This window comes from Thalassophryne amazonica, chromosome 18 (assembly GCF_902500255.1).
Source record: "Thalassophryne amazonica chromosome 18, fThaAma1.1, whole genome shotgun sequence".
Lineage (NCBI taxonomy): Eukaryota > Metazoa > Chordata > Actinopteri > Batrachoidiformes > Batrachoididae > Thalassophryne > Thalassophryne amazonica.
In genome coordinates this window covers 56,998,496-57,070,584 of record NC_047120.1, presented here as the reverse complement: position 1 = coordinate 57,070,584, position 72,089 = coordinate 56,998,496, and positions in this window count along the sequence as shown.

Sequence of the window (72,089 nt, the reverse complement as noted above, 5' to 3'; positions counted from 1 at the left end):
TCCTTTGCTGAGATAATCCATCCCACCTCACAGGTGTGCCATATCAAGATGCTGATTAGACACCATGATTAGTGCACAGGTGTGCCTTAGACTGCCCACAATAAAAGGCCACTCTGAAAGGTGCAGTTTTATCACACAGCACAATGCCACAGATGTCGCAAGATTTGAGGGAGCGTGCAATTGGCATGCTGACAGCAGGAATGTCAACCAGAGCTGTTGCTCGTGTATTGAATGTTCATGTCTCTACCATAAGCCATCTCCAAAGGCGTTTCAGAGAATTTGGCAGTACATCCAACCAGCCTCACAACCGCAGACCACGTGTAACCACACCAGCCCAGGACCTCCACATCCTGCATGTTCACCTCCAAGATCGTCTGAGACCAGCCACTCAGACAGCTGCTGGAACAATCGGTTTGCATAACCAAAGAATTTCTGCACAAACTGTCAGAAACCATCTCAGGGAAGCTCATCTGCATGCTCGTCATCCTCATCGGGGTCTCGACCTGACTCCAGTTCGTTGTCGTAACCGATTTGAGTGGGCAAATGCTCACATTCGCTGGCATTTGGCACGTTGGAGAGGTGTTCTCTTCACAGATAATGCGAAGGAGATGTGTTGCACTGCATGAGGCAAATGGTGGTCACACCAGATACTGACTGGTATCCCCCCCAATAAAACAAAACTGCACCTTTCAGAGTGGCCTTTTATTGTGGGCAGTCTAAGGCACACCTGTGCACTAATCATGGTGTCTAATCAGCATCTTGATATGGCACACCTGTGAGGTGGGATGGATTATCTCAGCAAAGGAGAAGTGCTCACTATCACAGATTTCGACTGGTTTGTGAACACTATTTGAGAGAAATGGTGATATTGTGTATGTGGAAAAAGTTTTAGATCTTTGAGTTCATCTCATACAAAATGGGAGCAAAACCAAAAGTGTTGCGTTTATATTTTTGTTGAGTGTATGAATCTATGTGCAGAGTGTGAAAGATATAGTAGTGTTCAGAATAATAGTAGTGCTATGTGACTAAAAAGATTAATCCAGGTTTTGAGTATATTTCTTATTGTTACATGGGAAACAAGGTACCAGCAGATTCAGTAGATTCTCACAAATCCAACAAGACCAAGCATTCATGATATTCACACTCTTAAGGCTATGAAAATGGGCTATTAGTAAAAAAAAAGTAGAAAAGGGGGTGTTCACAATAATAGTAGCATCTGCTGTTGACGCTACAAACTTAAAACTATTATGTTCAAACTGCTTTTTTAGCAATCCTGTGAATCACTAAACTAGTATTTAGTTGTACAACCACAGTTTTTCATGACTTCTTCACATCTGCGAGGCATTAATTTTGTTGGTTTGGAACCAAGATTTTGCTTGTTTACTAGTGTGCTTGGGGTCATTGTCTTGTTGAAACACCCATTTCAAGGGCATGTCCTCTTCAGTATAAGGCAACATGACCTCTTCAAGTATTTTGACACATCCAAACTGATCCATGATACCTGGTATGCGATATATAGGCCCAACACCATAGTAGGAGAAACATGCCCATATCATGATGCTTGCACCACCATGCTTCACTGTCTTCACTGTGAACTGTGGCTTGAATTCAGAGTTTGGGGGTCATCTCATAAACTGTCTGCAGCCCTTGGACCCCAAAAAGAACACTTTTACTCTCATCAGTCCACAAAATATTCCTCCATTTCTCTTTAGGCCAGTTGATGTGTTCTTTGGCAAATTGTAACCTCTTCTGCACATGTCTTTTATTTAACAGAGGGACTTTGCGGGGGATTCTTGCAAATAAATTAGCTTCACACAGGCTTCTTCTAACTGTCACAGCACTTACAGGTAACTCCAGACTGTCTTTGATCATCCTGGAGCTGATCAATGGGTGAGTCTTTGCCATTCTGGTTATTCTTCTATCCATTTTGATGGTTGTTTTCAGTTTTCTTCCACGCGTCTCTGGTTTTTTTTTTGTCCATTTTAAAGCATAGGAGATCATTGTAGATGAACAGCCTATAATTTTTTGCATCTGCGTATAAGTTTTCCCCTCTCCAATCAACTTTTTAATCAAACTACGCTGTTCTTCTGAACAATGTCTTGAACGTCCCATTTTCCTCAGGCTTTCAAAGAGAAAAGCATGTTCAACAGGTGCTGCCTTCATCCTTAAATAGGGGACACCTGATTCACAACTGTTTGTTGAACTCACTGACTGAATGCCACACTACTATTATTGTGAAAACCCCCTTTTCTACTTTTTTTTTTTACTAATAGCCCAATTTCATAGCCTTAAGAGTGTGCATATCATGAATGCTTGGTCTTGTTGGATTTGTGAGAATCTACTGAATAAACTGGTACCTTGTTTCCCATGTAACAATAATAAATATACTCAAAACCTGGACTAATCTTTTTAGTCACATAGCACTACTATTATTCTGAACACTAATGTAAATATAGATGTGTGATAATGTGAAGGATAGTGAGAAGTGCATCAGTGCCAGATAACCCCCTCAAGTATGTAGGGCCCTGCAACCACGGCAGCACCTTCAGAGTAAAGGTGCCTTGACACTTGCACGAATTTGATCCCTGCACTGGCACGCAATTTGGGGTGCCAGTGAGTAAACTCGTAAACTGTGCATGAGCTGCACGTAGCTGTGTGCAAGTGCACAAAGCAAATTTAGGAATGTTCAAAACTTCTGACACGCATTAATTTTGTGAACTAGTTGTGAACATTGCACAACATATTTGAAAACACTGTGTGTCACTGCGAGTCAATGCGTCTCATTGCTGCAGCGCACCGCATTCGAACAAGATGTTACATCCATAATAAACATAACTTTACAGGAATGACAATGCAACTGTTTTACCAATCCATTACAATATATTATAAATAATTACTTTTGAGACCATTTCAAATGTGTTCTCCATCGCACAATGTGCACGAGAGAAGCTGCAGCTGCAGATAACTCCTCTGTGATTGTGGGAGTGATGACAGATGGGTTCATCAACCAAGTTCTGATCGGCATTGGCTACGAAATGATTATTTTACATAACGTGGCATCAAACGGGACATAGCGTGTTGCATTGGCACAACGAATTGCACAGCAGTGCGGGGATCAAATTCATGCAAGTGTCAAGGTGGCTCAACCCTGAAGGCATGTGCAGGAATAGAACCATTACCCTGCCCAACCAGATGAGGTGACCATGGAAACTACAGAACACGTGCACACAAATTAATGCACCAAACCTCCCCGAACAAAGGAGTGAAGCTGCTCTGTGACCAAGATATAGGTCACAAACCCCATATCCCACTACCAAGGGGAACCCAAAAACCACACCGACAGAGTGGGCCAATTCCCTACCTTGGACTGTGGACTGAGTCTTGCTTGATACTGAAACAGAGAACTGTTTCCAGTCTCAAACTTGAAAAAGCCCAAATGAACAAACAGACACACACCACTGAAATCGTCGACTCTAGTCAGACAGCAGTATGAGTCCTGCATGGGCACACCCATCCAACAAAACAGTGAAAGTGCAGTGAGCAGTGCGGCTGTTAAAGTGCGTCTGCTGTCTAAACACACTGACGCTTAACCAGCTTGAGAAAAAGAAAGAAAGAAAAAAAAAAAGCGCAACCCACATCAGTACACAATGAGCCAACTGTGGCCTCATCTACAGCCCATTCAGCTGCTGTAAATAGAGGAGAATCGTAACAGCTGTTTTGTCTGAAAGTTTAATTAGCATCGCACCTCGTGTGCTGAAAGACTGAAGTCTGGACTCAGCAGGGATGACGGAGCCACAAGATTAACTCCAGTTTGCCCCGTTTTAAAAAGAGATTTTACAAACGGTGGTGTGTTGTTTATGTTCTCCTGTAATTCAAAGAAATGCTTAGAGTTTGATTACAGGTTTCACGTCTGTGGTTAGACTTGAGCCCCTTTCACAAGCGCCCCCAACTGACTCTGTGGTGTCACGCGTTAAAGGAACATGACTGACTTCTCTGTTTAAGTGCTGCTGCAGTTTTACAGGGAAAACTGAGCAGCAGTTCCAACCGATGTCCTTAAAAGTTCAAATTTGTTAAGAACAAACATAACGTCAATAAAATTATGCACAACGGTAAGACACAAGCAAGGCATTTTTTGGGTACTGCACCAAAATCTCATCACAAAAGGACTAGGTGGTCTCAGTTCAGATCAGGAGTAGGAGCAGGTAGTGGTCCGGTGTAGCAGACCAAATGGTCCGCCCCTAAAAATTGGTCCGCCTTTTTGGGTCTGCGCATGAGTCATTTCGGACCACAACAGCACGTCTGAGACAGAGTCTCTTCACCCAAAAGCAATCAAGTGGATTAATGGGATTATTAACCATCAAATGATCAAGGTAAAACCTTTTAAATCCTTCTCAAGTCACCTTAAAGCAGAAACAAGGCCGTTTTAAGCAGAAACTAGGCAAAATTCCGTGACGTTCTGAAATGTCCGACGAGCAGTGAACACATCAGCTAGCAGCTCTGATCGCTTCTGCCGCCTGTTATGATGAAATAATGCTGAATTTATTTTATGGAAATGATTGTTGTACAAAAGGTTCAGATATCTTTCGCTGAGACGGATGATGACTGGTGTGCAGTTTGAAGCAGAAACAAGGCATTAATCCGTGAACCGGGTCATCAGGGGGACCGATTTTTAGGGGGACCGTTCGGTCTGCGACATCGGCATCCAAAAATCAGAACCATACCGGGTGCTGTGCAGTTACCACCCAGGTTGACCAACAATCTAACCCTTACTGCTGAAACTAGCCTTGTATCTACCACAAGCAGGTGGTACGTGGGTGTCCTCTTGGCACTGTCCAGTTCCTGCGTCTTCACGACTGGGACATTTGCGTACTGGATCATCCTCAGGGGAGTGCCCCACTCGGTGATAGTGTCATAACTCATGTTCTCTCCCCATGGAATTAGCATACCTCATCTGGCCATTCCAGAAATATCCAAGGATTCTTCAGAGACACCCGGGACCAAGTATATCCAGTTGTCGTTTGGGGTTACTGGTTAGCATATATGTCTCACAAACCATATAGTAAGACCAGAAGTGCCAGAATGCTATCAATCACTGCATGTTCTGACAATTCTGTCGTGTGTTTTTGTGTTATGTGTTCAGTATGGCAAAATCAGATGGTCACCCCACTGAGTCCAGCATGCTGGAGGTTTCTTCCTAAACATCTGAGGGAGTTTTTCCAGTTCCCACTGTTGTCAGTGTGCTTGCTCATGGTGTGGGTAAGGTTTGACCTTGCTTGAGCATAGCACCATGGTGTGCCTTGTTATGATATGAACTAAATGCTAAAGCCTTCGTCCTCATGCACAGGTAGTGGCATCACCAGACACCACTATCCAGTGACCTCATGAATCCTTAAGTTCCTCAGTGACCTCTTTGGTTGAGACAATGGGGATATGCTGGAAAAATATAGAGCAGCTTAAAGTCACCTTGTTTTAATTAAGCGCAAGACTTATGTTTTTCTAAACTCACCATAAGATGATAGCCGATATTTTCAGAGTGGGTTTCCATGGCAGTTTATGACAAATTGTCCAAATTGACATGGACATGTTTGTGATTCAGAAAATGAGTTGAGTTTAGAATCATCTTCTCTGTAAGAGAGAGCCCTGTGTGTTGCTGCATAGACTGATTGAGCGGTGTACTGCTCGGCCAACTGGGCTTTTGGCTGGTGGACAGCCTGCATCGATTGCTCGGATGAGTCCCTCAACTGGCACATGGACGGAAAATTTGAGAGAGAGAGAGAGAGAGAGAGAAAGAGATGATTTGAAAAAGGGAGCAAGAGAGAAAGTTCAGGCAAGAGAATGGAACAGAGAGTAAACATAAAAGGGGGAGGCATTGGCTTAAATTAAAGTTTACTAGCTGTAACAGTCCATCAGTTGGGGTGGGGGTTCTGCCCCAGGCCCTCCACCCTTCTACTCTACACCTCCCCCTCCCTCCGTGTGTGTGTGTGTTTCAAAGGGCGGAGTTTGGAGGAGGGGGCAGCCATGACGGGAAAACATTAGGTTGTTGGCGAGTTGCCTCTACACCAGCCAGTAATTGGCTTGGGTAATGGTCATGTCCAGACAAATGGTGTAGGCCTTAACTGTGTTAGCAGCAGCCAACTGCTCCGCCTGTATTCACAGCATCAAAGAAGCTCAAAGCCGGCGGTGCCAAGATAGTGTTCAAGAATCACAAAGCCTAATTTAGCCAACAACGCCTGCATGTATGATTCACAAGCCGCTTCTCGCGTCCTATGTGGGCGACAGCGCTGTGATGAAGAGCGTTATTACACACTCAGCCAAAGATGTTTCAGTGATTTTCTATCTGATGCTTGAGAAGAGTTTTATGTGGTTTGAAAAGATCAGAGTGAAAATAATAATGTTTTCAGTCATGTCAAGTAGACGACGGACAGCTCGGGCATTGGCAACAGTTGACTAAAGGCACCTTGACACTTGCACGGACTTGAACCCGCATTGCCGCGCAATTCATTGTGCTAATACGTCCCGCTTTGACGCCACGCTATATAAAATAAGAATTTTATAGCCAGTGATGCACTTGCTGTCAGAACTTGGCTGATGAAACCAGAATCAAAGATAAATTATCTACAGTTGCAGGTTGTGGTGCGCATCGTGCAGCAGAAAACACATTTGGAATCTTGTGTCAAAGGTATTTATAATATATATTGTAATGGACCAGTAAAACAGTTGCATTTATTACAGATGTACCATCTCATCATAATGTTTCAGATGCCCTGCGCTCGAATAAGTTGCGCAACGTTCACGACTAGTTGACAAAATGAATGCGTGCCAGAAGTTCTGAACATTTCAAAATTTTCTTTGCACAGCGGCACACAGCCATACACAGTTTACAACAGTTTACAATGAGTTTACTCACTGGCATGCCAGATTACGTGCCAATGAGTATCTTTACGTACCTTTACTCTGTCAATGAAACATTTGTTGACTGTTATATAAAAGCTCTGAATCAGCATATGAATTTGTGAAGATAATGTTAGCTTCCCCAGGCCCTGTACAATGCTAATGTTAGCTTATGCAAACAAAACAGCAGAGATGTGTAAATACTGATAAATGTAACCTAACACTCTGCTGTAGCTTTTACCAACAAATGAAACCCTACTTTTGTTTGTCTTATGAAAAATAACTTCAATAATGCTAGATGTGAGCTAGCAACGACTCAAATTGCTTTCAAACCATTAAAAACACATTAAAATGATGTGAAACATTTTTACAATTTCCTTGCGGTGCGCTATTTGTCTTTGTGTTTCACCCTTGGTAAACTAGTAGGAATACCAAATCAACAGACAGTTTATTTTACATCACTTGTACATTATTACAAACATCGTAATATATCATGTGTCCAGAAGAAGGTAACTTTTGTAAGTAGAATGTTAGCCATCACAGCTAAGTGCTGGGATTGTTCGCTCTTCTGGTAGTGGAACAATATACAAATAATGAATGTTTATGAGTTCAAAGGTAAGAAGATTTCATGAGGTGAAACATGGAATGTTCCATTCAACTAGGCGAAGCTGAGTTGAATGGAACATTTCAGCTTTCACCGAATTAAATATTCGTTCCATTGAAAGAATGAAAAAGATTCATTATTTGTTTTATATAACGGCTAAAATAGATCTTTGTCATTTGATATTTTATTAATTTATAAACAACAGAAAAGGGACTTGCATTTTGGGGTACCACTGGAGTTTAACAGTGCAACGCGAACCTTAAATTGGAGCCTAAAATTGCAACGATGTAGTTCGTGATGCCGTGCACTGACTTCGTGTACTTAAAAAAAAAAAGACTGTGCAGTTCCAGTGAAAAATAACTAAATTTGTCCAGCTTTTCATCCTAACAGCTCTTCATGCTTCCAGACGGTTTACAGCATAGTGGACTTGCTTTTTTGTGTGTTACAAGAATTGGCAGCATCAATTAGCTCAAATCGTCGTCCGCCAGCAAAACAAACACTGGCCCCGGTAGTGTGAGCGTGCACGGTGGTTGGTGCGTGCAATAGCACATTCCATATAGCACCTTCCATATAGCACCAAAATTGCATGCTAAAAAGAGCTATTACAGTGAAACATAATGTCAAATGGGAGGAATAATCTATGTCACATGACATACAACCCATCAATCAAATGAGAAGGATCCACTCAGCTGTTATATAATACAGAATGTCAAGACCCAAAATAGTCCATTGAGATCTTCCCTCCAAATGTTTTTACAGGATGTCACCATCTTGTGTAGTAAAATTCTCATTGCTAAACTAGTTGAGCCATTTTTGGAAAACTAGCAATGTTTAGATGTCTATTTTTCTCAGATTCATTGACTAAAAATTGTCAACAACCAACAATATGACATACTGTATGTCACATTTCCATATACAAGAACAACCAGCCAATCAACTTTCTCCAATTATTTTTATATAGGAAGAATAAAAACTTGACATTATACTCTAGTCACATTATTTAATTTTATATAGAATGACAAAAAAGCTTATTAAAAATAATCACAACTACAGTATTATTCAGCAAAAATCACAAATGGATATTGCATTGAAATTCTTCAGTCCTGCCAGGAAGGAAGGAAGACAAAAAAGGAGGCGAAGAGAGGAAGCAAGAGGATATGTTCCATTTTTCATCCGTACCTCCCTCTGGTCTGCATCACTTCGCCTTCTGTCTGCCGGCAAGCTGAGCCACTAATGTCCATTGTGTCTGCACGGGCTGGATGTGTGTGTGTGTATATAAGTGTGTAATTATACAGGTTGTGGGGACAAAATGTCTTCCCACAGTCACCTACAGGGGATGTATTTCCAGTATAGCAGACAAAAAGCTGATCCCGTGAAGTGTTAATTCTCAAGACTACTTTTTTGCTCTGGGTTTGGTAATAATCTAGGTTTTGCCATATTGTACTTTCAATAAATCTTCCCCCTTCAGAGCTAGAAATGCATATAAACCAATGCAAGTTCCCCCGAGAGTGGAAAAACGTGCGCGCGTTCATGTCCTCCTGATACAAGCGTGGGAATAAATCGTGCATGTCCCTACAGCAGGTATTGAGTTCATTAACGTGTACATTTAGCTATGCCCGAGCGTGCGTTTGTGTGCGTATGAGTCGTGGCGGCCCCTCAGCCATCCGGCTATCATCTCCCTCCAGACAAGCCGACCCAGCTGGATAATGAGATCCATTATGATTTACGTGCCAGACAGAACAAAGACGTGTGCGCGTGCACACACACACACACACACACACAATCCTGTGCATGCATCCCTCACTGTATGCGGTGATGTGTGCTGCCACTGTTCCATGTTTCTTCCTGGCTACACCGGTTGCCTGTGGGGCCGTCCTGCAGCGGATCCTCTTACAGTTTGCAACTCAAGAACACAATCTTTCTCTCGCTCTGTCTCTCACACACACACACTGTTTCCTCTCTCCCTGAAAAGCAAACACACTGGAGGAATGCGAGCTCGGACTCCAGAATCCCACGTGCAGAAACGCACGTTGCCTCAAGGACTTTGCAGGCAGCAAGTGAAAGGTGCATCAAAAGAGGAGACCACACAACCTTCCTCTGATTAATCAGCACCTCTGCAGCGCTCACGGCCAGCCAGGGATCTGATCCAAAGCATTTTTGTGTGCGTGCATGCATGTGTGTGTGTATAGATCGGAAGGAGCTGTCAAGCAGGCTTTGGAAGACAAGCAGGCTTCATGTCACATTTGTGGGAATAGAAGGATTGATAGTGTCAGAGCAGACGGGGAAATCAGCCAGAACATTTCTTCAGATTTCAACGTGTTGAGGTTATAATGCCAACACTTTTCCACAAAAGATACAGGTCAAGTGTGGGAACATGCTCTGGATCCTGGATACCAACCACCCAGGCGGACAAACAGTCCATCTACGTGTCTTAAAAGTAACCATCTATCTACCACAGCCAGGTGAGACGTCGGCGTTCCCTTGGCCTTAATCATGCACACATAAAAACACCACGTCCAAAATGTCATGATTGATGTTCCCTTACAACGCAAATAATAATGGAACGAAACCTCTGGTTTGGCACCAAGTCATTCTGGTGGTACCCAAGGATACTAGTACCAAAGACAACCAGTTGCCACCTGAGGTCGGTGGTTAGGGTGCAAGTCTCACAACCACACACTAAGACAGGTAACACCAGGGCCTGGTTTCAGTCTAATCTATTAAGCTTACTTAGTCTCCATCTAATCACCGTTTCACATCGATGGCTAAACTTGTAAATTAGCCGTCATACATTAGTGGACAATTTTCGCGGTCACTGTGGCCTCGCGAGCGCCGCTGCCAAGAAACACCTCCAATGTGCAAGAATTTTGTTTACTTCCGGGTTGGTCACTGTCATGAACTATCCAGCCTTTGTTTCGTTAACTGACTCTATTAACATTTATGGACACATACGAACGGCAGAACAATGCTGCTCAGCATAACAGCGACACCCGGTGGCCAATGGGAGAACTGTCACAAACACGACAGTCGTCTGCTACAACTATGGCCAAAAGCGGAGGAAGCTCTCGTTTTGGAAGAATACGAACAAGGTAGGGCTGCTCTCGAGTGTTGGTACATGATAGACGCCATTTTTGAGGTAAGACACTTAAGTTTTGTTGACTAAAATAAGATTAGCCTCCCCTGTACCAGGCTAAAAACTTTAGTCGGGTAACATGAGACTTTAGCCGACTAAGCAGTTTGTGCAACAACTAACGTAAAAGATTAGTTGATTGCATGAGTTTAGTTGACTAAACAAGGTTAGACTGCTTTATGAAACTGGGCCCAGGACACTAAAGTCAAGGACCTTTTGTTCTCCTGCAAAAATATCAGCACTGCCAAACAACTCTATCCAGCAACCTCATGACTGCATAAACTCTTCGTAGGCATCTCCTGATCTCAATGGCCGAGGACCTCAAGACATGAATGTCACTGCCAAGACAAGTAAATGTCTCTAGCGGTTCATTACTTTCAACGCATACAGATACACTTCTGATGGCCAAGTCCAGAGAGGTATTAAAAGTCTGGATGTTATTCTGGATCTAGGTCAATTACTCAATCAAACCCAGACACTCAACTGCTGCAATCAAGGCATCAGCCACTTGTTACCATGCGTTCCTGGGCTGCTTACTATGCTTCAGTACAGCCAAACTGGCAACGGCATCAGTTAGACCTTCTGCTGTGTAAACGGAATGCGTTTAACAATCCAGATCTGAACGGGACTCATAAATGCTACCCCTTAACCAGCGCACAGCGATCCCTGACCGACCCAGACTTTCTGTATTTTATACCGTTGTCTCAACTTTCCTGTATCAAAACCCTAAGAAAAAAAACTGAGCTTGGTGGCACCATTGGTTTCTAAAGGTTCCATTTTCCTCATTAACACCAAAACAAGAGGATGGCATGTTCAAATATTCCACTTGCGTGTACAAGGTTGAACAGCTTGTTTTAGGGTGTGAGAAACATAAAACATAGAACAAGGTGCCTTTTTAAAATTTTATTGGGTTACTGTAAACATACTGTGTGCATGAAATAAGCAAAGCTTCTGATGCCGATCCTGTTGTGGGACGTCATTTTTCTTTGGGGTGTCTCAATACAGTCGTAGCCGTTGGAATAGTGCCAAATCAAGGCAATTTTTGATTAACGGGGATCTGATATATTAAACAAGAGTCTGACAGAGATCAGTCTGTGTTCTGTGGTGCTGACGGTGCTTGCTGCTAGTTTACCAGCAGCGCCACAGCGCATGCTTCAAAGCATATTTGGACTCTGCTTCACTTCAAATATGCATCTAGTTTTCTTCTGATGGATGGCACATGCGGTACGCTTCTCACGGGCCAATCAGGTAATGATTTCTACATGAATATACAAGTTACAAGAGATAGGCCTTCTGTACATAACCACAAGGGTAAGAGATTGGAAGAATACGCTCCCCAACCCTGCACCCATTTTTGTGTAAAGGTCCACTTTTGAAGATATAACTTATAATAATAAATAATACATTTTTGCATATAATAATAGGAACAGTCAGCACTCTTTCATCAATGTTGTTCAATCAATACTATTCTGAGTGTTCTAGTTTTACTACTACAATGCTACACTAAGTAGAATTCATGAGCCATAAATGCCCCATTTGTTTACTTCATTAAAAAAATAATAGATTTATAAATAAAAAACAATGAGCATTTTGGATTGAATGGAATTTTTTTCTTGATGCATTTCAGAGCTGTTTAATTGTTAAGCATGTGTTGTGTACAAGTATAATACTGTATCTAGGAAAATGCAAGTATTGCTTCGGAACTCGATACTGGCAGATACTCGATATTAAACAACTTGAATTGGAGTCAAGTGTAACAAAAACCATCAGGACATCCTGAATTTAAGCTATTTCAACTAAAGACCTGGGAGTGAGTTCAAATGAAGTGACTAAAGTTGAACCCAGACAATGTCAATAGAAATGCTCCCGGAGAACTGCAAATTAAACACTGTGTTCAACTGAATTCACCTTATCGCCATCTCAAACAACACACACACACACACACACACACACACACACACACACACACACACACACACACACACACACACACACACACACACACACACACACACAGCAGGGTACAAAAACAATGAAGGCATTCTCCACTGTTCCTTCTTCATGTTACAAAAGTCATACAGGCCTTAAGGCCAAGATGGAGACGGTGAAGATAACGAAGAGATAAACTGAGATGACAAGAGATTTAAAGAGAAACAGAAATTCAGATAGAGGGAGATAAAGCCAAACTTAACTGAAAGCACAAGGCAAAGGCAGGCAGGAGGTGATCAGAAAAGGACTGGAAAAACTTCAGTGTAGCGAGTTGGGGCATAATGAAAAAATTGGAAATGTTGGAAAACAGATCTCTTCAAGGAACCAAAGAAAGGACAAAGTTTAGTTCCCAATGGGATAATTTGTCAGAGTTTGACATTTCTATGTGCATGAGAAATTCCAGATTTGAATCTAGGGGGGGAAGTGAGCTTTTAAAGCCACTTGAAATGCTCGTCGAACGTTTGTGCGCCTCACGAAAAATGAGATTCAACCTTCCCCATCATCCAAACCACCACAAGGCAAAGCAAGTGATAATTAAAGCTGAAATGGGATATAAACTGCAATCTGCACACGAGTCCTTCATATAATCAAGTTTAAGATGCACTGAATCGAAGCCAAAATTATGAGCAGTGAATTATTTGAGTCAAGTACAGCAGTGTCCGTTTTCATTTAATGTCACAGTGACAAACTCAAACTAAACAGAATGAAGGCCATTTAATGGGACTTTTATCCAGTGAGTCTGTATGTAGTCGGAATGATTCCGGCTGCAAATTAACCTTTTATTGCAACGTTTTATTACTGAGCTTTATGTATTTACGCACTATTTTTGTGGTTACAGTAAAATTCTCATCAATACAGAAAAGTTGTTCCCCTTTTCCCTGGTTACGCACATGGTTTGAATTACAGTGGGTACGTTTGGGGGGGACTTGGCCCCCCAAAAGAGGTAAAAACAACAGGCTTGGGTGTTCAAAACATTCTTCTCACCTGTAACTGTAAATACGAGAATATATACGAGTCAAGCCTGGAAGAATCTTGTAATAAATGGTAATGGTAAATGGATTACATTTATATAGCGCTTTTCCATCTGCATTAGATGCTCAAAGCGCTTTACAATGATGCCACACATTCACCCCGATGTTAGGGTGCTGCCACACAAGGTGCTCACTATACACCGGGAGCAACTAGGGGATTAAGGACCTTGCCCAAGTGATTTTCTGGTCAGGCTGGGATTTGAACCAAGGATCTTCTGGTATCAAGCCCCCTAATAAACAGTCCTTAAGTGGACCATACCATTTCTTAACCACTGCAAACGGCCCCTCGCAAAATAAGACAAATAATCCGAAATCTAGCCAAATTGTCTTGTATTAAGCCAAAGAAATCTGCCAATGGGATAAAAAATACGACTTGGTTAGAATTCTCAAAAGTAGCAAAATGTCTAGGCACTGACTAATCAAAATGTGACTTAAAACTAGACAGAATTCTTATTTTAAGATTAGCCTCTGTGTTAAAATAAGGAAAACAATCTTGTTCTTCTGCTTGGATGATTTGAAATCCATTGCCTTTACTTGATATTAGCTGGAAAAAAAAGAAAAAAGAAAAACTTAAGAAAAAGTGAGATACATTTTCCCAAAGTAAGACATTTTTTCTGATGTAAAAAATGATTATTTTTCTATTTAGACAAGGATTAAGTCAAACTTTCTTTAAACAAGTCTTTTTTTTTTTAACTTGCCAAGATTATTTTTCTATTTAGACAAAGATTAAGTCAAACTTTCTTTAAACAAGTCATTTTTTACTTTCTTAAATATCAGTTTTTGCAGTGACCTTAGTTGAACTGCTCGTCTGCCTGGTTCACTCTCGTCGTTGCACAAGGCAAGCCAAAGGATAGTGTCGTAGGCGAATGCAAGTAGCCATCTAGCTTGTTTAATACGCTTTATTACCCACAAAGGTTGTGGATTTGATTGCGTTACGTGTTTATAGATGAGTGTGAATGTAAGCTCATCTAATTACAGTTTAATCATTTCCCTTATAAACCATATTTACTTGAACTCGCGGTGACTATCCTGATGGTAGGTGGTGTCTTGCTAACCTCCTACTTTGTCTGTATGGTTGGCTAGGTTCTGTTTATCCCAGGTCTTATTTGCTTTTGCCAACCCTAACAGTGATTGAAACTCTATCCTTGCCTGCACTCAGGAGGTCATGGGTGGATCATTTAAATAGGTGTCAGGAAGAGTGATTGATGGATAGAACAGTGCACATTCCAGGTATCCCATGCCTTTAAGAGTCCAAAACAGGGTTTCCTCCACAACCATCACAGTTGCATTACTGCTGATACCGAAGACCTATTTACTTTGCTGGGACCTGCTAGGGACGTCACTATAGGCATCGCTACAGAGGAAAGTAATGACGACCTGGAAAAAAATACACAACAAACTAAATTTTCACTGGATTAACTACCACATTAGCACCATTAGCTAACTTTATGTAACGTCTTGCCATTTGACTGGTGCTTTGTATGTTACGTGACATGGATTATTCGGTCCATTTACCGTGCAAATTTGGTTCCATACGTTTTGTACCATTGCACGCTGCGAACCCAGCCCATGCACACACTAGTGGGGGCGGTGTTTAGCTAAACATGGCGGATGGAGTTCGTTTTGCTGACGAACGACGATTTAAGCTAATTGACAGTGCTAATTCGTCTAACACACACACACACAAAACAAATCCACTACGCCACAAATTTCTGACGCGATTTTTTTGCTGGACTGAGGAAGTACACAAAATCTTTTTTTTTTAGAAGTATCCCAGACTACATCATCAGAATTATTTTTGAACTATCTAACTGGGTTTCCAAGTTGACTGAGAACAATTCTGGACTCCTATTTGAAGTTTATGTTGGATTTTTGATGTCAAAGCACCAGTGACGCACACCAAAATGTAAGTCCCTTTTCTGTTGTTTATAAATGAATATAATATCAAATGACAAGGATCTATTTTAGCCGTTATATAAAACAAATAATGAATGTTTTTACATTCATTCAATGGAGTGAATACTTAATTCAGTGAAAGCTGGAACGTACACTTTCCCAGAATTAAATATCCGTACCATTGAACTCATAAACATTCAATATTTGTATCATATTTGGTAAGGACCCAGTGAGATCTCCTGATTTTCACTCTACTTACCCACTCTTTGAACCATTTCATCTGGTATGTGCATTCCATTTGGGAGTGGGCACCATTCCTCCTGTGTTGGTGTATTTCCAACGCGCAAACCAACTTGGCAATCAACGTCAGCATCAAGACCCAAAGCCCATGGCACGATCAAAATAAGTTTTGCTTATTGAGCACCAACAACCCACCATGGTACAACCCGCCATGGTACAACCCCCATGTATTGATGCAAACCAAATTCCAGTATTTCGCCAAGAAAACAAACTCAATGGAACACTGTCCCCTCCATCTCAGTCCTCCACAACAAAGCAGTTCTTCGCCCCTTGTAGTGCCAACCTTAATCACTTCCCTCAGCACCAGGTGGTTCACATTGAAAAGGGGCCTCAACTCCATTCGACAGGACGCGTCGCCATAGGAAATTGGCTGGTCTAGGGGCTTTTATCGCTTTTTTTTTTTTATCGCTTTTATCGGGTTCCATCGAATCAAGCCGTATGGGTCCTCTAACATAGACGTTGGCCTTTGTTCAGTAGCGTGGTCTCGGTGTACACCACATCGTCCAAAGAAACAATCAGAAACACTATTTTCCTATTACTCCAAGCTACTAACTGCCATTGTGCGGACTGAGCGGCAGCCTATGGAATAAGTGGATTGTAATTCATGCTGCCTTTTCATGTGGGGAGGCTGCAGCAGTGACTTTCCTCTCTTAATGAAGAGGATGAAAGAGAAGTGTTAATCAAAGTGAGCATCTCATCCGTGGCAATAACGAGCCCAGAAGACGAGGCCTTGGCGTGCACCTGAGCGTGGCTTGTGCGTATGTGCTTTTGCGTGCATCTGCTGTACTATTCTGCTACTTAAGTCTTGCAAAAAGAAAGTCACTTAAGCAAAATAAAAAATAAACATGCAATGCAAGAAATAATAAATTCAACATGCTCGTATGCGTGTGTAAGGGCGGGCTTTGTTTCTAATTGGTTAGCCTCAGCCCACAGGGATGAATATTCCACAAACCAGCAGGGTCTGATTAGATTTAAATGTCAAGAGGAATAGGACAATACAGTTATCTTCCAAATTATGGCCCATTAAAGGGCCTAAGCAGAGCGCCTCCCTGCTCAATGCTCAACCAACTAATCATGAAAAAGATTCATCATCTAACAGAGCGTGGCATCATTTTGGACGGCTGTGGTTTCGCTTACTGGCGCCTTTTTTGGTGGATGTGTGAGTGTTGCATGACGTGCGAGTGTATCCAGCAGTGGCTGGAACGTACAATCTGTGTGTGTGTGTGTGTGTATGCGCTGCTCCAGCGGGAGCTGGTTAGGCGCCCCAGGCCAGTGACCCATTAAAAGGAGAGAGAGAGGCTGGTTGGTGCGCGGTGAGGGAGAGCGAAGCGGCGGGGGGGATCCCTCATTTAGACAGCAGGAGTGGCAGGTTGCGTTCCACCTGCAGCCAACTAAGAACCAGACACACAGACAGTGATAGGAAGACCTGGTTGGGGGGGAGATAACCCATCTGCCTCTTCCTAATTCAGCCGCTGTCCTCGGGGTGTCACAAGGAGCCACACACTGAAGTAAAATGGTCATTTTACAGTCCGATTTTTTTCCCCTCCTCATCTCATCACCTGCTGTCTCCCCCCAGTTTAAGATGCCACTTTTCCCCTCTTTGTTCTTAAGTTCATTCTTCTACCTTCCATAAGGCACCAAAGCACTGATGTGGCACGTATTGCAGTTTTCATCGCATCATTTTAGAGGTGGTGACGGTAGTGGCGGCATGAGTACTGAAAATAAAAAGGCCCATCTCAAGGTGATTTCTTCCATATTCACACCTCTCTCTATACATTTCCCTCTCCGACCTTTAGTATTCATCTTCCATTCCTCTTCACCAAGGTGGAACCACTCTCCTTCATAGCTGTATCTTTTTCCCCCGTTTGCATCCTTTTATTTATTTTTTGGTCTTGTGTGTCTGACCATGGTTGATCAAATTTGATCTAATTTGGATCAAACTTTGCTGAGTGACAGAAATCAGTCAAGGACAAACTTATGTGATCTTGAGAAAACTTTTTTTGTGGGCACCATTCTTATGCACAAATTCTGTTAAGAAATGACTATTCTGAGAAACTGGTTAAAGATGCACCTGTGGTTACTATTAAAGACTAGTTGTGCATTAAGCAGTTAAAGGTGATCAGCTACAGTCTGCCATCCCTACAGGACCTGTAAGTCTCCAGGGCCCTGAGGCAAGCAAGGAAGATTGTGGCCGAGCCCTCCCACCCAGGTCACAAACTTCTTGTCACCCACCGCCCTCCTCCGCCACTACCACCACTAAATAATGCCAGAGACCCCCACTTACCCCATCCCCACCACCACTACCACAAAGTACAGACTGGTCGTCCCTGCACTGAACGGTTTTTGCACAGTCCCACTGATTAACAGTGAATAAAGTTTTACCTATTTGACTCTTTTACTTCTTACAGAAGTGTTTTTTTCTTTTCTTCTCTTTTCTTATTGTTTATGCACCAATAACACCAGATCATTTTCCTTGTATGTGTGAACTTACTTGGCAATAAATTTGATTCAGATTCTGATTAGTTTAAGATAAAGTAGTTCAATTTTGGACAGAACTGATCAAATGTTAAAGCCACGCAGGACCATATATTATGTCATTGATGACTTGCAAAAAGCTGGACATCGTGCATGAGGTGAAGCGGAAGGAAGACTGAGGAGGAAAAAGTAACAAGAAAGGGAGAATAAAGACAGAGAGACAGAGAGAGAGAGAAGGAGGAGCCTAGGGTGCCATTTCTCTCTCTGTCAGCTCCCTGCCTCCCCCATCCTCCCCTCCTCTCCCATCACCCCCTGAGATGTGGATGCTTCGCGGGGACAATTACCAACTGACACTTCATCATGGGCTGCGCGACAAGCGCTGACGGCCCTCATCCAAACAAATGATGCTGAGGTCGAGGTTGCGGGCCTGCCTCCGAGTCTGCCTGCCCGTAGCCCCGCTGCATGGCCCTGAACTGCATTAGCGAGGGAGGTGCACATACACATGCACGCGGCAAAAGAAAAAAAAAAAGGAAGAAAAAGCTACATTAAAAGACTCCTCTCAAACAACCACCTCCTTTCTTGAAGAAAAACACATTTATCAGCAGTGGTGAGGTCGGGGGGGGGGGGGGGGGGGCGTACTACAGTAGAGTCAAACCCCCTCAACACACACACACACACACACACCTTTGTGGTAAAGAGAGAGCTCTTTATTTTTGTGAGGCAGCTCACCATCACACATACACAAAAATAATACTTAACCCTTTGCACCCAGTATATTTAATCAGGTGATGGGTTTAAATAGCATCTTTAAAAAAAAGGCCAACAAAGTGTAAAGACAGCAGTCTGCACGGCAACACCTGAATGCATCATTTAACTCCCCCACAACTAGCAAAATTATTAACTCCCTCCTTTGCCTTGGGTTGTGTGCATCCAAGATTAGATTCACAAAGTAGGCCAACTGCTAAAACAAAAAATAAAAAAGAGGACAGCATAATTTTTAAGTAGAATGCATGTGGAGGACGTGAATGTCACAGTCACTCATCTGCAAAGGGAAACATGCAGATTAAAAAAAAAATAACAAACAAGAGCAATCAGAGATTTCTGACATCCACCAATCTGCATCCGGATCACCTCCAAAATTCAGTGGAGTCTTCCACGCCCTAATATCTATCTGTGGTACAAATTTGGTGAGAATCTGTGAAGTAGTTTTGATGTAATCCTTCAAAACATATATAAAGTGAAATCTTGATCCAGAATCCAGATCCAGATCCCCTCCAAAATTCAGTGGAGTCTTCCATGCCCTAATATCTATCTGTGTTACAAATTTGGTGATAATCCGTGAAGTAGTTTGATGTAATCCTTCAAAACATATAAAGTAAAATCTTGATCCAGAATCCAGATCCAGATCCGGATCACCTCCAAAATTCAGTGGAGTCTTCCATGCCCTAATATCTATCTGTGGTACAAATTTGGTGAGAATCTGTGAAGTAGTTTTGATGGAATCCTTCAAAACATATATAAAGTGAAATCTTGATCTAGAATCCAGATCCAGATCCCCTCCAAAATTCAGTGGAGTCTTCCACGCCCTAATATCTATCTGTGGTACAAATTTGGTGATAATCCGTGAAGTAGTTTGATGTAATCCTTCAAAACATATAAAGTGAAATCTTGATCCAGAATCCAGATCCAGATCATCTCCAAAATTCAGTGGAGTCTTCCACGCCCTAATATCTATCTGTGGTACAAATTTGGTGAGAATCTGTGAAGTAGTTTTGATGGAATCCTTCAAAACATATATAAAGTGAAATCTTGATCTAGAATCCAGATCCAGATCCCCTCCAAAATTCAGTGGAGTCTTCCACGCCCTAATATCTATCTGTGGTACAAATTTGGTGAGAATCTGTGAAGTAGTTTTGATGGAATCCTTCAAAACATATATAAAGTGAAATCTTGATCTAGAATCCAGATCCAGATCCCCTCCAAAATTAAGTGGAGTCTTCCACGCCCTAATATCTATCTGTGTTACAAATTTGGTGATAATCCGTGAAGTAGTTTGATGTAATCCTTCAAAACATATAAAGTGAAATCTTGATCCAGAATCCAGAATCCAGATCCAGATCCGGATCACCTCCAAAATTCAGTGGAGTCTTCCACGCCCTAATATCTATCTGTGGCACAAATTTGGTGAGAATCTGAGAAGTAGTTTTGATGGAATCCTTCAAAACATATATAAAGTGAAATCTTGATCTAGAATCCAGATCCAGATCCCCTACAAAATTCAGTGGAGTCTTCCATGCCCTAATATCTATCTGTGGTACAAATTTGGTGATAATCTGTGAAGTAGTTTGATGTAATCCTTCAAAACATATATAAAGTGAAATCTTGATCCAGAATCCAGATCCAGATCACCTCCAAAATTCAGTGGAGGCTTCCACGCCCTAATATCTATATGTGGTACAAATTTGGTGAGAATCTGTGAAGTAGTTTTGATGGAATCCTTCAAAACATATATAAAGTGAAATCTTGATCTAGAATCCAGATCCAGATCCCCTACAAAATTCAGTGGAGTCTTCCATGCCCTAATATCTATCTGTGGCACAAATTTGGTGAGAATCCGTGAAGTAGTTTTTCCTTTTTGCTAAAGCTTATAGTTAGGGCTGGATCAGGTGACTCTGAACCATCCTTTAGTTATGCTGCTATAGACTTAGACTGCTGGGGGGTTCCCATGATGCACTGAGTGTTTCTTTCTCTTTTTGCTCTGTATGCACCACTCTGCATTTAATCATTAGTGATTGATCTCTGCTCTCTTCCACAGCATGTCTTTTTCCTGGTTCTCTCCCTCAGCCCCAACCAGTCTCAGCAGAAGACTGCCCCTCCCTGAGCCTGGTTCTGATGGAGGTTTCTTCCTGTTAAAAGGGAGTTTTTCCTTCCCACTGTCACCAAGTGCTTGCTCATAGGGGGTCGTTTTGACCGTTGGGTTTTTCTGTAATTATTGTATGGCTTTGCCTTACAATATAAAGCGCCTTGGGGCAACTGTTTGTTGTGATTTGGCGCTATATAAATAAAATTGATTTGATTTGATTTAGTTTTGATGGAATCCTTCAAAACATATATAAAGTGAAATCTTGAGCCAGAATCCAGATCACCTCCAAAATTCAGTGGAGTCTTCCACGCCTTAATACCTATCTGTGGTGCAAATTTGGTGAGAATCCATGAAGTACTTTTGACGTAATCCTTCAAAGACTATATAAAAAGTGAATCTTGATTCAGAATCCGGACCCGGATGCAGATCACCTGCAACCTTTAATGGAGTCTTCCATGGCCTAATATGTATCTGTGTTGAAAATTTTGTCAAAATCCATGCAGTAGTTTTGACATAATCCTGTTAACAGTAATCCCTCAAAGCCTATATAAAGTGAAACTTGATCCACAATCCAGATCCAGATTTGTATTCAGATCACCTCCAAAATTTAATGGGTTCTCCCAGGACTTAATATCTGTCTGTGGTGAAAATTTCATCAAAATCCATGCAGTAGTTTTGACATAATCCTGCTAACAGACAGACAGAAAGATGTCCGTTTTTATTCCGTCCTTGGAAGACGCAATAAAAATACGCAGGTTTTGATCCTTGATCAGGGAAGCCGCGAACGTCGACTGAGGTGGACCTCAAACGATTTACTGACGCCTTAACACCACTTTGTAAATAGAACAGCGGGAACACCCTCACTTGCAGTTGAAGTATGGCGAAGAGGCGAGAAGGCACAAACAATGAAATGTTCAGCAAAGCGTAGTGTGCGACATCTTCTGCGCTGCGCGTGCTGACTGCTAATGCGGGCTGTGATATCCTGAGCTGCACAGTTAGGAGGTTGTAAGGTACAATGCTGTTTTTCCAACAATAGATAGTTTGAAGCAGTGAAACAGCTTGTTCCCCGTTGGATCCACGCTACAGGCGTCTCCTCTAACCTCAAAGCACATTCTCCTTTTTTTTCTCAACCCCCTCCTTCATTGTCATGCCAGTATCTCCACTTTTACTCTCGCATTACATTCGCTCATATTACCAATGTCCTTATTGGCAACCCCTAATGATAAATGCGTTTATGACAGCTCTCTTTCCTGCAAACCCCTGTGCGCGCCGATGTATGCCGCCTATGATAAATAAAAAACCGAGCCCAGAGAAATGGAAGGGTAAAACTGAAGGCTAGGAGAGAAAAACTACAGAGCGAGAGCCATGTGTCATGTTGGAAAAGCCCTTGAGAATGCTTTCAATCTTTCCGTCAATATTCCTCACGCAGGCCTGTATATGCCATCATTAAAAAAAAAAGGAGACGCTTCCCTGTTTATTTATCATAAGGACACACAGCTGACAGTTTCCTGTAAACAAGCCGTGTATTTATATATGTGCATGCGCGAACGTGCACTCGATGATAACAGACAACAGACTGTGGCTTTTTGTCCAGAGTCTGCCTGTCCAAATCTGTTGAACTAAATGGATATTTCTCCGTAACGTCAGGAAGGACTGATGTAGTTCCCCAGTACTCGCTGATAGCGGCTGCTCACTGTTGTATACAGACACTGTGGGTGTTTAATGAAGGTGATGTAACTGTTGTAGACGGATTAGTGAGATAAAAATGACCAAATTTCTGGATGTGGAGTAAACAATTAATTACAGCACGTATCATTGCATCGGCATGTTTGTGTACTAACCGGGCGCATTAAAGAAAAATGCTAACCCTGGATAACATAAACACTCATGCTAAACCTAATCGCCACTAGCATTTCACTACTGACGAGACAATATCAAAGTTGTTCAAATTAATTTAGACTGAGTACTTTGAGGAACTTGTCAAAAAATAGATAAGTCCATAAGTATTTGGACACTGTGCTCTTAGCGGAAACACCCAAGTGGCTAATTATTAGGCTAATATCAATTAGGGTTTTTTTTTCCTCCATGGGTCGCTTTGATCAGAACTCAAAACACGACAACAGGGTACTTAATAGGGGGCAGCACAGTCTCGTTCGAACCCTGCGTGATATCGTGGGGACAGCCACTTCCGTTGTGCAATACATACACAGCATAAGTTCACATGGACAAAAGCGGTACTGTTTTGTTTTTGGCTGCAATCACCGAAGCAGTTGTGAAAAGTGCAGTTTTTTTTTCAGTTCCCAGTGGAGAAGGGAAGACAAGGTGAATGGGAGAGTGGTGTCGGTAAGTGTTAGCTTAATCACAGCTAACCAGAGTAGCTCCATTCTCTTGCCTGTATAAACGCCTTCGACACGTTTGAGCTCCAGGTCATAAACAGACCGCAACACATGTCCACTTTCCACCGCATTGTCACCTTTTCTTTGTATTTTCACTTTGTTTGCGTGTAATTTGCCCAAAATCTCAGAGAAAGTGCTGTGTTTCTGTCCCCGGAAGTAGGGAAATTACGTCATATGTGTCATATTTTACCCCTTTAGCGCCCGCCCTCAAACGAGCCGCGCTGCCCAATTTGTCATTGTTATTCTACTTTTTAAAGTGAAGTTGGCAAGAAAGTTGCACACAAATAAATGAAGAATCATCACTAACAAAGGGAAAGTTGGCGTTCACACCACAGATATACAGCACCTATGGGGGTTCCTTTAAGCTTTAAGTGTGTGTGTGTGTGTGTGTGTGTGTGTGTGTGTGTGTGTGTGTGTGTGTGTGTGTGTGTGTGTGTGTGTGTGTGTGTGTGTGTGTGTGTGTGTGTGTGTGTGTGTGTGTGTGTGTGTGGCTGTCTAACCCACAGAGGAAGACAAATGGTTTTAGCAGGGGGCCACGGCTGACATTTAGGTTTCGTGTAGTAATGGACATTGACCTGCTGGGGTCAACCAGCCAGCCAGGGAGGCAGAAGACGGACCCATTCCTGCACACACGCGTGTGCGCATACACACACGCACATATCCGTGTAATAAGACACTAGCAAAACAGTGGTGGACACATACAAACACACACGGTATCACTCACTCACTCAGCAGAAAAGACGACAGAAGGGCATCCTGAAGGTTGGACCACATAGGTGGGGTTCCGTTAAAGAGAAAAGACAGATGTGTTCAGTATGTGGCGGGTCTCCCCCACACCCTCATGTCAGCAGCAGCTGTACCTTCGCATCCCTCAATTCAGGGGAGAAAGTAAAAATAAACAGAAGAGTCAGGTGTGTGCATCTGCACATAGTTCGGTTATTGGTTTCTCCCAATCCGGGAACCAAGCCAACGGCAACGAGGTGACCTTCAGGCGGGGTAAACAATATGCAACTGCAACTCTGCTCAGACTTTTTGTCACAACTACTTACAACCTAAGCCAGCAAACAAACAAGTACCAAGTCCACCTAGAGGACTTCACCATGACTCAGCAAAAAGCAACGTTACAACATGACAAAGATCAAAGGATGTGGGTGTAGCATGCTAATTAAACAAAATCTGCGTCAAAACGGAGTTCTCGCACACTGCCTTTAAAGTTCCCAGTCAATGAGCTTCTACCATTAGCACTAGCTTAATAAGCTGAAGATGCTGAATCCAGTGACCTGTTAATATTAACAGTAACACTAGCGTTTTGGCCAGAGTTAGCTCAGTGGTTTCATGTTCTGTATTCAGCCAATGTTCTATTAGCTAGCTAACTTGCTATTAGTTAACTTATGTTAAAGCGTCACTACCAGCATTACCATTACATTACCATTGTTTTTTAAAACAGTAACCTTGGATGCATGTGTTAGAAAGATAATCTTAATAATTTAACAATTGTTGTGCAAAACAAACTGTGGAACACTGCACCGTACTTGAACAATAAGATCAAACCACATACGCGGAAAAAAGCCCACATCTTACAAATAGAATACAATTTTGGCATATTTATTAAATTATTATTTATGCAAAGTTACATTCACAGTTTATTTGTTAAAGTTACAATGTGTATGATTTAGGGCCATCTGCTGGTGAGTTTGCAGATTGCATTATGCCATCATGGGTCACAATTTTGTTTCTCCTCTTTTTTTTTTTTTTGCTTCCTTGGTGATACGCTAGGGATTCATGATACCTTGCCTTCTCTTGCAACAAACAATATACACTCACCAGCCACTTTATTAGGTACACCTGCTCAATTGCTTGTTAACACAAATAGCTAATCAGCCAATCACACGGCAGCAACTCAATGCATTTAGGCATCTGGACGTGGTGAAGACAACTTGCTGAAGTTCAAAGGGAGGTGATGGTCTCGTGCTTAAGCGTTGGGCTTGAGACCAACCGTCTGTTCAAATCCCAGCCTGACTGGAAAATCATTAAGGGCCCTTGGGCAAGGTCCTTAATCCCCTAGTTGCTCCCGGTGTGTAGTGAGTACCTTGTATGGCAGCACCCTCACATCAGGGTGAATGTAATGCATTATTGTAAAGTGCTTTGAGCATCTAATGCAGATGGAAAAGCGCTATATAATATATTTAGCATTCAAACCGGGCATCAGAATGGGGACGAAAGGGGATTCAAGTGGCTTTGAATGTGGCATGGTTGTTGGTGCCAGACGTGCTGGTCTGAGTATTTCATAAACTGCTGATCTACAGGGATTTTCACACACAACGATCTTTAGGGTCTACAGAGAATGGTCCAAAAAAGAGAAGACATCCAGTGAGCGGTAGTTGTGTCAGAGGGCAGAGGAGAATATGCAGACTACGTTATGCTACCATGTCAATATCGACCAACAACTCTGAGGAATGTTTCCAAAACCTTGTTGAAGAATAAAGGCAAAAGGGGGTGCAACCCGGTACTAGCAAGGTGTACCATCTAAAGTGGCCGGTGAGTGTATATAATGCTCCATTTCACAAAAATGAGGGTTCTCAATGTTAGCCTGCAACCTAGTGCAGTGTAGACGGTGTATAGAAGACCAACCATGACGGCTCTTCTTTTTTTTTTTTTTAGTCTTCAACCATGCTGTAAAATTCAAAAGGCAGAGCAAGCATGGCCCTTTTGGGCTACGGTGTCAACATGACGAGATCCATGAAGGGGACCGCTCCTATGGAGACACGAAGGACTTATTCGAAGTTGTTGAAAACACATCAATTTGCTATTGCGGGTAATTACAACCCCTGGCAAAAATTATGGAATCACCGGCCTCAGAGGATGTTCATTCAGTTGTTTAATTTTGTAGAAAAAAGCAGATCACAGACATGACACAAAACTAAAGTCATTTGAAATGGCAACTTTCTGGCTTTAAGAAACACTATAAGAAATCAGGAAAAATAATTGTGGCAGTCAGTAACGGTTACTTTTTTAGACCAAGCAGAGGGAAAAAAATATGGACTCACTCAATCCTGAGGAATAAATTATGGAATCACCCTGTAAATTTTCATCCCCAAAACTAACACCTGCATCAAATCAGATCTGCTCCTTAGTCTGCATCTAAAAAGGAGTGATCACACCTTGGAGAGCTGTTGCACCAAGTGGACTGACATGAATCATGGCTCCAACACGAGAGATGTCAATTGAAACAAAGGAGAGGATTATCAAACTCTTAAAAGAGGGTAAATCATCATGCAATGTTGCAAAAGATGTTGGTTGTTCAGTCAGCTGTGTCTAAACTCTGGACCAAATACAAACAACATGGGAAGGTTGTTAAAGGCAAACATACTGGTAGACCAAGGAAGACATCAAAGCATCAAGACAGAAAACTTAAAGCAATATGTCTCAAAAATCGAAAATGCACAACAAAACAAATGAGGAACGAATGGGAGGAAACTGGAGTCAACGTCTGTGACCGAACTGTAAGAAACCGCCTAAAGGAAATGGGATTTACATACAGAAAAGCTAAACGAAAGCCATCATTAACACCTAAACAGAAAAAAACAAGGTTACAATGGGCTAAGGAAAAGCAATCGTGGACTGTGGATGACTGGATGAAAGTCATATTCAGTGATGAATCTTGAATCTGCATTGGGCAAGGTGATGATGCTGGAACTTTTGTTTGGTGCCGTTCCAATGAGATTTATAAAGATGACTGCCTGAAGAGAACATGTAAATTTCCACAGTCATTGATGATATGGGGCTGCATGTCAGGTAAAGGCACTGGGGAGATGGCTGTCATTACATCATCAATAAATGCACAAGTTTATGTTGATATTTTGGACACTTTTCTTATCCCATCAATTGAAAGGATGTTTGGGGATGATGAAATCATTTTTCAAGATGATAATGCATCTTGCCATAGAGCAAAAACTGTGAAAACATTCCTTGCAAAAAGACACATGAGGTCAATGTCATGGCCTGCAAATAGTCCGGATCTTAATCCAATTGAAAATCTTTGGTGAAAGTTGAAGAAAATGGTCCATGACAAGGCTCCAACCTGCAAAGCTGATCTGGCAACAGCAATCAGAGAAAGTTGGAGCCAGATTGATGAAGAGTACTGTTTGTCACTCATTAAGTCCATGCCTCAGAGACTGCAAGCTGTTATAAAAGCCAGAGGTGGTGCAACAAAATACTAGTGATGTGTTGGAGCGTTCTTTTGTTTTTCATGATTCCATAATTTTTTCCTCAGAATTGAGTGATTCCATATTTTTTTCCCTCTGCTTGGTCTAAAAAAGTAACCGATACTGACTGCCACAATTTTTTTTCTTGATTTCTTATAGTGTTTCTTAAAGCCAGAAAGTTGCCATTTGAAATGACTTTAGTTTTGTGTCATGTCTGTGATCTGCTTTTTTCTACAAAATTAAACAACTGAATGAACATCCTCCAAGGCCGGTGATTCCATAATTTTTGCCAGGGGTTGTATACACTAAAGGTTATGAGCACTAGTTTTCAATTCATGCAAATAAATGTCCCTAAATTCTACATACTGTAGCTTTAAGGAAATTGTTAGGAGTTACTTTGTTTTTTATATTATTCAGAAGCACTTTTTGTGCAACCCACCTACAGATGCCGGGTGCCGTTTGAACGACCAGCAGCATCTCCATGCTGTGCAGAGGAGGCTGAACAGGGGTAGCTCCAGTTATTAAGAGAGTTCCCCATGTTCACCCACAACTCAGGAGCAGAAGACTACTTTATATACTGATAGTGACAGCTTTGTGGTAATAATGGAGCCCAGGCACCCGCTACTGCAAGTGGCCTGCACATTCAAGTGAGACTTTTCCCTGAGAGTGCGCATGTATACACAAACACCAGGCGAGCCTCCTTCACGCCTAATGAGACTGCTGGGAGAGAGCAGATAGACAAATGGCAAAAGAGAGGAGATGAAAAGAGAAGGCAGTAGATGAGGAGAGAAGAAAAGACTGAACGCATCAGCATCTTATGGACCTGACCATGATTTTTATATTTATTCTTCTTCATGTAGTACCTCCTTATGTATTTAGAAATTCTGAGCCCTCCTCCAGCTGAGATCCATCACATGTTAAATAGTTTGACTGCTCAGTCTTTCTCTGGATTTGTTAAGTAATTTTGCTGTCCTTCAACAATAGGTGGAGTCACCGGTAGCATTAGAACAACAGGACCACACTCAGCGGATCAAACGTACTGTCTCCTCCAACACTGAAGAGAGCCAACGGCATCTTTTCTCTTGACTGAAATTAACAGCTTTGAAATGAGATCACTTCCTGTTAGCAACCAGGCCGCAGGCGTGTTGGCGAGTGAAAAATAACAATGGGGGTTTGCATCTTTCCAACTGAAAAAGTATTCACCAAGTTTGTCCTGCTGCCCCAATTAATATTAAATTTATTGTTATTATTATTAGGGCATTTCCATGTGACTCGCTGTAAATTTTTTGGTCACATTTCAAGTTTTTTGTGTACCTGCCACACAGATACATGTTTAATTAGTCTTTTAATTACTGCTAATTACAGCGTGACTCGTGTTACATTATAAGTCCTTTGTTGCCTCCAAATGCAAAGGAAATGCTGTTTAAAAAAAATCTTGCCAAATATTCCCAGTCAGCATGGGAAAATTTGGCAAATTTTCATTATTATATTCGTTATTATATTAGAACCCAAATTTCAAATGGATTTTACTTTAATTTTAAGCAGTGGACTGACAAAAAATATCCCAAATTAATGCAGTGAAGGAGGTAAACTTAGTAACTTTCATAAAATTCTTCAAAAACAAAAAGTGGTAAATGGTGCTTTGCATTTGTAGTCACCAAAAATGACAGCAACGCAAGTAAATCACAAGATTCACAGACATTTTTCTTTACACACGATTCATGAACATTTTCAAGTTACTGAGCATTAAGAAATACAAACAGCATGGTATTCTATGGAGACAAGTGAGGGAAGCCACCAAGACACCTGGGACTACTCTGAAGAAGTTATACTCTCCTGTGGTTATGAAAGGGGGAAAAAACTGAATGGTGTAACTTTTGTCGGTTTTGTCATCAGTTACACAGTTTCACGGTGGAGTAGGACAAAGAAAAATTTTATTAAAGGCGTGAGATTTCAGCTTCAGCTTTCCAGAAAGCACACGGGACACATGAGCCTCGACAGAATCGGTTTTCTTGTATGAAAATACTCCTCTGTTCCACTCCAGAGGAGGCCTTTCAGCACCGACGGTTGCCAATTGTTTACAGCACTGAGTCAACTTGCAGCTCTGCTGCGCCCCTAGTGGCACGGAGTGGCACAAGCACACCTTAACAGGGGTGGATGCAATACTGGCTGGATGGATGGAGTGTTACACGATCCGTTTACTGGTCTGTTTGTCTGCTGGAAGATGTCGAGTGAGGCGCGGGAGGAGCGGTGACCTGAACTGCTGCCAAAGATGCAAGAAGACCTTGAGTGTTAAAAAGAGAAATGAGTGAGAAGGAGAGAGAGAGAATCGAGGTAAACCTCTGGGCTTAGCAGCAGGTGGTTATGCAAGGTACCCAGCCCAGACGTGCAGGGCGATCAAAGGCACAGCGGTGCATACATAACTAAATATGAGTTCATCGTGCAACAAGAGACCATGTGCAGGAAACGGGTAAAAAAGTGGATCATAAAAAGAACTGATAGTTCCTGGGGAAAGAGCGCAAGAAAGGGATACTGGGTGCACATCTCTTACAAGTAATATGGGAGAACTCCCCCCAAAAATATGCATTAAAGCCAAAACTGCTCTACCTCACCCGTTCATCCTGGCAGGTGCACGATGCAAACAAGCGCATCTGGAGTGGGTAAAGTTCGTAAATAACTGATGGTCCAACATGTCAAAGGGTTTAAATATCCAATGACACAGAATGCAGACGGGTCTTCACAGCAAAGCCTTCGTTTTGCTTCCAGGGAAAGCAGAGCATGAATTTTTAAACATGCGCTCGGTCTAATAAAGTGAAGATGGGCCATTTGACTCCGTGCTCATCACAGCAGACAACCGAGCTGGTTTACACGTCGGTATTTAAGAAATCCTGCAGCAGGTAACGCTGTCAACAAGTGGCGTCACGCTCGTCGCTCAACAAATCTGGGAGAAGCCCGTTGTACTGCCATGCATGGGGAATTTTAGATATACTGTCATTTCTTTGCTGTCCCACGCATTGTCCAAAGACGAGGTCTGCTTTGCAAAATGACATTTGAGAAGTGGTGTCAGCTCATCAACAGCAGCAGAGCCAAGATCGAGCATTGCAATCAAATTTGAGTCTTCCCGCGTACATGGCCATGCTTATTCTTCATCTACGCCTTTTCCCCTCATGTTCCTGCAGGATTAATATGTAGTACCAGTATACCCTAAGGTTCAGCAGTTTGGGGGCTCAGGGAACGTTGTCCCCTTTGGCTTTTGTATCTAAGGTCTTTTACTGGAGACTTGCCATGTTATCCATAGATGGTATGCTCATAACTCACAAACCAACACAACCAAACCATGAAATACTTTGGTGTTTTATACTGGTTATGAATCAAGAGTAGATTCTAAAGTGTTTCTTAAAAACAAACAAAATCATGGTGTATATCTAATCAGGAAGGAAGAAATCTGAAAACTATACCCAGTAACACAAGAAGCTTTTTTTAATGCCTGACCTGAATCCCTTGAAGGTTTTCCAACCACTCAATGCTGGAAAACGATAGGCAGACACAAGTTATCTGGCAGTGAATATCTGCAAATGTGGCATCAGGAGATCCCCGTCTAACTCCTGGGTGTGCGCATTTTCACTCATTTTGGTACTTTGGTGTGGCCTTTAGACACTAACCCTGCTGGCCAGAGTACGTCTGACTCAGACGTAACACTCAACCCTTGCTTACTTTGGCCCAACTCACTATAGGCTGGGTGGCGACGCTGCTCGTACAACTGAACAAACAGACGGGATGAGAGGGCGAAGAAGAATTCCCAAGTCGGTTAAAAAAAGCAGATGATGCGTAGGATGTAACCATGGACCGAGACCTGGGTATTGGCCTTGGAATACACCCTAGCAATAGACGTCAATAAGTGCACTACAACACTTTCATCTGTATGACTTCCAGATTTATGGTGGAGTTGGATTCAAAATAATCACGTTAGATTAAGTTATGCTTCTGCCACTTGTCGGACAGATATGATACATCAAAATACATTAGATGCTATTGCCGTGGTCGGGTACACATCACTTTAGGAAAGGAACACCCAGGTTGCATCTTACTTGGTGACCAACATTGGTCTTCTCCTATGGTTTTTACAGAGGGTTGTGCGTTGCTACCCGGAAGCAGCGTTGGGTGATCTCCGGCTGCTTCTTCTCGTCTACTTTATTTGTGAAATATTGCATTAGAGGTCTCCAGATAACTCAGAAAGCACCTACTCAACTTTAGACTCGAACGTGAAAGTTTGCTCTCATAATGGCATCTCTCCATTGGTTGACTGACTTCAAAGTTTTGTTGTGGACTCAGACGACTTTGCGCCATACTATATGGCCGATTTGATTTGGCCATATGTGCCAGTATGTGCCTTGAGATCACAGGGGGCTAGTGGTGGTAGACCTAAAAAACAAAAAAAAAAAAATGCACCTTTTCTCAGCTGCCTGCAATTATTGATGGTGAGAAATGTTTATTGCTTAGTGTCTTAAGTCTGTTTTTAAGCATTTCAATAGTTATTTTACTTTTTATTAATGATAGTGTGGGGATTTTGTGTGGTTTTTTTGGTTTTGTGTAAATAATATTATTATTACAGTGCACCTTCTACTGCTGTACGCAGCACTGCCCCCAGTGGTGAAAAGTAAATACAAGTCGACATGTATGCATGTGGACTCCAGTCAAGATGCACCCCATGGGCAGCAGCACAGAAGTAAAACTCTGGCATGCTGGGGGTGGGAGCTGAGGTGGGGGAGAAGAAAAAGCCAATTTTACCCGAGGCCACAAATATGGCCATCGGGTATTGTGAAGGCTTTTCGTCTGTGCGTCTGTCCATTTGCCCATCTGTCTATGTTCAGCATAAGTTCAGCCCTATTACTGCCACAGTCTTCAAATTGACAGGGAACATTCTTGGGACACAGACCTTGGACAAGTTCAAAGATGGCTAACGTTACATATTTTAAGAGGTCAAAAAGTCGCATTCTGTACCTAATTTTATGGTGTGATCTCACAGATGTTAGCGTGATGATGTCACTTCCTGGTGTCGCTAGCTGCTAACCTCGCTTTGTTTTTGGCTTGAAATAACACCTTTCTCATATATTATGTAAACTCAAGTGAGAAATAAACACTTCTAAAACTGAAAACACTGTTTTTGTAACCTGATAACACCTCTGGAATGATTTACAAAACATTTAGTGGATGTCAGCGTGGTGACGTTACTTCTTGATTTCGCTAGCTGCTAACTTCGCTTCGTTTTTGCCTAGAAATACCACCTTTCTCATATATTATGTAAACACTAGTGAGAAATAAACACTTCTAAAACTGAAAATGCTGTATTTGTAACCTGATAAGATCTCCAAACTGATTTACAAGACAATTCGCGGATGTTAGCGTGCACGCTAACGTCAGCTAACTCAAAGCTAACTTCCTATGGAGTTAAATTTGTCTCATTAATACCTTCAAATGCAGAGGGTGATCTACAAATATTTGCACAACTTCCGCTCTTCTCAACAGCTCATACATGGGCACACGCAAAGCCTCCTGCAAGGCTCCGTTAAAATGTAAATATTGGTTTTGATTGATAGAAGGGCTTTATTGAATATGTAACACAGTAGCATCTTAATAATTAAACAACTGCAAATTATAAAGAACACAATGCACATACGGCCGAGAGTATTTTAGCATTGCGTTATATTTGTTCCTCTCGAACTGTAACGGTACGACATACATCAAAGTTACCAGAGTTTAAGAGACAGTTAACCAATCATACAACAATATAATCTCGCAATATTTGTTTTGCTGCAGAGGAGTTCAGTAGCGGTCATTCAGTATAAACTGAACACATAACTGTTATTAGCAGTAACCTATGTGGGTAATAATTTTTTTAAAAGACATGTTTACTTTAGGCAGCAAGTACAGCCAATTAAAGCATGTCAATGCAGCATATACTGTAAACATGCATACACACACACGGCTGTGTAGCAATAAAGTATGATGAGTGTTGAGCCTTGTTATTATGAAGACACTTGACAATAAAGCAGTCATGGGAATAATATGCTCTTTTATCATTAACTAAGACAATTTTCTTTTACAAGACTCTCAATGACATCGGGTTCATTCTCAGGGAGCCCGCAGGCGAGCCAGAACACTCAGGTGTTGAAATGTCTTTGTGTGACATTCAAATCTGTAAATATGTGCCATTGCACAGTGAGAGAGGAGAAGATGCGCCTGGGAAGAACGATAATGTCGCGCTTTCACAAACGCTTAATGGTGCATCCAAACACATTTTTTTTTAAAAGACGGTGCCACAAAACGCCACACCCCCTCCAAGCACGTCGGCCCGGCACAGTACAGGACGCATTTCTATGCATCGCCATCTCCGCATCCTCCACCAGCAAAGCGGTGCTGCATCGGCGCGCTGCACAAAAACGGCGGCGGTACCATCGGTTCTCTGTCTCTCCTCGGGGGTTCCCAGCGGCTGTCCGGAACACATGTGTTTTGGTTTACCTATCAGGGCCTGCACTAAGAGGAGAGTGCAGCCTTTGTCTGTGGCACCATTAATCAACTGTCCTTTAACAAAAACAGAAAACCAGATGAGAGACAAAGGGAGAAGACGTTTGGGTGAAGGGGGGGTGGCGGCGGTGCTAAATTAGGTAAAAACGCAGAGAGAGTTAGAAAGAAAGAGATGAGGGAAGAGAGGAAGAGAGGTGGAGGTGGGGGGGATCTTGACCCAGATCCAGGCCTTCAATAATCAAGCAGCAACAATAACAAGCAAAGTTTTCATGCGGCTTGACTGATTAATCTGTCTTTTTTTTTTCTGTGACATGGGAAGCAAGGGAGCCTTTTTTCCCCTGTCATGTGGGAGACTGCAGAGTACTTAGTACTTTAAGTACCAACAGTAAAAGTACTTTTTCATTAGATTTGAAATGCACAATAGGTACAGGTACAAAAAAACCTATGAAAAAAATAAAATATCAAGGCAGCATCTGTTATACTTCAGAGCTATGGCTCTTCAAAGTTGGCAAGAAAATATGCACCTGCACCACAAAAACTAAACAAAAAAAGTGTCATGGTCCCTTTTCTTAAACTATAGTCTATAAACTATGTGAAAATGAAGCAAATCTGATAAAGTGAAGTGAGGAGATCCTTTTTGAAATGGGTTAATTTCATATGTAACGATACATGATAGAATCATAATTATTAATGCATTCATGTGTTCATTGCTTTATTGATGGAGGGTTTAAATGTGGGTCTAATCTTTATTTTACTTTTGCAAATTTTAGGTAGCATTTTCCCTAAAGATAAGTAGACTGTGAAGGTCTCCCTTGTGGACCAATAAAGCCAGACTGATATCACAACGTAATGTTTTGGATCAAGAAAGTACGAGGTCTGTTAGAAAAGTATCGGACCTTTATAGTTTTTTCAAAAACCATATGGATTTGAATCACGTGTGATTGCATCAGCCAAGCTTGAACCTTCGTGCGCATGCGTGAGTTTTTTCACGCCTGTCGGTTGTGTCATTCGTCTGTGAGCAGGCTTTGTGTGAGCAGTGGTCCACCCCTCTTGTCGGATTTTTATTGCGAATAAATGTCTGAACGATTTGGAGCTTTGCTGCATCAATTTTTTTCCAGAAACTGTGAGAGACCTCCAGGTGGACACCGTTTGGAAAATTAATATGGCTTTCAGGGACGATTTTATGGGGATTATACAGATTAAGGAGTGTTACTGCCGCTTTAAGGACGGCCCACAACTGCTGAGAGCGCAGCTCGACATGCTCAGACCCCACTGAAACAACCAGATCATTTCCAACGTGAAGGCTTTGTTGATCCGGGACCTCATCTGACTTTCACAAAAAGGCAGGAGACGTGGACATCAGCACTTTTTCGGCACATTCCACTGTTACAGGAGTTTTTTTTCATGGAAAGAAAAGCGGAGGGACACGCCACGGAGCCGTTCATTACACGGGACAAAACCACCTCGGTGTTGGTCTCACAGGACGGCTTTCAGGTGGATTTCAGATGGATTCCGGTTGCTTTTCAGTCGTGTGATTATCCAATTGTGACTGTGCATGAGCTGGACATGCCCCAACATGTCCTGGAAGGCTTCATCACGGCGTTGCTTTGCGCCATGCGGCTCCTCCGCACGTCTGTCTTAATGTGCTGATAAAGTGCTGATGTCCACGTCTTTTCACAATTCCTGTGCTAGTCAGACGACATACTGGATCAAGACAGCGTCCAGTTTAGAAATGAACGGCACATTCCACTGTTACAGGAGTTTTTGTCGCGCGTCGCGATGGAGCCGCATGGCGCAAAGCAACGCCGTGATGAAGCCTTCCAGGACATGTTGGGGCATGTCCAGCTCATGCACAATCCAGCTCATCACAATCGGATAATCACACGACTGAAAAGCAACTGGAATCCATCTGAAATCCACCTGAAAGCCATCCTGTGAGACCAACACCGAGGTGGTTTTATCCCGCGTAATGAACAGCTCCGTGGCGCGCCCCCTCCGCTTTTCTTTCCATGAAAAAAAAAAACTCCTGTAACAGTGGAATGTGCCAAAAAAGTGCTGATGTCCACGTCTCCTGCCTTTTTGTAAAAGTCAGACGAGGTCCCGGATCAACAAAGCCTTCACGTTGGAAGTGATCTGGTTGTTTCAGCGGGGTCTGAGCATGTCGATCGGCCCTGGGAGCGCGCCGCGCTCTCAGCAGTTGTGGGCCGTCCTTAAAGCGGTAGTAACACTCCTTAATCTGTATAATCCCCATAAAATCGTCCCTGAAAGCCATATTAATTTTCCGAACGGTGTCCACCTGGAGGTCTCTCACAGTTTCTGGAAAAAAATTGATGCAGCAAAGCTCCAAATCGTTCAGACATTTATTCGCAATAAAAAAAGACGAGAGGGTGGACCACTGCTCACACAAAGCCTGCTCACAGGTGAATGACGCAACCGACAGGCGTCAAAAAACTCACGCATGCGCACGAAGGTTCAAGCTTGTCTGATGCAATCACACGTGATTCAAATCCATATGGTTTTTGAAAAAAATAAAAAGGTCCGATACTTTTCTAACAGACCTCGTAAATAGGAACAAAGTCATGCCAAGTCAAACCTGCATCCACCACATCATAGAACTGATCCGGGTCCTGGACGGCAACCACCCAGGCAGACAACTGGCCCATTCCCATCCAAGTGCTGCAGCCAGGTGAAACGTGGGCAAACCCTTGGACTTCTCCAGCCACTGGGGTCTTCACCACTGAGGCATCTACCAACTGGACATTGGCCAGAGAAAGGCACCACATGTCCAAAATGTCATAGCTGACACTGCTCAGCTGACACAAAGTCATTCAGGTGGTACCCAAGGACCTTCAGAAGAGACAAAGTACCAAACACATTGAGTCTTCCTCTCAGGTCACTGGCTAGTCAATTCTTTCCACCACGCTGTAAGACAGGAAGCACCCGAGCCGTAGTACAACCCCTAGCAAAAATTATGGAAACACCGGTCTTGGAGGATGTTCATTCAGTTGTTTAATTTTGTAGAAAAAAAGCAGATCACAGACATGACACAAAACTAAAGTCATTTCAAATAGCAACTTTCTGGCTTTAAGAAACACTATAAGAAATCAAGAAAAAAAATTGTGGTAGTCAGTAACGGTTACTTTTTTAGACCAAGCAGAGGAATAAATTATGGAATCACCCTGTAAATTTTCATCCCCAAAACTAACACCTGCATCAAATCAGATCTGCTCGTTAGTCTGCATCTAAAAAGGAGTGATCACACCTTGGAGAGCTGTTGCACCAAGTGGACTGACATGAATCATGGCTCCAACACGAGAGATGTCAATTGAAACAAAGTAGAGGATTATCAAACTCTTAAAAGAGGGTAAATCATCACGCAATGTTGCAAAAGATGTTGGTTGTTCACAGTCAGCTGTGTCTAAACTCTGGACCAAATACAAACAACATGGGAAGGTTGTTAAAGGCAAACATACTGGTAGACCAAGGAAGACATCAAAGCGTCAAGACAGAAAACGTAAAGTAATATGTCTCAAAAATCGAAAATGCACAACAAAACAAATGAGGAACGAATGGGAGGAAACTGGAGTCAACGTCTGTGACCAAACTTTAAGAAACCGCCTAAAGGAAATGGGATTTACATACAGAAAAGCTAAACGAAAGCCATCATTAACACCTAAACAGAAAAAAAACAAGGTTACAATGGGCTAAGGAAAAGCAATCGTGGACTGTGGATGACTGGATGAAAGTCATATTCAGTGATGAATCTTGAATCTGCATTGGGCAAGGTGATGATGCAGGAACTTTTGTTTGGTGCCGTTCCAATGAGATTTATAAAGATGACTGCCTGAAGAGAACATGTAAATTTCCACAGTCATTGATGATACGGGGCTGCATGTCAGGTAAAGGCACTGGGAGATGGCTGTCATTACATCATCAATAAATGCACAAGTTTACGTTGATATTTTGGACACTTTTCTTATCCCATCAATTGAAAGGATGTTTGGGGATGATTAAATCATTTTTCAAGATGATAATGCATCTTGCCATAGAGCAAAAACTGTGAAAACATTCCTTGCAAAAAGACACATAGGGTCAATGTCATGGCCTGCAAATAGTCCGGATCTTAATCCAACTGAAAATCTTTGGTGGAAGTTGAAGAAAATGGTCCATGACAAGGCTCCAACCTGCAAAGCTGATCTGGCAACAGCAATCAGAGAAAGTTGGAGCCAGATTGATGAAGAGTACTGTTTGTCACTCATTAAGTCCATGCCTCAGAGACTGCAAGCTGTTATAAAAGCCAGAGGTGGTGCAACAAAATACTAGTGATGTGTTGGAGCATTCTTTTGTTTTTCATGATTCCATAATTTTTTCCTCAGAATTGAGTGATTCCATATTTTTTTCCTCTGCTTGGTCTAAAAAAGTAACCGTTACTGACTGCCACAATTTTTTTTCCTGATTTCTTATAGTGTTTCTTAAAGCCAGAAAGTTGCCATTTGAAATGACTTTAGTTTTGTGTCATGTCTGTGATCTGCTTCTTTTCTACAAAATTAAACAACTGAATGAACATCCTCCAAGGCCGGTGATTCCATAATTTTTGCCAGGGGGTGTAGAACTGAGGCTGCTGGAAAATATAGTTGAGGAAAAAGTACAATATTTGCCTCTAGAAGTATCATATAAAGAAGAATTAAGCCTCATATCGCCTGATATAGTGCGTGTAACTCATTTACGTTTGGTGCAGATGGGGATCTATGGCTCCTCCTGGATGAGATGTTAATCCATTGCAAGTTACCTCCCCAGCCAAAGCCGGTACCCATTAAAGCTGAGCAGGGATGGACAATGGACAAGAAGTGTCTCATCCTAACACACAGCCAGACTTAGGCACACACCTGGATTTAAACACCGGTCTATATATTCGTAGCCCAACTCTGATCCCACAGAGCCACCTGGTCAACTTGAGAAGTATAAAGCAGCAGAAAAAAAAATAAAATATGTACAAATACCTCAAATTTATACTTAAGTACACTGAGTGAGCAATGGTACTTAGTTATTCTGACAGGCACGTTATCTTATTGTGTTACTGTTCTTATTATTAAATGAATAATTTCAGAAAGTGTGGTTGTAAACATTGATTTCAGTCTAGTTGAGTAAGTAGTACGGTTGGACTACCAATCTGTAGGCTTGGGTTTGATTCCCAGTCATGCTACCTGTCAAGACACACATCTGTATTGGATCAGTAAACCCACTGCAAGGAGGTACAAGCCTTGGTTGGGGACGTAAACTGTGTCAGATTACAGTCCCATAAAGGTATGGGGGGGGGGGGGGGGGGGGGGTGGTGTAGACTATCATCTGCTTCATGGTACAGAATCCAGGGATAAGCACCGGCATCAATAGGCCCCAAGATCATTGTAGGACTTGTGAATGTGGGGTCAGGTTTAGTGAATCTTTTCGGTTCCAGTGTTAAAAATTTCATGACAAACATGGAGTAGCATGATAACAGTATGTGACTTTCTCTTGCTCTCAGCTAACAGCGCGCAGCCGGTGTTCTCTGGAATTGTGCGTCTCATCTCATAAATCGACAATTCCACGTCCCAAATATATTGCGCATGTGCAGTTGCACGGTAGACAGGAATGACATCTCCCCAGAACACCGGTCAGGACGTGGAGTAATACATCCAAACGTGAAACGGTTGAATATTTTCCCATCGTTACCCCAGTTAACTACACATGCTTAATCAATCAGATTTGCGGAAAAATGTAACTGGATTACAGTAAGTTATGCAAAGTTTGTATAACGAGTTGGAATGGTGTGCTGAGTCCAGAATGTAATTATCAGCTTCCATTGTTCATTGTTTTAGCTAATATCTGTAATTTCTCCAAAAGTATTAGTCGTATCAACATTTAATTTTGGCAGCGTTCATCCTTGACCCAAATTACATAAGCGTACCAAACGTCATTTCTCTTTTAATATATTATGGCGAGCTGCTCAAAAGAACAAAAAGTGAGCCAGAGCTTTTTGTTGTTGTTGCATTTTGCTGCAAGCAGGTGCTTTTATTTCTTCACATACCCACAAAAAGAGACAGTGGCAAAAGGCATCAAATGCACTACACTTGTTACTCATGGTAACAGCAACATGACACTTAACTAAACTGACTAAACCAATTGAACTATAAATACACTAAATAAATAACACTAACAACATTGTTAAACTAACATGAACCATAATAACATTTAAAAACCCAAAACCCTGAAGTACCCTGGTGCATTGCAGCACAGCATCCATTGTTCACTGTTGGTAGCTAATATTGCTAATTTCGCCAAAAGCATTTGTCCTATCAAGTTTCCGTTTTCGTAGTGTTCATCCTTAACACAAAATACATAAGAACCTTAAACGGCAAATGTCATTTCTCCCCAGTTTCTCTGTGATTGAAGCCGTACACACGCACGCATGCACACAGAGGCCGCTTGACTATTATAACAGATACTGAGATTACATTCCAATGTGCACACAGTTACACACACTGACTCACACATACAAATGGCCATGTGCGCACACAGATTAATCTCAAAGTTAAACAAATGCTGTTTAACACATGCAGATGCCAGAGTGAGTCACAACCGCAGGACATGAAGCAGCCCTTCGAGACTCTTTGCAAGCTACCGATCGATGGGCATCGAATGTGGACGAGGAGGCCTCGGGATCGATAGAGGGACATTACTGAGATGTGCCTGCTGGGACGTGGGAGAGGCAGTGTGTGTGTGTGTGTGTGTGTGTGTGTGTGGGGGGGGGGGGGGGGGGGGGGGGGGGGGTGAGCAGAGACTCCTCTGAGGCCCTCACCGTCTTCTTCTTCTTAACCTCGACAGTGGGAGGTTTTACTCCACATGAGCACTGGACACACATGAAGAAGATACTTAAAGGGAGAACCTTACATAGTCTGCGTACACATACCGGCTAATAACATCTCAGGAGATGCGCTGCCACGCCGGCACGCTCATCCTCATCTCTCTCCCCCCCATTTTCAGTGCCCCCATCTGCTGGCTTCCTGTTGGGGAAGATTCTCTCCTTCCAACTCATTTTTTTTGGTGCCATTTCCATCTCTTTCGTCTTGTTCCTCCCTCTCTCTCACCCCACCTCTCCCCTGCGCGCTGCAGTGTCAACCCTGCTGCCTGCGCTGTGCTCTGTCAGTGGAACAGCTTGATCCTAAGACTTTCTGGCACTGCATTCTCATCCTCCACTCCTCCCTCGGCCCCTCTGCTGCACGCACCAAGGGCTCTGCTGCTATTCTGCTCTCACAAATAAACACGCGCACAACCTCACAGATTGGGAAATGATAGCGCTGTTACTTCCACAAAATGAGTGGCAGTGACATAATTTCCAGCTTCCCGTTTTAGGCGATTGTGAAGTGATTTTGCATCATGGTGTACTCGCGGGTCCGTGTAAATACACAGCTGAAATAACCTGCAAAAATGGCAAATTCAAACTGAACTACAGCAAATAAGCACAACTTTAGCCATGCACATTTTGGATTTAGAGTTGAACAGGGCTATGTTCACATTATCATCTGAAGTGACATGAAAGTGTTTTTTTTCATATGATCCATTAATTTACTGATAGGGAGAGTTGATAGGGAGAGTGACTGGACAGTTGGCATTCTTCTTTGCAAGGCTAAATTAACATGACCAGATGCAACAGGTAATTCTTTTAAGCCAACATGGAATACCCATGTAGTATTTTGAGTAGCAGGAGTATGCCAAATCAAACTTGTTTTCATATGACAGTTGGTAAATTTATGCGTGTTGCTGTAGATTCATATGATCAATGTGGCATGCTATGACAGCAAGTCAGGTCAGATACAGGTGACACACATGAATGTGAAACAATTATACATATATACATAATATGTATGGATAGCTCATAAATAAAACTGATATACAAAAAAGTAATGTTTACACTACTGAGAAAACATGAAAAGAAAGAAAAAATAAATCACATTCAGATCACTTCACCCAGTAATGTGAACGTAGCCAAGATTTACTCCCAAAATGCTAAACATCAATGAAAGACATCAGAGGAGCGATGCACACTCTTTGTGTGCACATAATACACCACTATAAGGATATGATGGTCACTTCAAGATACAGGATGAGTGAGGATGAAACCAAAAAACTAGAGTGCCAAGGGCCCTTTGGCTTACAGGCTCAATTAAAGCCCAAGGCAAAATGGCCATTCTCAGCCTAAAAATGGCCTTCATTTCCAAACAAATGAGTCTATGCAAATAATTTTGGGACGGTGACAATATCAATGACCAATATTGTCCCCTTGTTAAATTAAAAGAAAAGGTATCAAGACAGTTTGTGAGAATATTGGGTCCAAATACCCAAATTGGTTGTTTTTAGCATTAAAAAATGACTAAAATTTTTGACGTGAAATATGTCATCAACCCGTATTATGTGCTTGACAAATTAGAAAACAGACAGTTTTTGAGAAAATTGCTTTTAAGTGCTCAAAAATGGCTATTTTAGGCATAGAAATGGCCGCTATTTCCCAACAAATGAGATTTTTTGACAACAATGTCATGGGAACAATGTCAACAACCCAATGTCAAAAAAAAAAAAAAGTTATCACACAGTTTGAGATATCGCAATAAACTGATGATGACTACGATGGATGCTGCGCCACAACAGAGGCTTAGCGGCTATAGGCCAGTAAACCCCCATTCTAAGCTCAAGAAAACACAACAAACTGTTGCATTTGTGAGACATAGACAATACCTGGTTGCGGCGCTGGCGTACAGGGTACTGCATATGTATTACTACATCTTGAAATCCATGTCAAAAACACTTCAACATATCTGGATAATTGAGAGGTGTAATTTTGTCCCGAGTGTTGCGCACACGCATGCAGGTGGTGAGCACACGCACATACACAGATGAGCCAGTCAGGCAGGCGACTAAATCCAGTGAGGCGGATTCGGAGCTGGCTCCCCATGTATACTTCATGTTCTGCGCCAGGAAAAAAAAAAAAACAAGAAAAATCCATAATCGTCTTCAGAGCTGGAGAAGGAGCAGGTTCTCCTCCTCCAACTCGCCATAGCCCTCTTTTCTGTGGCTCATCTCCGCCGGCACCGCCATCAAAGAATGGTTGAAAATAGTGAGTTTGGATGATGATGTGGAGACCGAAGACTATTAAAAGTCAGGCAAATGCCTTTAACAGTGCTTATGAAACTGCAGTGAGGTGCCATGCCGACTCCGCCGAGCGGCGTCCAAAAAAGCTCTGCTGTGGCTGATCAGCCTCGTGCTTATACACGCGTGCACAGATGCATAAATGTGCACACAGTTTCTGGGCTGAGCTTGCAGTCCCTGTTGGTTTGGAAGGACGTAGCAGGTTTTAACAACTACAGCCTGGCTGGGCCTGTTAGCAGTGGCTCCTCTGTTTCAGCAATCTGGGTTCTCTTTGCCTTTGGATACGGACCAGCTCAGACTGCACAATACACTACTGTGTTTGGAGAGTTAGAGAGAAAGAAAGGGAGAGAGAGAAAAGTGCAGCCCTACCAGTCTATGTGTGCACATACATTTAGAAATAAGCATGCATGTGCAAACATACATATGTGTGAGAGATTTTCTTTTGCACAAATGTGCATGCGTTTTCGTACGCGCACAATATGTTCAAAGCTCTTCTGGCTAAACTGTGGTTTTGCACAGGTCTCCACCTGGACTGATCCGAATGGAAAGTCTGCAACTTTGCAGGACAGCGATAAGGCCACGTTTTTATTCCCGGAAGAGGATTATTTGCAATCAAATGACACAGACGCGTTGTCATGCACATACATGCACCCGGCAACTTGCAACGATGACTTATCTCTGCTGCACGATCAGTTTCAAGCACGACCAAATAATGGAGAGAATACACCAATGTTGCATGTGTGCTCCGGGAAGTTATCCAACCCCATGCATTTTTGTGTAGCGTCACAGCAGTCTGGGTCAGAATATCACAATAAATGACAGAACTGAGTAAAGTTTTAAGTTCGAAGTTCAGTTGAACAAAAAGAGGATGGAACCAGGGTATATAGGGAGAAGGATACTGAGGATGAAGCCATCAGGCAGGAGGAGAAGCAGGAGGCCAAAGAGGAGATGTATGGATGTGGTAAGGAAGGACATGCAGGTGGTTGGTGTGACAGAGGAAGATCCAAAGGACAGGGTGAGATGGAAACGATTGATCTGCTGTGACACCCCCTAACAGGAACAGCCGAGAGAAGAAGAAGTCTGAACACAAAGAATTCCGTTAGAAATATAGATATAATACACACAGATAGCTGTTAAAAAATTGTAACAAAAATCTGTTTTCTAGGGTGGATCACAGGCTTTGTCCACCAATCAGGTAGCAGATGTGGGACTTCGCTCTTCGTCGTGCAACATCTATGCACCGCTGAGCGTGCATGTTCACTTTATAACAATGGTCTATTGACAAGGTCAATGCTTCCATCAAGAAACACATCATTTAGGTAGCTTGTTCCTCTGCTGCACCTCGGCTAGTGGCGGACTACAAAGATGAGCAGACTCACAAACGTGCTGGTGTGCAGCAGCGTAGTAGTAAAAAGCATCGGATAGATACATCACTGTTTTAAATCCAAGCTCCGCCTCCTACACCTCCTTCACTTGTGATTCTGGATGGTCTTCTACCACATGAATGAATTCACACACTTCGGGTGAAAGCATGCATGTGAGCGTCTGCTACAGATGGTGACGCACCGTAGAAATGCCCTCCATTTACCGTTTAACGTCAGCACTTTGGAAAATGGAGGTAAAACTAACATTCATGGATGTGACTGACAAACACATTTACTCAATGAGGTGCGACGTGTTTTGCACAATATAGAATATTCTTTTAACAAAAAAAAAAAAAAACTATTTAGTGTGCACTGCATTTCACATCAAAGCAGTATATTTGTAAGAGTAGACATTAACACTGGCCAGATGGGTTTTTTTTTTCTTCCTTTACTTCGTACCAGTGCGGGTCATGAAACTTCATATTTCACTGACCTAATGTTCCAGCTAAGAAACTGAGTGCTTCAGTAAGTTTTACAATATAGCCACAGCCTGCACGCATGCAAAATATATTCACATCTAGAGTTCAACTTTTCCACTGGTCCACTTGCCCGGGGGGCCAGTACACCCTCTCCATTTGTTTTCTAGTCTGAAGTCAGGACTTGGGGCAGTCCTGCGGTGTGGTGAATGTGGTCTCGCGTGGCACCGATGCATGCATCCAGACTTAAAGTCAGTAATTTGTACAAAGTGCCTGATCCTGGTGGACTTCTGGCTTCTTTAAAGGGCAAGCACGCCTCTGTGGAGCCACACGGTGGAAACGACAGCAAAATGTTACACTACAGTTTAAAAAAAAAAAGTCAGGATTTCAGCACAGTTTTGCCTGATTCCAAGAACAGGCACGTGCATCCACAGTGCTGAGCAAGAAGGTGCAACAATTTCCAATCCACCTTGTAGCAACCGATAATGTAACAATGGCCAATAATGTAATAATTTTGCCATTTTAAATGTAATAAATTATTATTAGCTTTGAAATGTAATAACTGCAACCGATAATTAATAATACATAAATAGGACTGCATTTCTTGGAAATAAAGCATTTTTTTTTTGCAGTTTTTGTGCCTTATTGGCTCAAAACCTTTATTATATTATAGGCAACTTATTACGTTATTGGCTTTATTACATTTAAAATGGCCAAAATTACTACGTTATTGGCAGGCATTACATTATTGGCCATTATTATCACTTACCGGGGCGTTGCTGGGCCGGTATCATAGATTTACATCGATGCTACCTGTCTATACCCGCCCACTGTGCGTAAACAAATGACGTCATAGTGTGCAGCCCAAGAACTGTCCGCAGAGGGGGGGAAAAAAAAACTGTCCGCAGAGGAAAAGATGAAAAGGTGAGAAGTGTGTTTTGGTCCTAATATGGATATTCCGGATAATTTTCTCATGGATAGCATGACAATGAACAGCAGCTAAAGCAGCCAGCTCGATGATGACGCACTGCCGAATTTGGAGAGCAGCACGCACGCCAGCCGACACGACAAAAGTTAAGTGAGCCAACTTTTATGTACGCGTTACATGTTGTGTATCTCAATAAAAAGTGATAATGCAAATAACATGCTGTTGTCGTGCGTCATGCATTTTCTGAGTCCCCCCGTTCACGCCCACTCGCCCAAAATTACAGATATTCGCCCTCGTCTAACCTCGTCTAATCTGTAATTTTGGGCGAGTGGACGTGAACATCGGGCCTCTGAAAATGCACACCGCCCTCCAAAAGCATGTTATTGTATTATTATGTTATCGGTTGCTACACACCGTACAAAGGGGGGAGCCAACAAAATATCAAGGGGGGCCAATTAAGCTCAAGCGGATCAGTTCATTTGAAAAGCAACGAGCAAATTCTCTATTTCTACTCCAGATTTTGACACAAGATAAGAAGTTAAAAAGCAAATTTTACAATTTATTGCAAAGTGTGGGGCCTCACCACACCCCGTTGTTCCTCCATACTATATTACAAAACCTCAGTCTTATCTCCCCCCAAGGTCCCGTTACTTTACGTCATTCCCCGCTACAGCTTTTTGCTTCCTCAGCACAAACAACCGTTTCCATCCCTCCGAGCAGCATATGAATGGTGTTGCATGAAACCTAGGACGAGGTCAGTGCACCGGGAAGACACATCACTATCACCCCGAAAGGCGATGGTGTTGGACGCCATCAGTCAGGGCTACAAGGATAAAGAAACATTGAAAATCCGGAGGGGGGCGGCACTGGTTTGAGGCGTGTGCGCGGCACCTGTCTCTTTAAGATCTATTCATCACAGCCTGTGGGTGCTGAGCTGAGCAAGCTGGGTTGAGACAGGCCGTGCTGTGCTGTGCATGTACGGTAAGGGGTGGAGGGGGAAGGGGGCGGCGGCACACCGCCCAGGCTGCCACCCCACCACAGGGAATTTGTTTATGTTATCTTTCTGCCAAATTCCTGTCAGGAGGCGCCCCGAAGAAGAACTGCAGACTATTCCGTAGCGTTGGCTACACCCTCTCGCTGAGAGCAACTGAGGGTTTCTCCATACACCATCGTGTGCCTCTTTGCAGAAATGTCAAAATCCAGGGAGGTCCCTTCATCAAGGTCAGCACAGATACACGCTACTTGAAAGCAGCAACCTCCACCAAGAAAGATATAACATACAGTTTTTTCCCCCTAAATGGTTTAACACCAATTAGCACAAGAACACATAAAACAACAGAAAGGAATATTTTCATTAAAGCAACAGGTTTTACAAGTGGCACTTTGTTATGCTCCGAGTTAATTGCATTGTAAAAACTGAGTACTACCACATAAATGCACAGTAAATCACATGGGCAAGTCAAGCCAAGCGCTTGGGGAGGAGGGGTGGGGAGTGCCCATATGACTCACAATAAACAGAAAAAATGCAGAGTTCTGACGGCGCATTTCAGTAACAGACATATTTCCTTAAGTTACGATAAAACTACAGCGCTCTGTTGCCAACAATAGTACCATTCACCCTGAATATAAGACTATTTATTTTCCTTGTAAAAATACAGCTAAAAAATACAGCTAAAAAATATGCGCGTCTTGTAATCGGAGTATACCTTTACAAGTCATACATCCACAACAATAGGTGGAGCCAAACACCTGTGAAACGTACGTGCCTCTCTCAATAACCGGTGAATGTCGAGATTTTAGATACAATTTACGGTGAAGGTGCCAAGTGGCACTTGTCTGCATTGTAATACCACAGTTTTTCATACGCAACTTCAAAAAGATTACCACGAGAACCACCATATAACATCCACAAATAATACATTAAAAGAGAATTATTTACAGTTCTTCCCGAGGTCTTTGCAGTTCTACATCAGTTGTATCCGTTCCTGACCACTCTGCTGGCTATTTCTATAAGCGCACAAAGCCTCTCCTGTTGTCCCACTGCAAATGTACTTCAACAATGGGGCCACATTAAAATTGCTGCTCAAACTGCATCAGGAGAACTTTAAAAGTCACCTTGGCACTTGCACGCTTTTAACCCCAGCACATGCGCACAATTCGTGACCCGCTTTGTTCCGCTGGATGCTGCGTTATATAAAAAAAAATATTTTGTTACCGATTAAATCATTTGCTCTCAGAGCTTAGCTGATGAAACCATCTCTATTCGCTCCTGGAATCACAGAGGAATTTTCTACGCTGCTGCTTGTTTCATCTGCTTCATGACGTGGAGAACGCATTTGGAATCATCTCAAAGGTAATTATTTGTAATATTTATATTGGAATGGTTTGGTAAAACAGTTGCATTTTTATTCCTTCTTATGAGCATCTGTAAAATTATGTTTATTATAGATTTAACATCTTGTCAAAATTGTTCAGATGAGCTGCGCTGTGACGCGCTGCACTGACGCAATGACTCACAGTGACACAGTGATTGTGCAATGTACACATGTAATTCACAAAATTAATGCGTGCCAGAGATTTTGAACATTTCAAAATTTTCTTTGCACACTTGCACACAGATGGAAACAGCTCACGCACAATTTACAAGAAGTTTAGTTCCTGGCACAGTAGACTGCATGCCAGTGGAGGGATCAAATTCATGTAAGTGTCAAGGTACCTTACAGAGAGCAACAGAATAAGGTGACAGTGAAGAATGGGAGCGCCACTTTCTCCATGCCCTAGAGCCAAACCGTTTCCACATAAATGTTTTCCTTGTCCCTTTACCAGAATCTCTGAGGATCTTTGAGGAATTTAAAAGTCTGGGAAGTCAGTCATTTCCACCTATCCATCACTACCTATCGAGAATTTCACTGATGACATGACATGATGTTCTAAGCAACCAATTTGTACCCTTTATTGCACCAATTTATTCAACTAGTACTTTCTGCAATATGTTTTTTTTCCCCTCTCTCAACCCTTTATTGCCATTATATTAAAAATAAATAAATAAATAAAGGGGGAGGGGATCCAGGCTTGGTCATCAAAGTTTTTTTTCCATAAATGCCATCTTATACTTGGAGCTGTCTTATATTCAGGCCACTGCAGTAATATAATCAGTTACGCACATTAATACAATCCCCCAGGTGAATATGTTGAGCTTTCATCTCTATACGAGAAACCTTTGTGTCAAGTGAGGTCAACAAGTGTGTTTGTCTTTTACAATTAATACAGTCACTTGGACGTTTGCCTCTGTGAGGCAAAGAAAGGCTCTCGCATTTACATCAAAGACATTTTCTTCATAACGCGAGTGCATGTTTGCAATTGTATTGTTGGGGTGATGCATATATGTGAGCAATGTAAAGGAAGGACAGGTCAGACGAGGTCAAAAAAGGGCCGTGAGACCCAGGATGGCGAGACAGAGGAAGAGATAGAGGGGGGAAGGGGAAGGACAAAAGATGGAAGTATGGATGGAAAGATGTCAGCCCTATAGGTTGGGGTCAGAGGGACTGGTTGCAAAAACAGGAAGTAATTTATGTCAGCGTGGATGGTATGACGGGGCCCACCTCCATCACGTGCAGTGGCAGATCGCTACTTTTTCACTGTATAGCCAAAAATTCTATTTACAGATCCTAATCATAGGTAAACCACGGCTGAGCGCACAGGCAGAAAGCACAGGCTATATTTGTCTGAAAGAGATTCATGCCGTCGTGTCGCTCCTGTAAATTTTACCCCACTGGGCTGCCTGGAAACACAGCGGGGAGCGCGCATGAAAGCTTAAAATTAACACGACAGCAGCAGCAGCAGCGCACTTCGGCTTTCCAGCAGGAAGAAATTAAGACATCACATAACGCTGCCTGCTATTAAAACCTGATCCAAAAAAAGAGCCGCCGTTTACCCTTGTTCACTGCTACATACGCTACAAGCAAGGATGACGACTTGGTACCACACAAGCGCTCACCCTCATGTGGTTTCTAACTAGGCGATTGTTTGTATAGCAAATGGAGTGCAAATCCTGCCACCAACACTCTTGGGAAATTGACGCTAACGTGCATGTTCTGGTGGTGGAAGGGAACTGGAATGCCCGGAGGAAGCCAAGGCGGGCACAGGGCAAACATGCAAATCCAAGGTTACATATTCCTGCAACCAAACCCACAACAACAACCGAAACCGCTGCTCCACAACTCTGCCAGTGAACACAACGCTAACAAAAAAATGAATTTAACCAATGGACCAGAGTGGCTCTTAAAATATGGTTAAAGTCTTGCCAAAGGTTTGCCCTTGAGAAAAGTGGAAAATTGTTGAGGTGGGTAGCATTCAACCCAGAGTTTATACCAGCAAGTTTAGATAAATGGTTTAGAGAGTGGGCATGTAACAGCTTTTTGTACTATAACCTGTGACGGTGATTTGGACTCCTTTTACAGTCTCTCAGATGTACACATGATTTCTTCAGGTATCTCCAGGTTAGAGATTATTTTAGCAAAGAAATCAAACAAACTAATCACAAAGACCCAAATTTAATTAATAAATTGATTGATGCTTGTAAATCCAAAGTAAGTAGACACCTTATCTCTCAAATTTATAAAAGAATACAAAACTCCAAAAATTCTTCTTCTTTGTCTTTCGGCTGTTCCCGTTAGGGGTCACCACAGCAGATCAATCGTTTCCATCTCACCCTGTCCTCTGTGTCTTCCTCTGTCACACCAAACACCTGCATGTCCTCCCACATCCATAAACCTCCTCTTTGGCCTCCCTCTTCTCCTCCTGCCTGGTGGCTCCATCCTCAGCATCCTTCTCCCTATATATCCTAGGTCCCTCCTCTGCACATGTCCAAACCATCTCAATCTCGCCTCTCTGACTTTGTCTCCACACCGTCCCACCTGAGCTGTCCCTCTGATATGTTCATTCCTAATCCTATCCATTCTCGTCACTCCCAAAGAGAATCTCAACATCTTCGCTCTGCCACCTCCAGCTCTGCCTCCTGTCTTTTTGTTAGTGTCTCTAAACCATACAACATAGCTGGTCTCACTACTGTCTTGTAGACGTTCCCCTTCACTCTTGGTGATATTCTTCAGTTACAAATCACTCCTGCCACCTTTCTCCACCCACTCCACCCAGCCTGCACTCTCTTCTTCACCTCTTTACCACATTCTCCATTACTTTGAACAGTTGACCCCAAATATGTAAACTCATCTACTTTCACCACTTCTACTCCTTGTAAATGCACTATTCCACTGGGCTCCCTCCCATTCACACACATGTACTCAGTCGTGCTTCTACTGACTTTCATTCCCCTTCTCTCCAAAGCATATCTCCACCTCGCCAGACTAGACTCAACTTGCTCCTGGGGACTCCTGTCTGATCTGATCATCTCAACCTGTCCCTCACCACTGCAAACAAGAAAGGACTCAGAGCTGATCCTTGGTGTTAATCCCACCTCCACCTTGAATGAGTCTGTCATTCTGACTGCACATCTCACCGCTGTCACACTATTCTTGTACATGTCCTGCACTACCCAAACATACTTCTCTGCCACTCCAGACTTCCTCATACAATACCACAACTCTTCTCTTGGCACCCTATCATAAGCTTTTTCTAAGTCCACAAACACACAATGTAACTCTCTGTACTTCTCCAACAGTATTCTCAGAGCAAACATTGCATCTGTAGCGCTCTTTCTCTGCATGAAACCATATTGCTGCTCACAGATCTTCACCTGTTTTCTAAGCCTAGCTTCTACTACTCTTTCCCATAACTTCATACTGTGGCTGATCAACGTTATGCCTCTGTAGTTACTGCAGCTCTGCACATCACCCTTGTTATTGAAAATAGGAACCAGCACAGTTTGTCTCCACTCCTCAGGCATCCTCTCACTTTCCAAGATTTTATTAAACAATCTGGTTAGAAAGTCTACTGCCATCTCTCCTAGACATTTCCATACCTCCACTGGAATGTCATGAAACTCCAAAAATTACACTCTCAAAAAAAAATTCTTGTATGGACTTTGAGAACTGATTTAGGGTACTTTTGGGGTGCTGAATCCAAATCTGAGCTCAGATTTCCTCTACCACGTCACTTTTTTTTTCCTTTTTTTTTTGCAATCTGGATGTTCTGTACTGATGGATTACACAAAAGGTGTTCATTGACTCAGGAGTTTGATGCCACTAATCCTGCACAAAAGCAGCTTCAAAACCAGGTTTGCAAAATGTGAACAAGAGCCGTAATATCGTTTACGGCGCCGAAGAGGCGTGCGACACTGTATTTTTTGTTTCAATGCTTGATACGTGAAATATGTTTCACATTGCCAAAAACTAATACCAGATTTGGATTCAACACCTGCGAATTACCCAAAATCCATTGAAAAACTCCATGCAAAAAAAAAAAAAAAATCATGTTGACCAGTGTTATTCAACTTACTATGTCAAACAGAAGTGGGAGAGGGAATCTGGCTTGGAGATATCTGAGGAGGACTAGTTCGACATTTGGGAGAATCAAGCTAAGACGACCAACTCGAGGTCACGGCGGGAATCTTGCTGGAAATGTATTAGGTGATATTTTCTGACTCCAAAACTGGTATTTCAGTGGCAAGTCTCCCAGGGACAGATGGACTGTGGGAGAAAATGTGGCTCACCCAAGTCTGACTGCTTTCATGCATTTTGGGAACTCTAATTAATTTGTATTGGCAAGAGCTAACCAGAGAAATAAGGACAATTTCTGGTGTTGAAGTTTGTTGTTATCGCACCGTGTTCCTGGGCAAAATGCCAGGTGGACTGAAATCTCAAGACAAATACCTTTACAAAATCATCTTGGCTGCAAAGTATGGCTGGACTGCAACTGTGGACAAAATATAATGTATGGAAAAATTAACTTACACCTTGAGATGAACAATGCTTTAAAGACTGGGGAAAAATGGAATTCATATCTCACCAGATGTAACTGTTTCTTTGTACAGATACTTCTATTTTTTACTGATGCACAACCTTGAATAACCATTCTTCACTTGTTTTTCCCTTTTGTCCTCAAAATGCAATAAAAAGAAAGTAAAGGCTAAAAGAAAGTAAACCTATCTAAATACAAAGCACATGAAAATGCTAACTGAATTAAGAACAATACTAAAATAACAGAATGTAAAGTTAATTGAATCTGAACCTAACTAAATAAAAACTAAATGCAAAAATTTATATATATATATATATATATATATATATATATATATATATATATATATATATATATATATATATATATATATATATATCGCATGCTGTCATTTAGTGGACACAAATGACAGCGTTAGAAGACTATGTAGCACTCATATCCCTTCAAAAGAATGAAGGAAATACAATCATCATAATTCTAATCCAATTACATGTTTTTCCGCAAACCTGATTGGTTCATCGTGTGAAATATCACACGTATAATATCTGTGGAACGGTGGCCAAAGATGCATTACGCTGTGCCCTGACCGGTGTTCTGATGACATCATTACTGTTGCATGTCATTCCTGTCCTACGCGCATAACTGCGCATGTGCAGTATTGTCGGGACGCGGAACGGTCGAGATGCACAATTCGACAGAATACCGGTTGCGCGCGCTGCTAGCTGTTAGCACTGTTAGGTGAGAACAAGAGAAAGTCGCGTGCCACCGGCGCCGCCAAAATAGGTGAATTTAAGATATGATATGAAAGTATTGATGTGGATTCTGATACAGAATTACCGTTTCACGTTTGTTGGATTTGATGGATTTTCACATTTAATGGATTACTCTGCGCCCTGACCGATGTTGGACTGATGCTCGCTGCTTAACAGTAAACCTCACCAACCGAATTACCTACAGAAAAATAAACCATGCAAACAACAGAATTGGATTCAAACGATAATAAACCCCTTGTGTCTGATGATGTGCAGACGTTCATGCTGCTATCCGTTTTAAAGCTGTATGTTTGACCGTATAACCCAGCATGAACATCCGCCTATCATCAGACACAACAGGGTAAAAAAAACAAAAAAAAAAACACACACACACACACAAAACCGCTAGGATTTACAAGTTGCAATGAACAGATAATACACAAAACAACTACTGACACAGGTGGAAAATATAAGCAGGAGAAATGTAATTAATACAGACGTTAATTCCTGAAAGGCGATCAGATGAACCAAACAGATGGCACGGAAAGCAACAGTGACTGAAAACCACCGTACGAGAACACTGATTACACAGGAAAATCACCAGTTATTAAAACGCCTGATGGTAAATGAGCTGTGAAACGCAGAATAACTGGGCTGAACTTGAAACAGTTAACTATAAGTCACCACAATTTGAAAAATCGGCCAAATGTAATTGTTATGAGCATGTTTTGGACAGTTATCTTGCACAAAAATCAGAAATGTATCACAACCGTAAAATCCACTGGAGTTTAGGGATGGGTATTGATAAGATTTTATCGATATCGATGCCATTATCGATTCTGCTTATCGATCCGATTCCTTATCGATTTCCTTGTCGATACCTCGTGAATTTTGTACTAAAAGTAGGCTTTACAGGTTTTCTATGTATTTCATTGACTCTTAAAGTAAATAAATATGAAATTGGCCACTGTGTCCTTGATCTCTGGCCATATATAAAAATAAACAAAACGGTGTTTCGCTTTGAAGTTATTAATTCTGACTGGACTCTATCGTTCTAACTTGACTCGGCAGAGAGCCGCGCAGCGTTTGGAGCTGTGTGAACAGAACGGAGGACGATTCTCGTTTCTTTCTCGCAACAAGACAGGAGTCCCAGTTAGTGACTTTAATCCGCACAAAAGTGACTCATGATTTCACATATTCAGGGATGAAAGTGGTGAAAAACAAAACAAGCTGAAACCCAAAATTACCCCCCAACACCACCTGCATGAAAATGTTTGAATTCTAGAAGCTCTGAAATGCAATCTGGAACTATTCCAGACAATAAACTGTAGTGAGTGCAGCATCCATTTAGTGAGAGAGAAAAAAAACCCAAACAATTTTCCTTATTCAAATTCATTCCAGTAGTATTCTGCTCTTACTAGGATGCAGCAGTTTTCTAGCTTTGCAGATAGTTCTGGAGAAAATCACTGAAGAAATTAACACATTGAAAATATGGTTTGACCGAAACAAACTGTCATTAAACTTAAATAAGACAGGGATGAAATGGAGGTGTAAGAGTCACTAGGTTGTCACCGTTGTCTCGGCCTATGGGCCGAGCAGCAGCGCAGAGTACCCGACCTTCGTGGAGTCCCTGGGAGGGGTACTAGATAGCACTCCGACTGGGGACTCCATTGTTGTCCTGGGGGATTTCAACGCCCACGTGGGCGGCGACAGTGAGACCTGGAGGGGGGTGATCGGGAAGCATGGCCTCCCCGATCTGAACCCGAGTGGTGTTCAGTTGTTGGACTTCTGTGCTAGTCACAGTTTGTCCATCACGAACACCATGTTCGAGCACAAGGGTGTCCATAAGTGCACGTGGCACGAGGACACCCTGAGCCGGAGGTCGATGATCGACTTTGTAGTCGTATCATCTGACCTTCGGCCATGTGTCTCAGACACTCGAGTGAAGAGAGGGGCAGAGCTGTCGACTGATCACCTCCTGGTGGTGAGTTGGATCCGCTGGGAGGGTAGAAAGCCGGTAAGACCTGGCAGGCCCAAACGTATCGTGAGGGTCTGCTGGGAACGACTGGCGGAACCCTCTGTCAGCGAGGTCTTCAACTCCCACCTCCGGGAGAGCTTCTCCCAGATCCCGGGGGAGGTTGGAGACATGGAGTCCGAGTGGACCATGTTCTCCACCTCTATTGTCAATGCGGCTGCTCGTAGCTGTGGTCGCAAGGTCTCTGGTGCCTGTCGCGGCGGCAATCCCCGAACCCGGTGGTGGACACCGGAAGTAAGGGATGCCATCAAGCTGAAGAAGGACTCCTACTTATCTTTGTTGGTAGGTGGGACCCCAGAGGCAGCTGACAGGTACCTGCAGGCCAAGCGTGCCGCAGCCCGTGCGCTCGCAGAGGCAAAAACTTGGGTCTGGGAGGAGTTCGGAGAGGCTATGGAGGAGGACTATCGGTCGGCCTCGAAGAGATTCTGGCAAACCGTCTGACGCCTCAGGAGGCGGAAGCAGCTCTCCACCAGCACTGTTTACGGTGCGGGTGGGGAGCTGGTGACCCTGACTGGGGATGTTGTCGGGTGGTGGAAGGAGTACTTCGAGGATCTCCTGAATCCCATCGTCACGTCTTCCGAAGAGGAAACAGAGACTGGGGACTCGGAGGCGGACTCATCCATTACCCAGGCCGAAGTCACCGAGGTGGTTAGAAAGCTCCTCGGTGGCAAGGCTCTTGGGGTGAATGAAATCCGTCATGAGTACCTTAAGTCTCTGGATGTTGTGGGGCTGTCTTGGCTGACACGCCTCTGCAACATCGTGTGGCGATCGGGGACAGTGCCTCTGGATTGGCAGACCGGGGTGGTGGTCCCTCTGTTTAAGAAGGGGGACCAGAGGGTGTGTTCCAACTATAGGTGGATCACACTCCTCAGCCTCCCCGGTAAGGTCTATTCCAGAGTACTGGAGAGGAGAATTCAACCGATGGTTGAACCTCGGATTCAGGAGGAGCAGTGTGGTTTTCATCCTGGTCGCAGCACACTGGACCAGCTCTACACGCTCCATCGGGTGCTCGAGGGTTCATGGGAGTTTGCCCAACCAGTCCACATGTGTTTTGTGGATCTGGAGAAGGTATTCGACCGTGTCCCTCGGCGCACCCTGTGGGGAGTGCTCCGGGAGTACGGGGTCTGGGGTCCTTTGCTAAGGGCTATCCGGTCCCTGTACGACCGCAGCAGGAGCTTGGTTCGCATTGCCGGTAGTAAGTCAAACCTGTTTCCAGTGCACGTTGGCCTCCGCCAGGGCTGCCCTTTGTCACCGGTTCTGTTCATTATTTTTATGGACAGAATTTCTAGGCGCAGCCAGGGTGTAGAGGGGGTCTGGTTTGGGTACCACAGAATCTCGTCTCTGCTGGACCTTCAGCGTGCACTGGGGTAGTTTGCAGCCGAGTGTGAAGCGTCCCGGATGAAAATCAGCACCTCCAAATCCGAGGCCATGGTTCTCGACCAGAAACAGGTGCTTTGCCCTCTTCAGGTCAGTGGAGTGTCCTTGCGTCAAGTGGAGGAGTTTAAGTATCTCGGGGTCTTGTTCACAAGTGTTGTGCTTGCTATTATTATTAATATATAAACAAAAATCAATTTAAAAATGTTACAATTTACAATACATCTTTTACGACAACAAGCGCTTGACAGCTGCAACCGCTTAATGCTAACATTGAAAATGCCATAGACATGTTAACGTGTTAACATCGGTCCCGTATTTAAGTTATAAAATACATCTATCAACTGTTTCAGAAGACCATAACAGGTCGGTTTAACATAAAAAAGTTAAATACTACTCACAGCCATATGCTCTTTAGGGTTTTAGCGGGGGAAAGCGAAAGAAAAAATTAATCAATGAAGCAATCATCAAAGCACTGCTTCAAGCTGCGAATCACTGCTTTGATTGGTTCAAGGTTCAAAGCAAAGCCGCGCTGCAGAAAAGTTGATTACAGACCCACTGCAGGTCTGTAATCAATGTAGAGAAATAATCATTTTCCTGACAAACACCCCCAAAACAACGGCCACTCTAAAGGAAGTAAAAAGGTTATTGATGTCGGTGGATCGAATCATTTCTTAACGATACCCGAAAGGAACCGGTTCTCGATACCCATCCCTACTGGAGTTTGACAAAAAATATGTTGCACCTTCATTTAAATGGGTTTTAATTGAATGGAACAAAAAATTTAAAAAAGGAGTCTGCTCACAAAAGCGAAGCCATCGTAGTAAGGGTGGGCCAGAAAATAAAAATAAAATAAATTAATTAATTATAAAAAAAAAAACAGGACGTCTGGCAAAGCAACAAAGTGTCAAGTGCTGGTTATTCAACTTTGTCCAGCTTCAGGGGAGAATAAGAAGCCTCACAGATGTGCATAAATAACACATTTAGACTTCCCTGAAATGTGGAGCGAGAATAAGAAAGAAAAAAAAAAACACACACACACACACACACACACACACACACACACACACACACACACACACACACACACACACACACACACACACACACACACAGGAGTCCCGTTCTGGCTGGAGAGAGAGGCACCGGGCTCGGTCGACCTACCGCACACACAGTGTGAATCATTAAAAGCATGTGTTCCACATCAACTGCCGGGGCTGCGTCCCAAACCACTTATGAGACTGGATGTAAATGATGACGAGGAGTGGGGGGGGGGGGGGACGTGGGGTGAATACCCCATTCAAATGGAGACAAAACACCCAAATTTGCAATCTTAGAGGATGTGGAGAAGATGCAAACTGGTTGCAAACAAATTCAGCAAATGGTGATGAACAAATGATACGGGTAATGGAACAATGAGTGGATCAGGTAATGCTCAAGTCACGTAAAGCACGAACAGGAAAACTAAAGTCGAAACTGACTCACGTCTGAACCTCTACAAGCAATTAGGAAGCCGTAAGTAGAAAGGAGACCAAAGTGCCAGGTCCACCTTTATCCCTTGGGACAAAAATGTGTCAGTCTCTGCCAACGGGGGGGGCCTCCCTGACAGACGACTCGTCATCCTCAGGTACAACTCATGGATGTATTTCAGTAGGTGTGTTAGAGAGTGAACGTGCAGACATCCAGTGCAGGAGGAGTTTTGTTTCGGGAGTAAGTGTCATCCTTGCCGCTGGCTAACATCTGGAGGCAGGTATGAGGTGTTCATCCTTGGGGTCAGGAATGGAGTGACACGACAGGGCAGGCTGGTACAGGGCAAGATGGATAAAATGGCGTGATATGGGCTAAAACAAAATTAACAACAAAATTTATGCTGGGATAGGCTCTAGCATCCCGTAGGTCCTCTAAAGGCCAGTTTATAGTAGGTAATTAAAAGATGCAGTTCAAGGCTTTTTGACTGGTTGACCGTGTTACTGCAGTCAGGTGATGCACTTGAACCACAACAAAAATAACAACTGACAGAGGATAGTGTGTCATAAACGGTTGCCGTGATGCTTCTAGTGTGTTAGTGTAGCTTGATGTGCGTCTGACATCTCGTACTTTTAGACCTCACCAGTGGCTAGTATAAGTATTAGTATCCAAGTGGTTAGTGCGCTTTGTTTCAGTGCGGAAGGTTCCTGGTTCAAACCCCACCCCGGCACATTTCTCTATGTAATGTGGAGTTGCGTCAGGAAATCTGACAAATCAACATGCAGATCCACCTTGGATCTGTTGTGGCGACCCCAAGTGAAAACAAGAGAGCAGCCGATGGTACTTACTTTTACTGACTAGTAGTACCGCGGCGGCACTGCGAAAGGGACAACTGAGTCCATAAGTCTATCCTTGTCACGACAACATCTATGTAGCATCTTAACGAAATACTCTACGGGGTTGGCAACATGTCAACTGAGTGTCTTGCAACCTCATGCTAAAGTATAAGGGAGCTTGAGGAGGTTTGGCCCCCCAGACATGTAAGATGCAAGCCCACTAGCATGTAGATATACCCTGGTACTCATGAACCAAATCCACAGTCATGGCGAAATGGACCCACTGCCTTGGTACAAGAGGTACTGGATTCTCCTTTCCTTTGGGAAATACCAGCAATGCCAAGAGGGCGAGGGAGGGGCATCATTTGGGCAATCCAGCACCTCCATAAACTTGCCTAGGTTTTTTGAGGCAGGGGGGGGCAAGCTACGTCATCTTACAAGATGGCCAAATGGCTACGTGATAGAGGAGTTCAATGCTCAGATTAAACATTGAGCTATGAATTTCATGAATCACGAAGCTCATGTAATGAGCTTTTTGATGGCAGGATCCTCAACAGAGAGATAACACGCTAGGGTAAGCCCCGCTAGCCTACCAAGCTAGCCCGTTCCCATGCTCAGTTTCTTCTTGTACATTTGGTACTTGCATGTCCTATTTCTTCCAACTGTACACGGCAAAAACTGTCCCTCTCAAAATAAGACAAATAATCTGAAATCTAGCCAATCTGAATTGTATTAAGCAAAAAAATCTGCCAATGGGGTAAGAAAAATGTACTTGGTTAGAATTCTCAAAGCTCGTAAATGTCTAGGCACTGAAAAATCTAAATGTGCCTTAAAACTACAGAACTTAAAATGACAGAATTCTTATTTTAAGATTAGTCTCTTGTTCCTTTAATTGGATGATCTGAATTCAATCGCCTTTCATTGTTGTTAAATTCAGCTTGATATTAGCTGGAAAAACGCATTAAGAAAAAGTGAGATACATTTTCCCAAATTAAGCTTTTTTTTCCATGTAAAAAATGCTTTTCCCCCCCCCTATTTGGACAAAAATTAAGTCAAATCTTTAAAAAAGTCTCTTTTTTTACTTTCTTAGATATCAGTTTTTGCAGTGTAAAGGTGAAGCCAGGTCACAGTCTCCAATGCGAACATGGCACAGTGTGAAACTAAACACAGAGTTAAAACAGGATATTAGAGCCAGTGAATAAATCCATATTTAATAAAGTTATCTTTTTTGGCATATCCTTCCAAAATAATGTAAGCAAATCAAAAACTGAAATTACACTTAAATATGCATATTGTAAGGAGAAATGTCTTTTTTTTTTATCTGATCCCATTAGAATGAGCTGACCCTAAAAACTCACAATTGCATCTGCAGATAAACTATTTGCAGGAACAAAGTGAAACTGTCATTCTGTCTTACATCAAAAATGACAGATCATAAACAATATGACACTTCTCAAGCCGTTACACTGACCAAGACATTCTGGATGATGTAGTCCAAAGCACAATCCTGCATTTCTGTACCTGTACGCTTATACAAATTAATATGTAAATAATGCAATGTACAGTCAAATATGACTGGGTTTTAATTGCCATTTACACAAAATTAATTTAAATGTGAACCGGATCCACTTCTCATATTATAGCCACAACAGTTCCATTTAGCCAGTCCAGTGACAACGCAGTCATGACCTTGACCTTTGACCAAAACAGTACAGTCATATGTGACAGACCAAAAGTTGCCAACGCTGGGTGTCCTTACACTCCATTTACCACACGAGTTATTGTGTTGAAAACCAGACACATTTTGACATCCATCATCTGGGGTAGCAACTCCACCATCTGGCCCACATGCAGTCTGAACCTCTGATAGCCGGTAACTTCAGAAAGCTGCATCAAGTACAAGTACCCTTGTAACTTTCACCTTGTCAAAGTAAAGAACAGAGCCTGAACAGGTGGAAACTGTATATTTTTGTCCTTAACATCTCATAAAAGCTCTTCTGTAGACAAAAATACCATCAATATGCCACCACAAAAGTTAATGTCCCGTTTTAATGGCAACATGTGACGCTTTACTAGACTACATACGGGGTCTGTTAGGCTTAAAAGGTTCTTATAAAAGCTCATCTCACCAGGTCACACTAATGAATAGCTTTTATTCTTGGGGTGTTTGTTTATATATATACATATACACATATATATACACATATATATATATATATATACATATACACACACACACACACACACACAAAAAGGTGGAGCAAATTTATCTCCTATCATCTTTAACCCTGATGCAAAAGCTTCGGGATTACGTTTGATCTTAAAGCCACATTCTGAATTTCAAGGATACGCATCCCGGAAGATCTCAATCTGTAACCGTAACAAACCTGCATGTGAAGATGACGGTTGCCTACAAATGCGATCTGGTGCATGTTTGGATAATGCAATGAGCTGTTTTGCATCATGTGATATGCAAAAACAACCTCAGGACATCCTTGTTATCCATATAGCATTTTTTTTTTTTTTTTTTTTTTTTTTTTGGATGCCAGCGGTTTTTCCAATTGCTCTAAATGAGAACAGGGCACATGTGGCCACATACAGCTGCCTCCAGGAATGAAAAGAAAGAAAGGAAGAAGGACAGAAAGAAAGAAAAAAAATGCTGCACCACTTATCCATTTTCATTTAAAGTTGAAAATTCCTGAATGTTTCAGAAAGATGCTGTGATGTCACTGCAGCCTTTTCAGGCAACTGGGAGGAGAGTTTTACTTTGGCTGTTTCTGTATATAATCAGCTGATTTACCACTCAAAGTCTAACACAGCAGAGACAAACTCATCTGTGGTAGCAGAGAGGAGAAATGCTATGCTCCTGCTGAGGGTGAGTACTTTTTAATCACCATATATTATAATCCAGTGGTTGCTGTTTCTTGTTGTCATACAAACAAATCCCATACATAGCCTTTTTTTCCCCACTCAAAACACTGAAACCGCTGCAGTGAAGCCTTTTTGGGTGCTCTCTCAGCACTTTTCTGCAAGGAAGATGGTCTAACATTAGCACAATTTTGCTGCTTCCAGAAAACTTCCTGGTGACGTCGAGTCGATTCCTGTCAAATAGTAAAATCACAAAGGTCACTTGGGTAAGGTTCTTAATCACTAAGTTGTTCCTGGCGTGCAGCTGAGCATAGCACTGTGTGTGTGTGTGTGTGTGTGTGTGTGTGTGTGTGTGTGTGTGTGTGTGTGTGTGTGTGTGTGTGTGTGTGTGTGTGTGTGTGTGTGTGTGTGTGTGTGTGTGTGTATATGTGTGTGTGTGTGTGTGTGTGTGTGTGTGTGTGTGTGTGTGTGTGTGTGTGTGAGAGAGAATGTGAGACATCATTGTAAAGCGATTTGGTCATCTGCATCTGATGGAAAAATGGCTAGAGTCTGAAACACAAAGGATTACCAAAGCAAGTCAAAGATAAAAGGAATTATCAAATATCCAAATATATATATGGCAGCACGGTGACTTAGTGGTTAGTGCCGTTGCCTCACAGCAAGAAGGTCATGGGTTCGATTCCCACCTGTGGTCTTTCCGTGTGGAGTTTGCATGTTCTTCCCGTGTTTGCATGGGTTTCCTCCGGGTGCTCCGGTTTCCTCCCACATGTAAAGACATCCAGGTTAGGTGGATTGGAAACTTTATAAATGCCCACGTCTCCCTTGCAAAAAAGATCTCGATCTCAATGGGACTAACCTGGTTAAATAAAGGTAAAAAAAAAAAAATCCATAAAATCCTGCCACAGTTAAAACACCACCACGGCACAGCGACAGAATGTCTCGGTTCATGAGAGACATCCTCCCGGACCCTCTAAGACTTTCCTCCAAGGAATAGACAAGGCTTCAAACAGTTATTTTCAAGGATACATGTCTGCAAAAGTGACGAGGCTTTTTACTATTGGAGTGCAGGACACAAAATATCTTCTCTAAGCAACCAAAAGTGTTTATCTGTAAACATTCTTCCCAAAACCTTCAGTTGATTTGTGTCCTTTACAGCAAAAAGTAGAAAAATGAGCAAAGACAATATATCATGAGCTAAATGTCCAACATGAAGAGACACGATCTGACTGTAGAGACGAAGATGGTGTTTGATGGCAACAAATGAGAAGCTGAAGTGCACAAAGTGTGCAGGAGCAACAAATGTGGTCTTACCCCAAACACACCAGGGCCTCGGACAGAGAAGTCTCAACTTGACTCGATCACAGCTCCCACGCGCTGAGGAGAGAAAAAGGGACAATATTTGAATCCACCAGCTTTGTGGTTCTTATCCATGTTTCACAGATTCCACATCTCTGACACTACGTCCGATCGTACTCTCTTTTTCCATCTCTCACTCCCTGTCATCTCCGCCCTTTTTCCAATAGATTTGACGTTGCGGACTGCAACATTTTTGCGCTCAACATCATGTGAAAAGTGACGCAAAACGAGGCTTCTGTGGTGCGACTATGACCTCAGGCCGAGGCAGGAACAGGAACGCTTTTGAGGACAACTCGATTACAGCAATGTGAATCAGGTGACGGCTTAGAAATACCCACGGCCTGATGCGCCAAAAAAAAAAAAAAAAAAAAAAGTGCATTCATCTAACATAAACAATTTGAAAGTGGAGGCCCAGTTTAAATTTGTGCACAATTTCATTTTGATATTCTTTAATAAAATATGGTTAATTTTTCCTAAAATGTCTACATCCAAATTCAAGCTTTGGCCCAAAAATCACAGGTTAGTGGTCGTACCAGGACAAAATTATTAAACAGAAATCCACAACCGCAACTTTTTGCTCAATATTGCTTGAAAAATGTGGTTCAAAGGCAATTAAGATCATTTAATTGACTTGAAAAGTTTATAAGTAGTCCCTTTGCAGCGTCTTCTGCCAATCCCTGCGGCTCCGTTTAAATGTAGAACTGCAGACTCAGCCAGTGTTTTCCCAAAATAATGTTCAAAGGAAACCAATGACATTTTAAACTATGGTCTGCATTCATTTGTTTCACTTCACTTGGCACTCATCACGGCAAAAAAGAATGCTCCGTTCATTCAAGCTGTCAGGGAAGAATAACGTTTCCTAAGAGGGGTCATGATTTGACTTTATTTTAACAAAAAAAATTGCATTCTGCAGGTCAAAGTGCCTGTTTTAATAAAGAGACTCCAACATTTTCAACAGATATGTGACGAGCTACAAAATAAAGCCTTTATCTTTACTGCAATGGGTTTAATGTGCAAAAGTAATTTCATTGCAAACAATGGAACATGCAAACTCAATTACAGTGTTTTCCAGATTAATACAAAATGCTTTGCTCCCTATATATACACATGTTCCTGTTTAGTCTGTGCAGGAAAGATCTAATGCACGCATTCCTAAACTGCAGTACACCGTGGGCCACTTTGAAATATGAAAATCTTCTGCGGCTCACCGAAAATCTTCAATGACAATTTTGATGAACACATGAGACAAAGATGAAGTATTTCCATATATATTCTTCCATGTTCTGTGGGTCTAGCACTGCTGGTGCACCAGTAATCTGAGTGTGTGAGTCGGTGAGTGTATCCATATTCTTTCAGACAAAATCCAAAACTACGAATGCCAAATTCTTGTTATTGACAGTGTCACATGTCTGTTTACAAGAGATGATGTTGTTGTTAACGTTTGAGCAATATAGCTATTACGTAACATGTTCAAATATTGATTTATTTTAAAAGCACATATGAAAGCTACCCGTTATGGAGGCACAAGCTACCCATCCTGTCTATGTCTGATGCTGAGACCCTGATTCATGTGTTTGTCTCTTGTAGACTGGACTACTTCAATGTTCTATGTTCTGGTTTACCGCAGTCCAGCATTAAGGCTCCAATTGGTTCAAAATGCTGCTGCCAGAGTTTTGACAGGAAGCAGAAAGTTTGTCAACATTACACCCAATTTGGCATCTCTTCACTGGCTTCCTGTCCTTGTGACATCAGATTTTAAGATTCTGCTACTAACCTATAAAATTATTCACGGACTGGCACTTCCCTACTTAGCTGACCTACTTAAACCCTACGTACCGGCCTGGGCTCAGCATTCTCAGGGTGCAGGGGTACTTTGTGTCCCTAAGGTGACTAAAAAGTCTGCGGATCATGGAGCGTTCTCTTATCATGCTCCTGTTCTGTGGAATTATGTCCGTGCATCAATAAAAGTCAGATTCTGTAGAGAGTTTCAAGTCCAGACTTAAGACGCACTTATTTTTCAATTTCGTAAGGCTAGCATACTGGTATAGTATGGTGTTTCTGTGTAGGCTCTCAGTTGTCCAGGTGGTATCCATAGTAGGGAAGCTTGAATCTTCGACTAAAAGTCTTGCTCTGGAAGTCTGACTTCTGTCTGACTCTTGTAGAGAGTCAGTCTACAAGAGTCAGACAGAAGTCAGACTTCCAGAGCAAGAATTTTAGCTGAGGAAGCTTCTGCGATTTGAAGCGAAACGTCCTCGCGTCAAGCAACCCAGTCCAGTCGAAGATTCAAGCTTCTCTACTATAGTATGGTGCTATGCTTTCTACCCTTTTAAATTCATTGTATTAGTAAAGAGAGCAGGTTGCAGCCTCAACTTTATCTAAAGCCTGAGTCTTTTAGTGAAGCTTAGGGCTAGTGGGCGGCGATCACCTTAGTATTTCTTCTGTTTTTCTTGTTGCTTAATGCCTATAAATTATACTGTATTTGTTGCCTTCCTGATGCCGATTCTGTTTTTTCTCGCTGTTTGAGGTGCAGCTCCATCCTGAGATGGGTGTGGTGTCTTCTTCTGCAACCCTACCATCCTGTGCACCGGCAAAAGTTCCTGTATATTTGTTTTGTAAATTGTATCTGTAGCATGGCCCAAGCAGACGGTCACCCCTTTGAGTCTGGTCTGCTTGAGGTTTCTTCCTCAAATCATCATCAGGAGTTTTTCCTTACCACTGTTGCTGTGTGCTTGCTCTGGGGGTTGGTAAGGTTAGACCTTTCTTGTGTGAAGTGCCTTGAGGCAACTCTGTTGTGATTTGGCGCTATATAAATGAAATAAATAAAATTTAATTACCTGCCAGACATGGCCTAGATTTAAAGCAATTTGCTAGTTGATCATGATACTGCTTACAACAGGTGCAACAGGTCAATATATTAGAACAAGATGTCACATGACACGCAAACTAGGTCAATGCTAAAAACAGATCTGATGCTGTCTGTGGAAAACAGGCATGTAGCTATAGTGGGGTCACACAGGAAATGTCCTTGCTTTCCAAACAAACAAACCAAAAAGTTAACAAATATGCAAATGCAACACAGATGGAGGTCAAGCAGGATGGTGAACCATGATACCTGGTTATGACAGGTGCATATATCAGTACAAAATGTCACTTGATACCCAAACTCGGTCAATGATAAGACGAGTCAATATCAAACCAGATCAGCTACCAACTGCATATACACAGGGCTAGTAAGGAAATAGACTTTTTTATAAAAAAAAGTCACTTTTTTATTTAAATCGACCTTTATGGATTTAAATCAGTTTTTTTCAGTCTTATTTATTTCACTCTTCTAAATGACACGATACAAATAATATCATTAGTTAAAATCTTTATTGGCATGTTAAAACAAAGGTGTGCGTACAACATGCACAAAGTTATTCCACGCTAAATATAATGACTACAACTAACATGTCCCATTATCTGAATGGAAATTATCAGTTTGGAAAATGTTCAATATTTGAAAGCATTTTAGTCATATTTGGTACTTATTTAGCCATATGCAATGTTCAGGCTTCCTTCTCATCATAAGAAGCAGTGACAGACAAAGCCTCCATTGGCGTATAACTGAGCCCGACCCTGCTGGAGATAATCAGTGACCCATCTGTCATCTTAACAGGACATTACTGACTTCAGATTCTCGGTCATCACTTGTCCAATTAACCATAATTACCATTAATTAGCGGTACCGATTTCAGATTTTGGTGAGGTTTCAAGTACCGATTTCTAAAAAAAAACAACAAAAAAAACAAATAAATAAAATAATCATTTTTGATGATGTTTTTGATTTTTTACAGTGATTTAAATCATACCAGCCCTGCATATACCCATATTACTTAAGCACCCTGAACTACAAAGAGAACAGAAGCGTGATTCTTGAAGGTTCAGCCAAACTACTTTTATTTGTTTGTCCTTAAGAGTTTGTCGTCATCATTGCAAAACAGAGCCTGACAGGAATTTGCATTCTTAGTTGAAAGGGCATCTCTGTCGCCATAGTTCAAAGGTACTCTCAGAAAAAGTGTGTTTTATATTGTCCCACAGCCACTAAGGCTTCTGAGACACTTGGTCCCATGTCCACCTCAAATATTGAAAGTCTCAGAATTCAGCAAGTAAAATTGGAAGAACTGTAAGCTGCTACTATTCTTTATGTTTGATGAGTTCTGTGGTTCAACTCTCATTCAATGTGAAGAAAATGATGAAATTATCTGGAGCTCATGGCCCCTCAAAGGTTCAATCCGAGTAGGAGTGGCATTATTATGCTAATTTTGGGGTGTTTACCATATGTAGATACAGAGTAAAGCCCTGTTTACACATAGACGGTTTTGTCGGCGGGTAGTACGTAGACCGAAGTTCGCGGTGGTTCCAGCTGTTTTCACGGTGGAAAGGGGCGGAGCATTTTGCCGGCGTTTTGACCGCCGTACTATCCGCAAATACGCGGATAAAACGCCACTAAATCCGCCGAATAAAGCGGCATTTTGACGCCGTAGCATCCGGCACACGTCAGGCAACAGGGGTTAATACCCAGTTATATCCTTTACAATCGCAGGTTAAGATGCACGTGAGAACAGCGGTGTTCTGCCACCGCCGATAATGCCCTGTGTACCGCTGGTTAATACCCAGGTTTTTATCCAGGCAAATCCTGCGTTACTCCAGGATCTTTTGCATATAGGCACCGCCCCCAGAGTATAATAGGCTGAAGCAGCAGGAATACATGCCTCTGTCACTGCAGGGGGAGGGAGATCATCCTCAGCCTTTTCTTCTCCTTCCTTTCCCCTCCTCAACGTGTTGCTCCGTCTCCACCAGAGGCCTCCCCTCTGCTTCTGAACCAGACCTCTTGGTTTCCTCCTTCTTGCCTAAGTCCTTGCCGCTGCCAATTTTCTTTTAGGAGGCATACTGGAGCTTCTCTGCAAAAATATCTGAAGCTGGCCGCAAGTGAGAGGCCTGCATGCAGCCCGCTAGTGTTTTTATACTGACTGCCGCCTAACGGCCATGTGGAACACCATTTTAACCAGGAGGTGACGTTTAGAACGGCGTACTGTCCGCTAGTGCCGACGTTTTGTCTGCCTGTGTCGCCGGTTAAAACGCCGTTGAGGATGCCGATGTGGGCTCTATCGCCGTTTTACATGCCGTTGGTTAGGGATACAATGCCGGCTGCCAATTACGGCGGTGTAAACTGCGGCACTACAGGAAGGGGCAGGATGAAACGGCGATTAAAAAGTATCAAACGCCATTGTTCGCGTTGTCTCCGTCGTCACGCGAATTCTCCGGGAGCGCTCCCGGAATTATTCGACATGTTGAATAATTTTTTTGACGATTCCCGGTAAAGCCGGAACTAAGCCACGCCCCCTAGTGCCGGCGTTAACAACGGTGTTTGATCCTTAAGACGGCCAAAAACTCTTCCGGAACGCTTCCGGGAGCTCTTACCGTCTATGTGTAAACGGGGCTTAAATCAGCGATACTAAAATACGAAATGGACGAAATGGAGCCTGATAATCACGAAATGGGGGTAAAATGTAACGAAATGGAGCAGACTGACCCTGACCGACTCCAAATATGATAAAATATGATTCAATTAAGTACTTTAATTATTTTTAAGCAAAATGGAGCCTGATAATCACGAAATGGGGGTAAAATGTAACAAAATAGAGCAGACTGACCCAGACTGACTCCAAATATGAATAAATATGATTTAATTAAGTACTTTTATTTAATTATTTTTAAGTGAAATGGAGCCTGATAATCATGAAATGGGGGTAAAATGTAATGAAATGGAGCAGACTGACCCAGACTGACTCCAAATATGATTAAATATGATTCAATTAAGTACTCTTATTTAATTATTTTTAAGCGAAATGGAGCCTGATAATCACGAAATAGTGGTAAAATGTAACGAAATGGAGCAGACTGACTCCAAATATGATTAAATATGATTCAATTAAGTACTTTTATTTAAATATTTTAAAGCAAAATGGAGCCTGATAATCATGAAATGGGGGCAAAATGTAACGAAATGGGACAGACTGACCCAGACTGACTCCAAATATGATTAAATATGACTCAATTAAGTACTTTTATTTAAATATTTTAAAGCAAAATGGAGCCTCATCATGTCCAGCAAGTTTGAAGGATCTATGATGATGTATGTATGCGTGACAGCCGTTCGAAGTGAAATGGCGTGCTCCGAAAAGCTCTCCAAAGTTTGACGACCCCTAGCAGCCACGCCTTTTGACTTAATTAGAATCTTTTGATAACTTTTGATCACCATTGTGTTGTGATGATTTTGACCAAATTTGAAGACGATCGGATGAAATCCCTAGGACGAGTTCGTTCAAATGTAAGTAGTGGAAATGGCCAAAAATGGCAAAAATTTGCTCAAAATTGAAACTTAAAATCAAAATGGCCGACTTCCTGTCGATATTTCACCATGACAGTAAGAGACTTTTTTGTGCGTCCTGGCATGGTAAATACGTGTACCAAATTTCGTGAGGCTACGACAAAAAAAGCCCAATGCGGAGGGGTTTTTGAAAATTTCTAGGGGGCGCTATTTCGCGATTTTTCTGCGACCATGTGCGACGCCCCCAAAATATCGAATTTCAGATCCGGCCGGATGACTTTGGAAAGTTTGGTGAGTTTTTGAGCATGGGAAGAGGCCGAAATTTTGATTTCAAGAGTGAGAATAATAATAATAATAATAATAATAAATAATAATAATAAACAGCGCAATTGCAATAGGGTCCTCGTAGGATGTTGCCTACTCGGGCCCTAATAAACAGCGCAATTACAATAGGGTCCTCGTAGGACGTTGCCTACTCGGGCCCTAACAAGAAAAGAAAGTGACCTCATACAGTACCCGGGGGTGGGGGATGGGGTAAGAATGCCTCCAGTGAACTTGACCTAAAATCTATAGCCCCCAATTACTCCTACCCCCATCACAGGGCCACGTTTGGCAGCAATTTTTTTTTTTCACTTTAACATTTATTTAACCAGGTTAGTCCCATTGAGATCGAGACCTCTTTTGCAAGGGAGACCTGGACAATTATAAAGTTTCCAATTCACCTAACCTGCATGTCTTTAAATGTGGGAGGAAACCGGAGCACCCGGGAAAAAACCCGCACAAACATGGGGAGAACATGCAAACTCCATACAGAAAGGCCACAGGTGGGAATCAAACCCATGAACTTTTTGCTGTGAGGCAACAGTGCTAACCACTAAGCAACCGTGATGCCCGATCAGCATAATTTATTACGCTCACAAGCTCATTTCAAGTTCAAAAAACAAAACAAAACAAAAAACTAGTTCATTGAGCTTGAGTTTTTGACCTTCTGACCTTCAAGCTCAATAAGGTTTGTGCAGTCAGGCTACCTAACGTAGACACCAAATCTGCCAATACCTTGATATCTACAGCAGGAATACAAAATTTCAATTTTTTTTAAAATGTTTCCAGTGGCGTTAACCTTTGACCTTCTGACCCCAAATTCAAAATGCTTTCATGCCAGCTTGGCCCAAACATACCCTGCAAATTTCAAGTTTGTCAGATGACCCACTTTCAAACAAATCTCCAGAAACTCAGGGAGAGAACAGACAGTCAGCAAATCTGACGGCATGACGACTGTAGTCTCGGTGGACTCGGCGGTGCAAAGGTTAGATGGGAGTGGCAGCTGAGCTGTCCAGAAAAAATAAAAATAATAAAAATCACACACACACACACACACACACACACACACACACACACACACACACACACACACACACACACACACACACACACACACACACACACACACACACACACACACACACACACACACACACACCCTGAGCTATTCAGCTAGTGGCTATGACAGCAGTGCACAGTGTGTTAGTGCTGCGGCGTGACCAAATGTCGTCATCTGCATGGTTATTTAGGAATGGCCGCCTTGCAGCGAGAGTCATGAGCTCAGAAGATATACGACATTTTGTTTTTATTTAAACTCGCTTGGTTCTGCAAAATTCCACTCCTACACAGAGACATAAAGTATAACATCCTCTCCTAGAGGCACAGAGCCTCAGTGGTGGAAACCCCCTGCAGTCTCTCTCTCTCACACACACACACACACACACACACACACACACACACACACACACACACACACACACACACACACACACGACATTTGAGGACATCACGCCCATTGGAAAGCTGCAGATTCACGCA